Source organism: Lactuca sativa, chromosome 9, assembly GCF_002870075.4.
Source record: "Lactuca sativa cultivar Salinas chromosome 9, Lsat_Salinas_v11, whole genome shotgun sequence".
Classification (NCBI taxonomy): domain Eukaryota; kingdom Viridiplantae; phylum Streptophyta; class Magnoliopsida; order Asterales; family Asteraceae; genus Lactuca; species Lactuca sativa.
In genome coordinates this window covers 156,130,591-156,202,679 of record NC_056631.2, presented here as the reverse complement: position 1 = coordinate 156,202,679, position 72,089 = coordinate 156,130,591, and the positions used below count along the sequence as shown (strand labels likewise).

Sequence of the window (72,089 nt, the reverse complement as noted above, 5' to 3'; positions counted from 1 at the left end):
CCAACAAACCGAGGTGAGACATCTCTGCCCATACAACAACTCAAAAGGCAGGGCGCCAATGCTGGAATGATAGTTGTTATTGTAGGCAAACTCTGCAAGGGGTAGGCGAGAATCCCAGCTCCCACCGAAGTCAATGACACATTCCCTCAACATGTCCTCGAGGGTCAGAATGGTCCGCTCGCTCTGACCATCAGTCTGCGGATGAAATGTTGTGCTAAAGTGTAACCGCATGCCCAGTTCCTCGTCGAACTTCTGCCAGAAACGGGAGGTAAATCTAACATCCCAGTCGGAGACAATGGAGACCGGAACCCCATGGCGAGCAACGATCTCGTGGACGTATATGTCGGCCAACTTATCAGCCAACGAACTCTCCCATATCGCCAAGAAATGGTCACTCTTGGTCAATCGATCCACGATGACCGATATAGCATCAAATCCCTTCGCCGTCCTCGACAACTTGGTAATGAATTCCATTATGATCTGTTCCAATTTCCAAATGGGAATCTCTAGATGCTGCAACATACCATGCGGCCTCTGATGTTCGGCCTTGACCATCCTACAAGTCAAGCACCTCTCAACATACCAAGTGATTTCTCACTTCATACATGGCCACCAGTAACTCAAACTTAGGTCTCTGTAGATCTTGGTCGCCCCGTGTGAATAGAGAAGTGAGACTTATGAGCCTCCTCCATGACTGTCTGTCTGGCCCCACCAAACATCTGAACCAATACCCGACCGCATCGGGTCAATAATCCCTGGTTATCCTGCACAAACTGGGTGTTCTCGCCCTTGATCCTCTCTAACTTCCAGTTCTCCGGCCTCAAGCCCTCCACCTGAGCATCCCTTATCAAACTCACGAGCGGAAAATCCACCACTATCCTCATACATATTGATAGGGTGGAAGACCCAGCTTTCTTGCGGCTCAAAGCGTCCACCACCACATTCACTTTACTGGGGTAGTAAAGGATCTCGCAATCATAGTCCTTGACTACATCTAGCCACCTGCGTTGCCTCATATTCAGGTTCAGTTGATCCATGATGTGTCTCAAGCTCTTGTGATCCGTGTATATAGTACAATGGACCCCATATAGATAATGTCTCCATATCTTGAGAGTGAACACCACCGCTCCTAGCTCCAAATCATGCATAGGATATCTCGTCTCATGCGGCTTCAGCTGCCGTGACGCGTAAGCTATCACTCGTCCTCTCTTCATTAGGACTACCCCTAAACCTGTGATGGATGCATCACAAAACACTACAAAATCCTCCACTCCCTCCGGGAGTGTCAAGACTAGAGCCTCGCACAAAATCTGATGGAGAGTCTCAAACGCCTTCTTCTGCTCGGGGCCCCACCGTAAATCCACCCCCTTCCTCGTCAGACAAGTGAGGGGTACTGCAATCTTGGAGAAATCCCGTATAAATCTCCGGTAGTACCCTTGTAACATCCCGTTTCGGATCATCTGTGATTAGGATTCGTGGACTACAAATCGGTCTTGAGGAGGTCTCGGGGTTGCGACGAGTTGCTAGAAGCATAGGGCATCTCGTCACCTTTATGTGGGTTTTAGGTTCATGGGAATCGGGGTTATATCGAGGAAGCGATGGAAGTTTGAAGTTGTGGCAGGATAAGTCCCTTATTTGAGAAAGGTGGCAGCTGAGTACATTGGACGTACATATGTGTACGCTTAGCGTACTCATGTGCGTGATTTTTAAGCGGAGCCACCAAGTACGTTGGGCATACCAGAGGGTACGCTGGGCGTACTATGCACAGAGTGGAAACCCTAACTTTGGATGTATCCCTATATAAAGAATGAGATGGCCTCATTCCTGGCCATCATCCTCAGTCAATAAACCCTCTAAAACCCTAATCCTTTGTTCATGGAGCTTGTGAGTGCATTTGAGAGCCTTGAGTGATTTTGGTGAGTTCTTGGAGTAAAGAAGGAGCTTTGGAGAAGAAGGAGTGAGAATTCCAAGCCTTGTATCTAAGTATATCTGAGTTCGAAGCTTCATATAGAGGTATAAAGCTTCAATCTTTCTCACTCTTTTGTTTTGAGCATCATATTAGAGTATTTTAGGGTTTTTGTCCCAAAAGGTGGAGACTTTATGAGATAGTGAGCTCCAGAGACTATGATCAACCCCTTTGAGTATGATTAGTAGTGTAATGTCATAAAAATCCAATCTTGGTCGTTGGAATCAAGCCATGCATGAGCTATGGGCTTTTTGAGATAAGAGAGTGGGTGTTTTGGGTGTTTGTGACCTTTCCAGCCATGCAAAGGCTTAAATTCACTGACTTTATGGAGTAAGAGCCATTAAGGAGTCCAAATCTGGGATTTGAGTTAATGTCTTAACTGATTAAGACCAAATGAGTAGAAAGAGTGAATATGGGGAGTACGTTGAGCGTAATTCCTATACGCCCCGCGTACTGCCCTAGTGTCCTCGATGGCCAATCTGGATCGTGAGTACGTTGAGCGTACCAAGGGAGGTACGCCCCGCGTAACCTCACTGTGGACTTTTGGCCTAAGTCGCATTTTGGGCCTTGAGTGTTGGGCCTACAGTTTGGGCTTGTTGCAATAGAGTATTGGACCAGAGGAATATATATATATATATATATATATATATATATATATTTGTGCTTGGGCCCTTGAGTTGGGCTTGCCATTTAGTTTTGAGAGTGGGCCTTGGGAGAACCCATTTATTATTGGGCCTTGGTGGGCCCAATGGGTTTTAGGCTATTAATGGGTTGGTTGGTGGTCTTCCTTTAGACCTAATGAGTGAGAGTCTGGACTTAGTTCCTAATTGGGTTAATTGTGGTTTTGGCTCAGAGTTAGAGGTTGGTGCGTAGCAACAACATTTATAGGGGTTGTCCATCATCCGAGGTGAGTCTTCTTACTATACTTACCATGAGTGGTATCCTTGTGTGACTGAGATGTCTTATGTGTGTATTTGTGTATTGTGATATTCTGCATTATGTCTTCATGATTTATGCTGAGTATTGTTATTATGTGTTACTGAAACCGGACTAGAGGGTCCAACGATCTGTGAGACCGGAGGGTCCTGACTTAGACCGGACCAGAGGGTCCAATGAGCCATGGGACTGGAGGGTCCCACTGAGACACATAGACCGAAGGGTCTTACAGATTTATAACCTCGAGTGGCTAATGTGTTGTATGTGGTATTTTGGGGAACTCACTAAGCTTCGTGCTTACCGTGTTATGTGTTATGTGTTTTAGGTTTTTCTCAGGATCGCGGGAAGGCACCGGCTCGATTGTACACACCAGAGAAAGAGTTATGTTTTGAGGATCTTGGATTATTAATCAAACAATTATGGAGATTCGTTTTTTAAACTAAATAAATGAGAATTTGTGAAATGCGTTATGAGAATTATATGATTTTAAAATGAAATTTACGGTGTTACAACCCTGCTAATCCTAGAAAACTTTGAATGTCCAAAGGAGACCTCGGCACCTCCCACTACATGACTTCCTTGATTATGGACGAGTCGACTAAATTGCCATCTTGATTAACAATATGCCCGAGGAACTGGACCTCTCGTAACAAAAACTGACACATCGAGAACTTGGCATACAACCGTTCTCGTCTTAGAACCCCCAACAACTCCCTGAGGTGCTCCTTGTGTTGCTCTCGGGTCTTGGAATACACCAAGATATCATCAATAAATACTATGACCGAGCGATCAAGCATCAATCTACAGACTCGATTCATCAGGTCCATGAATACTGCTGGTGCTTTGGTGAGTCCAAACGGCGTCACCACAAACTCGTAAAGACCATAATGTGTCCAAAACGCGGTCTTCTCCACGTTCTTCTCTCTGACCCGGACCTGGTGATATCCCGACCTCAAATCAATCTTAGAGAACCAAGATACATCCTGTAAATGATCAAAGAGATCATCTATCCTCGGGAGTGGATAACGGTTCTTCACCGTCAACTTGTTCAACTCCCTATAATCAATACACATTCAGTGCAACCCGTCCTTCTTCCTAACGAAGAGGATCGGTATTCCCCATGGAGAACCGCTAGGTCGAATAAACTGCTTACCGAGCAGTTCCTGCAGCTGTGATGATAGCTCCTACGTCTCGGGTGGCGCCAACCGGAGAATGACATCGGGAGCCACTAGAATTGAAGGGGAAGCACCTCCAATAACACTGTCTCTTAATGCAGGTGCAGTAAAGCTAGAATTAGTTTGGAGGTTAACCTCCGGCATTTTCTCAGATTCGCCACCAGCAAGATCAATGGCATCCTTCGGATCCTCCTTTGGTTCATGAGGCTTTTATGTTGCCTCTTTATTTATCCCCTCCGAAAGATACAAAGCATCATCATCGGGGCAGGTGATTAAAATGTCAGACTCCCCCAGCAAGAAATCCATGTAATTCTCAGCAATTTCTACAGCAAGTGGGGAGTCCACCCAAGCTATTTGTCGCTTGCTAGCTGCCCGACCGCCATCAACTGCCACCTCCTTCATTGATTCGTCTTCATAGTTTTGAGGCGGAGGATCATCATGAGAAACACCCTCAACAAGGGGATCCACCAAAGTCAGATTAGCTTAGGGCGTAAACCCTTCGTCCCTGACAACAGGTGGTGCACCAAGCATTAGGGCTCGTTCAGCGCGAATAGGTAGCAGAAGGGTCTCCACCAGAGGTACCTCACAGTACTGAAGATTGCCCTTATACTTGCCCTGCTGAACCATTTCAAAGGACAAGATCCTTTCAATACCTACAAAGACAAACAATAAATGGAGTGGGTAAACAAATTCTCTTAAAAATTATATATATATATATATATATATATATATATATATATATATATATATATATATTGGGGGAGGGGGAAGGATAAGGGTACTTACTATCCTTCTCCAAGAAGAACTGAGGCATCATCTTTCAGGCCCTCTAAGAGGCACTCATTCCTCCTACGACTAACATCTAGTCCTCCCAATCCTTTCCGTTGAAGTAGCTAGTCCTCAACGCCTGTGCCATGAACAGGTTAACAACCAACTATTGTGGTGACCAATCAAAAAATACGGTCACCCAGAGATACCCAAAGCCAACCAGGTTGTGATTCACCCAGAGCCATTTGTCTTTCCAATTTTTCTTGGGCGCTTTCTGGTTGACAATGAACGCGTAAATTCCCCGCCTCTGAGAAAAGGTATGGATGCCAGACTGGGTGCAGGAGTTGAAGTAGGCCTTGAAGGCCCAAAACTGAGGAAGCACTCCAAGGGCTCGAAAAGCCAGTTCAAATCCCACAATCTTGTTGACGGCGTTGGGAGTCAAGTCATCGACGGAGAAGCCACACTAACACATGAGTCCTCAAAGAAATCAGTCTTCGGTAGCCTCATACCTGCCTCAAAAATCAGAATAGGGAATCTAACTTTGGCCACTAGTGGCTGACAGATGACGGCCCCTTTTCTGTGGAATTTGCACCTCATGTTCAGACATGAAACCGAACAGGCTTTAAAGAGCCTCAAACTCATCTGGGGTTGTCTTGATTCTGAATCGTGGTGTAACACTCATAAAATTCGTGAAAATTTTAAACTTTTAAAACATTACCAAATCATCATCGTTTACAAACTGTTTTCAAAATAAGATTCATATCAGAGAAATCCCAAAATCATGAAACAAAACATGAGGAGATGCACGATCACGCCTATGCCTTCCCGTGATCCTCAGAGGTACCTGAAACATAATCTAACAACTGTAAGCCCAAATCTTAGTGAGTTTCCTCAAAATACCACTACACATATAACAAACACAGCATGCATAAATGAGCCTTCAGCCTGACTGGTCCGCCTCGCAGGGCCTACTATCTATCTACAAGCTCCTGAGCCATCAGCATGACTAGACCGCCTCACATGGCCTACAACCTATCCGGACCGCTCGTCGGGGCTTCAACATGATTGGACCACCTCGTAGGGCCTTGAGTCTATCTGGACCACCCTGGGTCTGTTAGCCTTCAGCACAAAGCAGGACCGCCTCAACCCGAACACACAACACACATGTCAACATATACATAATTTATAAACACATAATCAATTAAGAGGCAAGCGCAAATCATAGAGATCAATAAGTATAGCGTCATCCTATCTACCAGGATATCAATCTAATAGATTACTATCACAACAAGCATACGAGAAACCAGGATAAAAATCTAACATCGTCGGTATTGGTGCCTTCGACCCATAAGTACAGTGAGGAAGGATCACCTCTCAAGTAGTGCTGAACCGGTAAAATCCAACTCCAAGACTCAACTCCGGACTCAAGAGCCTACAACCACCATATAACCATTCTATAAAAACCTCCAAATACCCAAAATGCCCTTAAAGTCAAACTTGGTCAATCCAGGGCCAAAGTCAAGTCAAAAGTAAAGGTCAACAGTTCATGTTGACCCAACTCGTCGAGTACACATGCCAACTCGTCAAGTTTCCTCAGTACTCGGAGAAACAGGAAACCTTCGAGCCAACTCGCCGAGTCCTCCGAACGACTAGTCGAGTTCCTACAGCTTCCAGAAAGCGGGAAAACCCCGATCCAACTCGTCGAGTTGTCATAACAACTCATCAAGTTTAACCCGCATAACTCATTCAGCCCTTTTTCATCCCTTCTAACACCCTAGATTGTAGATCTGGTACCCAATAGCTGGAAAACCACGTAAAGTGGCTAACTTTACGTCAATGCATGACACCAAGAGGCTAAACTACTAAAAATGACTTGACAAAGGACTTAGAACATGAAGGAAACCTAGATCTATATAAAGCATGAAACTTTAAGCCCAAAGAGGCCTAAAAATGCCCATATCTTAAGTGGTAACTTCTAGAAATGATCAAACCTAAGAATGACTCCAAAATGGACCCAAAATGACAATAAACTTCCAAGGAGGAGATATAAGCAATAAATGGTCAAGGTTTCGACTTTATACCTCAAAATGGTTGCAACAACAGAGAAAATATTGGATCTACAGCCTTCCTCTCGGTCAAGCTTCTTCAAACTTCAAACTACTTCCAAAAGAACACCAAGAAACACTCCTCAAGCTCTCTCACACACACAAATGAGAGAAAATGCACGAACTAGGGTTTCCTAGACAGAGTGGGTGGATAAGGAGGCCATTAGGCCTTCAAATAGGGTACAACACCCTAAAAATTAGGGTTTCATAATCAGCCACCAACTCGTCGAGTTTTTCTTAACAACTCGTCGAGTTGGGAAGCTTCCAACACGTCGAGTTGAGGCCTTCAACTCAACGAGTTCAAAAATAAAATTACCTTTTAAGCCATAAATCCCATACCTGGGAATCAGGATGTTACAACTTTCCCCCACTTGAACTAGGTTTCGTCCTCGAAGCCTGCTGCGGTGAACAAATATGGATAATGCTCCCGCATCTCAACCTCCAGGTCCCAGGTCCGCTCAGATCCTTTTCGATGTTTCCATTATACCTTTATCAAAGGTATTTCCTTGCTCCGCAGATTCTTTACTTTCCTATCCATAATCGACATTGGCCTCTCAACATAATTCAGGCGCTCATCAACATGAATGCCATCTAATGAAACCATTGCATCCTCATCTAGCACGCACTTCCGCAACTACAAAACATGGAAAGTGCTATGAATCTATCTGAGCTCCTCCAGTAGATCCAATCTATACGCAACCTTGCCAACCTAGGAAATAATGTGGAATGGTCCAATATATTGAGGAACCAACTTTCCCATCTTCTTGAAACGGGTCACACCTTTCCAAGGTGAGACCTTCAATAACACCATATCGCAGACCTGAAACTCCAAATCGGATCGACGCCGGTCGGCATAACTCTTCTACCGACTCTGGGCGGTCTGCAATTGTTGTTGGATCTGTTGAATCATTTTTGTAGTCTGTAGAACTACTTCGGTCCGACCCATGACTCTGTGACCAACCTCGCCCCAACAGACTGGGGTATGAAATTTCCGGCCATACAACAACTCAAAAGGCGGAGCACCAACACTATAGTGAAAATTGTTGTTGTAAGAGAACTCAACAAGAGGTAGGTAAGAGTCCTAACTCCCAAAAAAATCGATAATGCATGCTCGCAACATATCCTTGAGAGTCTGGATAGTCCCCACGGTCTATCCGTCAGTCTATGGATGATAAGTTGTGCTGAAATGCAGCCTCATGCCCAATTCCTCATGGAAATCTGCCAGAAACGGGAGGTGAACCGGACATCACGGTCTGAAACAATAAAGACCGGAATCCCATGGTGAGCAACGATCTCGCGAATATACACTTCAGCCAACTTCTCGGACGATAATCTCTCCGGAATTGCCAAAAGATGGGCACTCTTGGTCAATCGATCCACGAAGACCCAAATAGCATCAAAACCCCTTGTCGTCTTCAGCAACTTGGTAATAAAATCCATCGATAACTGCTCCAATTTCCGCATGGGAATTTCCAGAGGCTGCAGCTTGCCATGCGGCCTCTGATGCTCGGCCTTCACCATCCTACAGGTCAAGAACCTCTCAACATACCAGGTAATCTCTCTCTTCATGCACGACCGCAAATAAACCAATCTCATATCCCGATACATCTTGGTGGGCCCGTATGAATAGAAAAACGATATTTATGAGCCTCCTCCAACACAATCTGTCTGACCCCACCAGACATAGGAACCCACACCCGTCCGCAACAGGTCAACAAACCACGATTGTCCGACACAGATCTGGTAATCTCACCCCTAATCTTCTCAATCTTCCAATTCTCCTCTCGAACACCCTCAGCCTGAGCCTCCCTAATCAAACCCACAAGTGGAGAATCCACAGATATCCTCATACATGTCATCGGAACAAAAGATCCAGTCGACTTGCGGCTTAGGGCATCCGCCACCACATTCTTTTTACCCTGATGGTAAAGGATCCCGCAGTCATAATCATTGACTACTTCTAGTCACCTGCGCTGCCTCATGTTCAGGTTCGGCTGATCCATAATATGTCTCAATCTCTTATGATCCGTGTAGATTGTACAACGAACCCCATAAAGGTAATGCCTCCAAATCTTGAGACCAAAAACCACCGCTCCCAACTCAAGCTCAGGTGATGTGCACAAAAGTACCCACTAAATTTATAATTTATAACCTAACTAACTAAAATACACCTAGGCAGTGTACCTAGTCGAATTATAGAATAGTTGGTTAAGTCGGGTGTCAATCACAGGGAACGGTGTTGACTAATTAATTTATCTACTACTAAATTAACTTAATTACTAGCAAAAGAAGGGTTTTTTATCTAATTTTCCAATTTTAGATGAACTTAATTCTTTAACAAAAACTCAATCAACAAACAAAACACTTCTGTTAGTCGAATCCGTTTTCACTCAATGGTTATACATTAGCTATAAGTATTACTGTTGGTTACCAATTAATGAAGTATTAGCAATTTAGTTCTAAATCTACTAATTATTAATCAATTCATGTACGTCTATGTATGGTCACACAATAGTTAACACATAATCAATTATTAAATAAGATTGGAGCCATGAAAGATTGATTAATCAAAACACAATTACAGTCATAATATGAGTTCTCTAACACAGCTTAATTCAATGATTCAATTACTTATCTAAGATTGGTTTGATCTTAGCTCTAATAAACTAGTGTTTACTATATTATTAGGTATTCAAATTCATGCAGATTTGTATTCACTAACTACACAGAACAAGAATTTAAAGCAATCAAATATTTAATTTAAGCATGCTAGGTAAAATAAATCAACACAAGCATATTACAAACAAGTAAACTCAAATCTAATGCATCAAAACCATGAGTTCCAGCTTCATCTAGCTAACAGAAGCAGCTAGATTTAGTTGGACATATTAACAGCTAAACAAACAAAAACTATAATCAAAGACATGTTTAAGTGTACAAATCTATAAAACCAAATTATGAACTTCTTCTTTCTTGGTGTTAAAACCAGCTTCCAGATCTTCTTTTCCTCTGAAATTCGTCACCAGGAACCCTTCTAAGCCATCTAAAAGTCCCCCTTTCCATAATGGAAAAGGTATTTATAATATCTTCAAATTTAATGTTCATGTCGTGAGAATTTGAGTCTCACGTCGTGAATTCGTGATAATCGTGATCGGCAAGGATTCCTTCACCCGGATGCTTATCTTCTAGAATTTCATATTCACATCGTGAATCTTACTTCCTCACGTCGTGAACTCGATTTTTACTGACTTTTCATCCTTCTTTTCTTCAAGCCCCCCAAAGTTCCAAGTATTGTCTCTTCTAGTCCCTTTCTTCGAAAATACTTCTATTTGGCTGCACATAACAATTTATCCTTATAAGTACCATAATTCTATGCAAATAACCAAAATATTTATTAAAATGTAGATCAATATTGCCTAAAAATGTGAATAATTATGGCAATATCAAAATACCCCACACTTAGGCTTTGCTTGCCCTCAAGCAAATCTTCTTATTTAAACTTAAACCTTTATCACTAGCATTACATAGAACAATCCAATTCCAGCTCAGCCATTATGCCAAGACCTCAACGCATGCATTTGTGTCTAAAATTTTTCCTAAGTAACCCCCCTCAACTCTAAATACTGACAATCCTCATAAACACTTGCCCACCTCTTTTGAACAATGCTCATTTTATGCAACCCTCCGAATCCATCCCCAGAAATCCTACTTAACCTCAAAGTATTTTTGTAAAGCTACCCAAGCATACATAAACTAGAGAACTACAACTTTTTAGAAGATACCACATCTTGGAGCTCTTGAATTCTTCTTTCTTTGATGTTTGATTTTTGACTTCTTTGAATTCACTTCTTTCAAGATTTTTGGCATCTTCAACTTCCAACTTTGAGAATTTTGATCCTTTTGATCTTCAAACTTGATACTTTTATGCTCCAAAATTCTTCAATTTCTTTACTTTTGGTAATCTCCCTCTCTTTTTTTACATGTATCTCACTTTTTTTATCACTCAAAAACCTATATGCTTAAGCAGGGACACTTAACTTCAACCTTTATTGGTTAAGACATATCTTTCCTGGATACATTTCAGGTTTAGGTTGCTAAACATATCGCATCCCTCAAACTAAGCGAGGTTGTGTTTTTGTTCCATGATTTCACTAGAATAAGGGAAGCCACAAATGCATTATAACGTGTATTGGCTCAACTAAACATTTGAGCTCTCATCAGATCATCCTATATAATACTAGCTACTACAGCTCAAATTATTACTACTAAATTCAATTATTAAAAAATTTAATTTTAAATTTTCCAAGTTTTCTAGATAATATAAATTTACCAAATTTTCTAGGAATTTACTTTTTCTATCCCCTACCCCACACTTATTACATACAATGCCCTCATTGTATGCATAAAATAAATTAAAATTAAGAAAAAGGGAGAAAAAGGAACAGACTCCCCTGGGATAGTGGCGTGATCATCTCCAAAAGTGTGGAAAAACGTGCATCTCGAATATTGGACCTCTTCAAAAAATAAGAACTTGGATTTGAACTTGTGAAACTAGCCATCAATCAAAACTTCAATCTTCAAAAACAATGGTGCAAGCCTCCAAATAGTGTAGCCAATATGGGAAAGCATACGCCACATTGTATATTAGATAAAACAGCCCATCGAATCGTCACAAAATTTTCAGAAGGAATGGTAGTACTTCCATGTAATGAAGAAGAACGGAACGGAATCAATGTGGTGGAAAATCAAAACTCATGACGTGAAGCAGTACAAGCTCACGACGTGAGGTCGCTGGATCGCGCATTCTTAAATTCCTTGTAACTTTGTTCACGACGTGAGCAATATAGGGTCATGACGTGAATTCTGGGTGAACCAGAATCGAAACTACCTTCTTCCATACATAGACTCCACTCAGCGTCTTAACGAATTAAGAACTTTCTAAATTCAGTGTATTTTGACGACTCTTCTAACTATAACCTCTCTCTCAACTCGCCCCACACTTATTTCCAATTGTGGGTTTTGACTTTCAATTTCTAGACGTGAACGACACTCGCCTAAACGAACACGACTCTTGACTCGACCTTACTCCTTCCCGAAGACTCCTTAGCAAGCTGAAAGTTAACAATCAAAGAAGAGAAAAGTAACATAATATCTTAAAGTCTTACAATCCAAACAAATTTAAAAACAAAATAAAAACAAACCAAATAAATCTAAAACAAACAAAATAAAAACTAAACGATCAATCATCTTCATCCTCCTCGTTTGCTCCACTACTGCCCGTACCATCTCCTCCTTGTCCACGATACTCTGTCCACCTCAGGCAAATTGGGTAATGATACCCTAGGTGAGGCAGCTGCTCCACCCCAAGGTGTCGAACCATATTCTCCATGGTACTCCTAATCCAGTTGATGCTCAATGATAACTGGTCAAAATACCCATCCATATCATTCCCAATGTGTGATCCTACCATGGGTGTGTGTGGATGCATTGGTTGCCCTCTCTCTCCTCTTCCTCTCACGTTTCTTCTCCTAGGTCGTGGTTGTGGTTGTTGTTCTGGTTGTGTATCCGGCTGCTCATCACCCTCATTACCCTGATCATCTGAAGGTACTATTCCCCAATACGACCCAAAGTTTCTGACAACCTGCATGGTCTCCAAATACCCCATGCCAAAGTCATGCTCATCCACACAAGTCATAGAACGAGTAATATCAGGGACAAGCAAATGATATGAGCGGGCCAAACACGTAATGAATTTCCCTCCACAAATAGGGCTCCCCGGGCGAGAACTAGCTGCAGGCCCGGTCAGAAAACGTGCCAAAAAATAAGGATTGTTGCAACACACTCCGGGCTGCAAGATACACCATAAGAAGAATAGATTTTGCTTTGTTACTTTATCTCCATTCTTCCTATGATTGAAGAAGAATGTGATGAAACGGTGGATTAAGCGGTGGATAGGGGACCGAATACTACTCTCGGGAGACACTCCGGAATTAAAAATCTCGGATGCAATACCATGCCAGAAAGCATATCCAGTGACACCCTCCGTGTACCCTCTAGCCGCCTCGCTCAAGAACATACCAAATTCGGGAGTCATTTCCTCTTGTCGGTCATATATTCCAACCCTCCAAGCAAGTTCAACGAGGCTGCACTCCCGATACTCACCCCCTAACCAGAATACCAAAGCTTGTGGCCAATGTGGGTCTAAGACAGTCTCCTGGAATGTCACTATTGAGAAAAACTCAACACAAAATTCCTTATACACCCGCTCTTGGATCCGAAATAGGTTGAGCCATCCCGAGCAAGTGAATGAATACCCATCTCTAATAAATATTTTTGTCAAAAACGGGCACAGCCTTTCCACGAGCCCCACTTCCCTCAACCGCGTCCAATTGATTGTAGGAGCAACTGCAATCTCTCAGTTGTAGAGCCACCCTAATTTGTTGTACCATCGGGTCAAAATATCTCGGGACATCGTTGTGGGAAAATTGTAAAACGGGTGTAAACCCGCAACTCCAAGAGGTTCCTCCCTTCTAGGACCCATTTCTACAAAAGTAAACAGCAAACACAGCCAAAAGAAACAAACCACTAGTTTAGAAATAAAAGAAACAAAAAATTGTTCAGCCCAGAATTCACGTCGTGAATTCCCAAGAATTCACGTCGTGAGTTCGTCATTGATGTCAAATTTTGTTCTGTTCTTGTACAAATCGGGCAATACAATGTTGGGGGTTTACTCCTATGTTATTTTCGACCATAAATCATCTACATTCCAAGGCTAATTCACGAATTCTATGGCATATTTTATACCTTTCAACTAACTAACAAACCCTAAACCTAAGTTCAACTATTAGAGAAGAATGAAACTTAGTACTTAAGAACCATTACGTTAGATTGAAGTATTACGTAAGCAAAAAGGAAAATAGAGTGGTTGTCGGCCAATATCAAACGGAGGGGACCAACTGCCACTTTTCACTTCGTGAGGAATAAACAAAGTGGTAGGTCAAACTGATTCCTTATCCTTTAGTCTGTAGTCCCAAATAATTTACAACTCACGTCATGAATCCATAATGGTTCACATCGTGAGTTTTGTCTGGACTCTAAAATTGGGCCATTTAAGTAGGAAGTGGGCTAACGCATATATTGGGTCATTACTGAAAATGGGCAGGCTTAAAAAAAATGGTTAACATATAAAATAATTATGCCCGTTTTCTATCCGAATTCACGTCGTGAACCCATAATGGTTCTCGTCGTGAGTCCTGTCTGATCATGAAATTTATTAATTTCTCCAAATTTAATTTTGTAAGATATTCAATAAGTGTTACCACTTGATTTTAATGACTCCTTATGCAGATAATAATTCGGATGACATGATCGACTTCCTAAAAAAATGTGAAAAACTAAAAAGAAAGAAAACGCAAACCAAACTCGGGTTGCCTCCCGAGAAGCGCTTCTTTTTTAGGAGTCTTGAGTTGGACTCTGTGCCTCCTACATTGAATCATCTGAAGATTCCACCACTAGGATCTTTTGCTCCTTGAAATGCCTCTTGTAAGCTTGCACTCGACGAATATACGCCCTTTTAGAATTTTCCTTTTTAGCTTTAACTTCGTTTCCATCGAGCTTGCGTTTGATCCCTTGAATCTTCAATTCTTCATCATCTTTAAGCTCCATAGTATTCTTCTCTTCTTTCACTACTGGACTTGTTACTTTTGAAGTAACCTCATCTTCATCACTCGACATCTCATCATCTTCCTTGCTTACCCAAGAAGTTGGATTCGTGTAGGCAATGACTTCAACTAAAAATGGAACAGACGCTCTCGGTTTTGTTCTTTTAACTTGTTGAATTGTTTTGATTTCTTCTTCCATGAGCTTCTCTAATTCTTCAAGTTCATTGTCTTCATCAATGTTGAAAACGTCTTCTTGAGCATGATCCCCTTGGAAACCATCTTATATTCCAAAAATTTCCTTCTCATCCCCAACTCTCAAGGTGAGCTTGGACTCGCGTATATCAACCAGAGCTCCAACAGTGTTAAGTAATGGGCGACCAAGAATAATCGGTACATTGGGGTCTTCTTTCATATCCAAAACCATAAAGTCTATTGGAAAAACGAATTTCCCAATTTTCACGAGAATATCTTCCACAATGCCCCGGGGCTGTGTCACTGAACGGTTCGCCATGTGAATAGTCATCTTTGTACCCTTCATTTTCTGAATATTTAACTTTTGATAAAACGAAAAAGGCATCAAATTTATGCTAGCCCCAGAATCGGCTAAACCATAAACCTTCATATTATTCCCAAACTCACATGGGAGAGTGAGTCGTCCAGGATCCCCCATCTTCTTAGGTATTTCTCCCAACACCGCTTTTGAGCTTTGCTCACATAGAATCACCTTAGAATTCTCCTTTAATTGCTGACGAGTGTCTACCAAGTCTTGTAGGAACTTAGCATATCATGGAACTTTTGCAGGTGAATCAATAAAAGGAGTATTGATAGGAATACCCTTCAATTTCTTGATAAACTCTAGATGTTCTCTCTCCAGTGGAATGAGATTAGCTCTAGACGGGAATGGCAAAGGCGGTTTATAAGCTGGAAAAGATACGAAATTCTTCTGTTCAGACCGAGCCCACGACATGAGCATAGCGGGCTTACGACGTGAACTGGGTATTCCAGCAAATTCTTCAATTTCGAGCTTCGGCTTCTTTGGCTTTGGATCGGGCTGCTGTGGCTCCACTTCTAAGGTTTCTAGGAACTCAGAAATCGCCTCTTCTTCAATATCTATGGCCATTACGTGAGATTGGGTCTTCTTTTCAAGATCTTTCGGGAACATCTTCTCATTAACCAAAGTGGTAAGTTGACAAAGTTATGCTTCAAGGTTATTGATGGAGGCTTGTTGATTCTTTATTAATGCTTGCTGATCTATCATCATTGCGTGATGATTCTTCATCATAGTTCTTTGTTCTTCCATTGCAGTGTCAGTAGCATCATGCCTTTTTTCTGAAGCTTCCATGAATTTCATCAACATGGTCTCTAATTTTGATTTCTTCTCAACTAGTGGTTGCTCTTTTTGGTAGAAGCATCTGCCAGTTTGTCTATATTTTTCTTCCTTTTTCTTCTTGTATTCATCATAAGGCAGCCACTCTTTCTTTGGTTTCCTCTAGTCTTCATCATACTTGTCCCCACTCGAATAGCAAACTTGAGCTTTCTTGTTTCCATATTCATCCAAGTTGCAATATTTTGTCAAATACGGGCCACTACATCTCTCGCAACCAACTCGAATTGCATGAATTGATTGGTCCATTTGTGTCAATCTCCTATCCATAGTGTTAAGCATTGCCATCACAGCAGCCATCTCTTCAGTTTGTGCACCCCCAACTCCTTTCATGCCTTCATTCCTTGGACTGTGGTATTCATGAGAGTGTTTTGCAAATTCTTCAACTAATTCCTTGACTTCGCCCAGGTTTTTCTTTGTAAGTGGTCCTTGAGTATCAAGGAGTTGTCTTGTCATCACATTAACCCCGTCATAGAATATGGACACTTCTTGTTAAATGTTAAGGTCATGTTGAGGACAATTCCTTAACAACCCTTTGTAACGCTCCCATGCTTCAGAAAGTGACTCCCCCGGGTTTTGCTCAAAATTGACTATTGCCTTCTTGAGTTTAGCAATCTTGGATGGTGGACAGAATTGGTCTAGAAACTGCTCATGCATTTGATCCCAAGTAGTTATTGTACCAGGTGGAAGTGCTTTTAACCAATCATTTGCAGCTGCTTTAAAGGTAACGGGAAGCATCCTTAGCAAGACGGTGTCTCTGTTAACATTTGGGACATTGAAGTAATCAGCAATGTCGTTCACTTCATCCAAGTGCTTCAACACATCCTTATGATCTTTTCCATAGAATGGGATATCCTTTAGTGCGGAAAGGATATGTCCCTTTAGCTCGAATGTGGCAGTGGCAGTGGCAGGAATGGCAGGTTGTACTAAGCCTGGACCAACATCATCTCGGATTCTTTTTCTATAAGCTCCCATATACATTTCTTCAATATTTTCCATCTCGTTCCTTGGCTCGTTTTCGGGTTCACTTTTATTTTCTTCAAATTCAGGCTCAGTATCATATTCAGACTCGGTTTGGACGGGTATTTGATCTAAGTGTTCAAGCTTGCTCTTGTTCTTTGAAGATGAACTTGACTCCCCCGTTTTCTTCCCCGACTTCTTTGAGAACACATATTTGAATTCTTGTAAAGGTGTCTTCTTTGGTGTTTGATCTTCCTTCATGCTCTTGTCCTTCTTTTTGTGAACTGCAGACTCGGGATCTTCAAGTGGTGGCACCAAAGGTGTGTTAGAGCCTCTGAACTCCTGAAATAAGACAAAAATAAAACATAAATCTGAACTAAGCAAAACGAACCGAAATAAACAAAACTAAGGACTTCAGACCTCACGTCGTGAATCTTAAAGGTTCACGCCGTGAATCCTGTAATGCAAAAAAAATAAAACAAAAAAGTAACTTCTTGCAGGTTTTACCCTACAAAAAGGATCAATTAATTTAAAGCAAACAAACTAGTAATTAATTAAGCCATTCCCCGACAATGGCGCCAAAAACTTGATGTGCACAAAGGTACCCACTAAATTTATAATTTATAACCTAACTAACTTAACTAACTAAAATGTACCTAGGCAGTGTACCTAGTCAAATTATAGAATAGTTGGTTAAGTCGGGTGTCGATCACAGGGAACGGTGTTGACTAATTAATTTATCTACTACTAAATTAACCTAATTACTAGCAAAGGAAGGGTTTTTTATCTAATTTTTCAAGTTTAGATGAACTTAATTCTTTAACAAAAACTCAATCAATAAACAAAACACTTCTGTTAGTCGAATCCGTTTTCACTCAATGGTTATACATTAGCTATAACTATTACTATTGGTTACCAATTAATGAAGTATTAGCAATTTAGTTCTAAATCTACTAATTATTAATCAATTCATGTACGTCTATGTATGGTCACACAATAGTTAACACATAATCAATTATTAAATAAGATTGGAGCCATGAAAGATTGATTAATCAAAACACAATTACAGTCATAATATGAGTTCTCTAACACAGCTTAATTCAATGATTCAATTACTTATCTAAGATTGGTTTGATCTTAGCTCTAATAAACTAGTGTTCACTATATTATTAGGTATTCAAATTCATGCAGATTTGTATTCACTAACTACACAGAACAAGAATTTAAAGCAATCAAATATTTAATTTAAGCATGCTAGGTAAAATAAATCAACACAAGCATATTACCAACAAGTAAAGTCAAATCTAATGCATCAAACCCATGAGTTCCAACTTCATCTAGCTAACAGAAGCAGATGGATTTAGTTGGATATACTAACAGCTAAACAAACAAAAACTATAATCAAAGACATGTTTAAGTGTACCAATCTATAAAACCAAATTATGAACTTCTTCTTTCTTGGTGTTAAAACCAGCTTCCAGGTCTTCTTTTCCTCTGAAATTCGTCACCAGGAACCCTTCTAAGCCAGCCAAAAGTCCCCCTTTCCGTAATGGCAAAGGTATATATAATATCTTCAAATTTACCGTTCACGTCGTGAGAATCTGAGTCTCACGTCGTGGATTCATGATAATCGTGATCTGCAAGGATTCCTTCACCCGTATGCTTATCTTCTAGAATTTCATATTCATGTCGTGAACTCGATTTTTACTGACTTTTCATCCTTCTTTTCCTCAAGCCCCCCAAAGTTCCAAGTATTGTCACTTCTGGTCCCTTTCTTCAAAAATACTTCTATTTGGCTGCATATAACAATTTATCCTTATAAGTACCATAATTCTATGCAAATAACCAAAATATTTATGAAAATGTAGATCAATATTGCCTAAAAATGTGTATAAATATGGAAATATCATCATGTGTGGGATATGTCGTCTCATGTGGCTTCAGTTGTCATGATGCATAAGCTATCACTTGTCCTCCTTGCATGAGGATTGCTCCCAAGTCGGTGATGGACGCATCACATAAAACCACAAAATCCTCAACTCCCTCCATAAGGGTCAAGATTGGGGACTTGTAAACTCTTTGCCGAAGGGTCTCAAATGTTGACTATTGCTTAGGGCCCCACCGGAAATCCACCCTTTCCTTGTCAGACAAGTGAGGGGTATTGCAATCTTAGAGAAATCCTGAATAAATCTCCGATAGTACCCTGCCAGACCCAGAAAAGTCCTGATATCGGAGAGAGATTTCGGAACCTTCCACTGCGTCATCGCCTTGATTTTGGCAGGATCGAACAAAATCCCATCTTGGTTAACGAGTTGTCCAAGGAACTGAACCTCTCGCAACCAAAAATCACACTTTGAGAACTTAGCATAACGTCGATCTCGCCTCAAAACCCCCAGAAACTCGTGAAGATGCTCCTTATGCTACTCCCTGGTCTTGGAATACACCAAGATAGCATCAATGAACACGATAATTGAGCGATCGAGCATCAACCTGTATACCCGATTCATCAAATCCATGAATATCGCAGGCGCATTGGTGAGCCCGAATGGCATCACCACGAACTCGTAATGTCCATAACAAGTCCGGAACGCGGTCTTCTCCACGTCCTCCTCCATCACCCTCACCTGATGGTACCCAGACCTCAGGTTAATCTTGGAGAACCAAGATGCTCCCTGCAACTGATCAAAAAGATCATCAATCTGAGGAAAGGGATAACGGTTCTTCACCATTAACTTGTTCAGCTCCCTATAAACTATGCACATCTGGTGCGAACCATCCTTATTATTAACAAAAAGAATCGGCGCTCCCCATGGAGAACCACTCGGACGGATTAATTGCTTGCCTAGCAGCTCCTACAGCTGAGATGACAGCTCCTGCATCTCAGGCGATGCCAATCGGTACGGCGCCTAGGAAATAGGGGTTGCACCTGGCACAAGGTCAATCCGAAACTCGACCTACCTCTCAGGAGGCACTCCGGGTAAATCCTCCGGGAATACATCAACAAACTCTCTAACAACTGGAACATCTAAAACTGAAACCTGATCCCTGACCTGCGTATCCACTACATACGCCAAATAACCTGCACACCCGTGCTGAATATACTGTCGAGCCCTGGTTGCCGAACAAAACCCAGAACCCAGCCTAGTGCCCTCTCCATAAATAACCAGTTATCCCCCACTTGGGGTTCGAACTACCACACGATGGCCCTCGCAGTCGATGATATCACCGAATTGACCCACACAATCCATACCCACTATAACATAGACATATCCCATAGGAATCAGAATCAAATCGATCGGATAGGGCACCCCGAAGATCTCTAGAATGCAATCCTGATAAACCGAAGAAGTAGAAACCCCATGTTCGTTGGCGATAGAAACTTGCAACAGACACTCCAACTCCCCCATAGGCAAAGCAAACTCCTTACTGAAAGACCGAGAAATTAAAGACCGACTCACACTCGAGTCAAACAACACTAAAGCAGGCACGGAGTTCACTAAGAATGTACCTAGTAGAGGTACAAACATACAAGTATAAAACAATCGTAATCAAAAGATAAGAGATAGAAACATACCACTCACAACGTCTGGTGCTGTCCTAGCCTCCTTGGTAGTAAGTTGGAAGGTGCAACCCCAAGCCCTGGGGGGGGATCTACCCGGCCCTGACTCCCGTTAGTGATCCTTAATGTAGTTGGCACGGGGACCTACGCCAGCTTGGTGGCGAGTAACGAACAGTTGACCTTGACATGGCCAACTTGATCACAATGATAGCAAATCCTCATACTTGGAACTGGGGAAGATTGGTGGCAGTCCCTCACATAATGCCCCTCCTTACCACATTTGTGGCACCCACAACTAGCTTGACATGCTCCCACATGAACCTTCCCGCACTTCCCATAAATGCGGCCATGCTAACCTCCAGACCTAGAATATGCGGCCTTGAACCACTTCGGCTCCAGCAGCGACTACGCTGAGGCCTACCTCTGCTCCCTCAACTGAAACTCAATTTCCAGCTCGTGCCACCTGGCGGCCTCCTGCAACTCCAGCAAAGTATCACACCGGTGAGTAGAAACAAACTGTTTGATGTCCGTCTTAAGCATGCTCAGATAACGAGTCATCTGAGCCTGATCTGAAGCAAACTCAGGGCAAAACATCGCCCTCTCATTAAACATCTAGGTGATCTCCGTCACCGTCTCCAATCCCTGCCTCAGGTCTAAAAACTCCTAAGCCAACCTCTCCCACTCGACCCGAGGAATATAGCTAGTGCGGAACATCTCCCTAAACTGACCTCATGATATCGCAGCCCTCTACTCATCAGAATACGATCCCGTAACAAGTCTCCACCATTCCTTCGCTCCGGACCTAAGGAGGTTCAGAGCACACCTAACCTTCTGGTCAACATGACGTGAACACGTAAAGAAACACCACTCAACATCAGATAGCCACCTCTTGGCACAATCGGGTCCTGAACTCCATCGAAAGTCAGGGGCTTCGTATTCTCGAAGTCCTGATACTGAAAAGCCTGACCTGTCCCAGCACCTACAGCCGCCACGGCTATGGAGGCTGCAGCAGCAGCCGTCTCAACAATGGCTGGGTAGCGATCATCAAAGAACTCCATCATCATGGTCTTGATAGACCCGAACATATCCGGATTCTTAACCGAAAAAATAGCAACCACCTCCTCATGGATGATCTCCCTGAAACGGTCCTCTGTCAATGTTGGCCCATCCTTACTGCCAGCCCTCGGTCCCGACTTGGATCCAGTCTCAAATTGCCTTGTAACCACCATACTGAAAATACACCAACAAGATATCAGATAACACACATACATAACGGGGGACCAATTCCCAACGAATCCCTAGCGGTTGTGACTTCCTTGCTACGCATACGGGTCTTGTGCTTTCAGTAGTACGGGCCCATACTACCTTCCACACCTACCCGTGTTTTTCTCGAGGATCATCACAACACCCTAACATTACTCATAATCATAAACGAACACGCAGTCCTCACTCCTAGAGGAAACTGAACATCTCACGACTGGTCGGCTGACCTCACACAACTCAACCATGAAACTTCCACCAACCCTGCGGCACTCGTGTATGCTAGACATACATAACATTGGACCCTATATACATTTGAATATTTGATCCTACCCTAAGACTTTCATCAAACAAGAGCAGGAAATAAGGCCAAACCAAACATTCTTAGGCTATCAGATCTTAGTTATATATAACTGTGATGCATACACTAAGAAACTATAGTAATGATGTCAATTTCATAAAGAAAAATTACTAGGCTATCAGGCATCATATAATCAGGAAATTCTATCATGCAATCCATGAAGATCCTTAGCCTATCACTAGCATGTTGTTATAATATATCATAGTATCAAGTAATAACATGGTATTTTGGGGTCTACTTATTGGCTTCGGCTGATCATACACATCGCAATTTTCCTTTAGTATTTTTGAAAACCATTTGAAAACTATTTTGAAACTCTTTTCCTTAGTTTGAGATTGGATTCACACGATTGTTCCACCAGTTCACTCGAACCAAGGCTCTGATACCAATTTGTAACACTCATAAAATTTCGTGAAAATTTTAAACTTTTAAAACATTCCAAAATCATCAAAATTTACAAACTGTTTTCAAAATAAGATTCATATCATAGAAATCCCAAAATTGTGAAAAAAAACATGAGGAGGTACACGATCACACCTTTGCCTTCCCGCGATCCTCGGAGGTACCTGAAACATAATCCAACAACTGTAAGCCCAAAGCTTAGTGAGTTTCCCCAAAATACCACTACACATATAACAAAAGCAGCCTGCATAAATGAGCCTTCAGCCTGACTGGTCTGCCTCGTAGGGCCTACAGCCAATCTAGATGCTCCCGAGCCTTCAACATGACTCGACCGCCTCGCAGGGCCTACAGCCTATCCGGACTGCTCGTCGGGCCTTCAACCTGACTAGACCGCCTCGCAGGGCCTTCAGTCTATTTGGACCGCCCTGGGTCTGTTGGCCTTCAGCACAAAGCAAGATCGCCTCAACCCGACCACACAACACACATGTCAACATATACAAACTTATAAACACATAATCAATTAACAGGCAGGTGCAGATCATATAGATCAATAAGTACAGCATCATCCTATCTACCAGGATATTGATCTAACAGATTATTATCGCAACAAGAATACGCGAAACCATGATAACAATCTAACAGGTCCAGCATTGGTGCCTTCGACCCATAAGTACAGTGAGGAAGGCTCACCTCTCAAGTAGTGTTGAACCGGTAAAATCTAACTCTAAGACTCAGCTCTGGACTCAAGAGCCTACAACCACCATATAACCATTCTATAAAAACCACCAAATATCCAAAATGCCCTCAAAGTCAAACTTGGTCAATCCATGGCTAAAGTTAATTCAACAGTCCATGTTGACCCAACTCTTCAAGTGCACATTCCAACTCGTCGAGTTTCCACAGTACTCAGAGAAACGGGAAAAGTCTGAGCCTACTCGTCGAGTCCTCCGAACGACTCGTCGAGTTTCTATAGGTTTCCAAAAAGCGGGAAAACCCCGATCCAACTCACCGAGTTGTCAGAACAACTCGTGGAGTTTAACCATCTTAACTCATTCAGCCCTTTTTCATCCCTTCTAACGCCCTAGAATGTAGATCTAGTACCCAATAGTTGGAAAACCACATAAAGTTGCTAACTTTACGTCCATGCATGACACCAAGAGGCTAAACTACTCAAAAATGACTTGAAAATGACTTAGAACATGAAGGAAGCCTAGATCTATATAAAGCTTGATAGTTTAAGCCCAAAGAGGCCTCAAAATGTAGAGATCTGAAGTGGCAACTTCCAAAAATGATCAAACCCAAGAATGACTCCAAAATGGACCCAAAATGACAATAAACTTCCAAGGAAGAGATATAAGCAATAAATGGTCAAGGTTTACACTTTATACCTCAAAATGGTTGCAACAACAGAGAATATCCCGGATCTACAGCCTTCCACTCAATCAAGCTTCTTCAAACTTCAAACTACTTCCAAAAGAACACCAAGAAATACTCCTCAAGCTCACACACATAAAAATGAGAGAAAATGCACGAACTAGGGCTTCCTGGACAGAGGGGGCGGATGAGGAGGCCATGCAAAGGCCATAAGGCCTTTAAATAGGGTGCAACACCCTAAAAATTAGGTTTTCATAATCAGTCACCAACTCGTCAAGTTTTTCTTAACAACTCGTTGAGTTGGGAAGCTTCCAACACGTCGAGTTGAGGCATTCAACTCGATGAGTTCAAAAAGGAAATTACCTTTTAAGCCATAAATCTCATACCTGAGAATTGGGATGTTACACGTGGTGTCACCATTTTCTCTTAGAGCAAGAACATGAAAGAAAAGAGTGTAAGAAAAGAGAAAAAGGAAGCAGTTGAAGAATGGAAAGAGTAAAAAGGAAATTGCTCCTAATAAGGGAGTTTTAAATGAAGAGTGGGAATATCGAACCATCACCATGTTGAAACCACCTCCGTTAACGGCTCCATCACATCAGTGAATGACCAGTCCATCTTCCCCGCACACGTATCCTGATCAAGGCTAGAACAACTTAGCTACGTTATGCCAAACTGTAACAACCATAAATTTTACGCCAAATTTAAACTTTTTCAATCATAAATAAAAACCACATAGCATTGTTTACAAAATGTTTTCAAATCATTTTCCATCAGAGTGTCCCAAAAATCATAACATAGGGATGAGGAGCGATACGGTCACGCCTTCGCCTTTCCACGATCTCCTGAAGTACCTGAAACAATAAACTGAAAACTGTAAGCCCGAGGGCTTAGTGAGCTACCCCCAAAATACAAATACCACACTGACAATACCACAACAGTAATAATCAATTCAATCAACATGCATATTGGGCCATCGGCCTGACTGGACCGCCCTACCGGGCCTACAGTCTGTCTGAATCCATCCTGAGCCTTCGGTATGACTGGTCTGCCACGTGGGCCTACAGTCTCCTCGGACCGCTCATAGGGTATATTGGCCTTCAGCACAAAGCAGGACCGCCTCAACCCAGCAACAAGCAAATAACCATGTGCGCATACTATCATATACAGGCATATATAAACATCAAACATATCTGTCACATTGATCATCAATCATAGAATTCTTCTGTAACTAGAGTACCGACCTAGCAGGTCACTAACACACCAATCCCTATGGGATTTAGGGTTTCCACTGCCAGCTCCTACTCGTCGAGTCCCAACATGGACTCATCGAGTAGGTCACTTAAAACGTGATCCCACCCCGCTGCTACTCGACGAGTAGGTCAACCAACTCGTCAAGTAGAGCTGAACCTAATAAATCTTATTTAAGCAATACCTGAGAATCGGGGAGTTACACAAACGTTGACGTCTACTATCCTAGGATACTTTTTAACGTATCCCTCAAGGAATACGTTAAAGATAACAGAATCGGTATCTTTAGGATGACCTAGTTAGCGGTCCTAGCACCAGAGTCGAGCCCTCGCCCTCATGTTAGGACCCTAGTGTTTGGTGCCCTCAATCCTAGGTCTAATCCCTGATGATAATCTCCGGTTCATAATAAGCCAAAACACAACTAGTCGTTTCCCAGAGCGAAAAGTGTAGCGCTCAGAGCGATAATATCAAATGACCACTAGTGGTGCATGTCACACCCCCAAACCAGAATGGCGGAAACATTCGAGGGTGGATGACTTCACGTAGTATCACAACCATTGAATATTGTAAAGAAAGTAACACAACCATCACATATATAATGAAAATGTATGTTGTTGCGTTATACATAATAGCAAAAGAATATTACAATGAGATGATAAATGTTCCATAATAAAACATCCTTAGTGTTCCTTTCTCCAAAAGCTGGTGGTTACCTGTATTACTGATTCCCTGAGAAATACAAGTGGTTTCGAAAAAGTGTCAACAATTAAGTTGGTGAGTTCATAAGTGTTTTGCATTGAAAAGTATGTCCTTTTTGATAGTAAACCAATGAACGAGGTTTTCAGAAAATCCAATATTTTCTATAAATGATTTGAAAAGTTTCTCGTGTTGGAGTGCGTTTGTGTTTTCCATATTTGAATAATAGTGATAAAATTTGTATTAACAATAAAATGGAAAACTGAAATGCATATATGAATCTCGTAAATCAAACTTGTTTTTATACTTTTATGTGAGTTTTATAACCATGCTATTGACACTGATGGCCTGTAACAACGTTCTTCAGGCGTTGGAACTGTTATGACATTTGTCACCCCAGGCCTGCCGGCCTAGCTGTAGCTAACAGCTTAGGTGTGGGATTGTCAATCCCGTATAGATCTATACACAAGTATCACGCTCCCCCTACAAGGGATTATGGTATATAATACAGGACTTAATAATGCATACTTGAACGTACGTGAAGCTGTCTCACATTACTAGGTATAACCAGATTTACGATGATAAAAGACTGTACTTCCTTTGAAAGCATTTCATTTGTCGAGATGTATATGTAAAATGTATGAATCACTTGAATACTATGCTCATTATAGTTTGTCAAAAGTATGTTCCCATTTGGTAATAACAACTTGGTGATATAATATCCCTTTAAAACATAAAGTTATTTTTGTATCAACACTCTATAAGAACGATATTATAAAAATAATACTTTGATTTGTAATGTACTTGTATTTCCCCCCCCCCCTAAAACGTGAAAAGAATTGAAAAGTAAGGGTATGAACTCACTCGTTTCGAAGAGAGAGGCTAGGGTTGAGCAGAACTTCGTCTGCGGATGGTCGCGTCGTCGGGCTCTTCGGGGATCTCTGCAGCGTAAATCTTTCGTCGGGGCTTGAGTGCGGAAACCGGGGTGAGGGAATGGTCTCTGGTGCTTGGAAGGGTGTGAGAGTGACTGAAGAATTGAGAAAGGGGTGCCAAGACTCGAGCTCATGCCTTCTATTTATAGGGCTGGAAACCCTCATACGCGGCGCGTACTTCCGGAGTACGCTGGACGTACTTGGTACGCGGGGCGTTCTTGGTTACGCGGGGCGTAGAATGGCGTCATGGCTTACGACTCGGGTCTAGCTAAACGTAGCTTGGGCGGGCCGATGGGACTCGACTCTGGGTCTAGTACGCGGGGCGTAATCCCTGCTTCCGACTTCTAAATTCCGTAACTTTCGCGTACGATTTCCTTTTTTCGCGTTCTTTATATCCACGCGTAGGTGAGATTATGCTCTACAACTTTCATTTAGACTCCGTCGGCTAGTTTTGACTTTATTTTTAATGATATAATTTTAATAGGCCGGGCCTCCTAAAGTTCGTTAAAAATTCATAGGTTCTTTATTCGACGTCGGTTTTCATCTGTCTTTTTATCGTTTTATTACTACTGAGGAGATCTTCAACTTCCGTTTAGGTGGCGATAGCTAAATAACACTCGATCTTCAATCCGGGTTTTTAGCCCTCTACTACTGTTACGAAACTTTGAAAATCCGTAACTTCTTCATACGAGGTCCAATTTGGGCGATCTTTTTATGCACGCTCACCTTTCAACGAGATCTACGACCTTTGTTTAGATACTTAAGGCTAAAATGCATTTTATTGGGATTTTACTTTTTACGTCAAGTAATGTTTTAACGTCGTGTCGTAAATATACGAGTGGTTATAATTTCTTCAATATAACCCGGTTTTGAGCGTTCTTTATGTTTTTGGAAACCTTGGCATGATATTTAATATTTGATGCATCCCAACTTAGATACTTGAACACTTTATTTTCGAGGTTAATTTCGTTGTATTTAGCTTTCGAGTGTTTACAATGCTTTTGGAAAATGTAGGGTTGTCACATCATCCCCCTGTTAAGGGAATTTCGTCCCGAAATTTAATCTAAGATAGTGTTTACAGTTTTAGGAAAAGATGCGGGTACTTTTGTTTCATCTGATCTTCGCGTTCCCAGGTGTATTCAGGTCCTCGCTTGGCGTTCCAGCGGACCTTTACAATGGGTATGCGCCTTTGTTTAGTCCTTTTGATTTCCCGATCCATGATCTCTACTGGTTCCTCCACAAATTGAAGGTTTTCATTTATTGCAATTTCGTCTAGAGGGACGACAAGGGTCTCGTCGGATAAGCACTTCTTCAGATTCGATATGTGAAAGGTAGGGTGTACGTTGTGGAGCTCCTGAGGTAGTCTAAGTTTGTAGGCCACTGGACCGATCCTGGCAAGGATCTCGAATGGTCCGATGTATCTAGGGTTCAGTTTTCCACGTTTTCCGAAGCGTATTAAACCTTTCCAAGGCGAGACTTTGAGTAGGACACGGTCTCCAACTTGGAATTCCAAGGGTTTGCGTCTCTTATCTGCGTAACTCTTTTGTCTATCTCTTGATGCTTTTAGACGTTCTCGGATTTGAACAATCTTCTCCGTAGTCTCCCTTATGATTTCTGGTCCAGTGAGCGTGTTGTCAGTTGCTTGTCCTTTTGCTAGTTGCGTGTCCCCCACTTCGGCCCAGCACAAAGGTGACCTGCATTTGCGTCCATAGAGGGCTTCGAACGGGGCAGCCTTGATACTGGTGTGGTAGCTATTGTTGTACGAGAACTCGACCAATGGTAGATGTGTGTCCCATGCTTTGCCAAAATCGATTACGCAAGCTCTCAGCATGTCTTCTAGGGTTTGTATAGTTCTCTCGCTCTGGCCGTCGGTTTGTGGGTGATAAGCGGTACTCATGTCTAGTCTTGTCCCCAAAGCTTTTTGTAGCGACTGCCAAAACCTTGAGGTGAATCTACTATCTCGGTCCGAGATAATGGATATGGGCACACCATGCAATCGTACAATTTCTCTGAGGTATGTCCTTGTTAACTTCTCCAATTTATCCGTCTCTTTGATCGGTAGGAAATGCGCTGACTTAGTTAACCTGTCGACAATTACCCAAATGGTGTCGAGTCCGCTTGCTGTTTTGGGTAATTTTGTTATGAAATCCATGGTTATCCGCTCCCACTTCCATTCGGGTATTTCTGGTTGTTGTAATAAACCCGAGGGCTTTTGGTATTCTACCTTGACTTTGGCACATGTCAGGCATTTGCCCACGTAGGTAGCAATTTCGGCTTTCATGTTTTGCCACCAGTACAACTTCTTGAGATCGAGATACATCTTATCGGATCCGGGATGTATGGAGTATCGTGTTTTATGGGCTTCGTCCATAACGATTTCTCTGAATCCACCCAACCTCGGTATCCAAATTCGATCCATGAAATAACGAATTCCGTTGTTCTTGGTCTCAAGGTTCTTATCCATTCCCCTTAGGGCTTCTCCTGTCACATTTTCGGATTTCAAGGCTTCTATTTGGGCTTCCTTGATTTGCGTGAACAGGTGTGAATGGATTGTCATAGTTAGGGATTTCACTCGGCGACCTGAGTATTCCTTCCGACTGAGTGCATCAGCCACTACATTAGCCTTTCCGGGGTGATATCGAATTTCGCATTCATAATCACTAAGTAGTTCTACCCATCGCCTCTGTCTCATGTTGAGTTCCTTCTGGTTGAGGATATGTTGGAGGCTTTTATGATCAGTGAAGATGGTACATTTTGTGCCGTAGAGATAGTGTCTCCATATCTTCAGAGCGAAAACGACTGCTCCTAGCTCAAGATCATGCGTTGTGTAGTTCACTTCGTGCGTCTTTAGTTGTCTTGAGGCGTAGGCGATGACCTTCCCTCTTTGCATTAAGACACACCCAAGTCCTTGGTTTGATGCATCACAATAGACCACGAAGTCCTCCGTTCCTTCTGGCAAGGTTAGGATGGGCGCACTACATAAGGCTCGTTTTAGTGTCTGAAATGCGCTGTCTTGTTTTTCTCCCCAGTCGAAGGTCGCATTTTTTCTGGGTTAGGGTGGTAAGTGGCTTGGCAACCCTTGAAAAGTTCTGTATGAACCTTCGGTAATACCCGGCGAGTCCCAAAAATTGTCGGATTTCTGTAGGGGTTCTTGGAGTAGTCCAACTATCTATTGCCTTTATCTTGGAGGGGTCCATGTGTATTCCTTCTTTGCTTACAACATGTCCTAGGAAATCCACTTCCCGAATCCAAAATTCACATTTGGAGAATTTTGCGTAAAGTTTCTCTGCCCTTAATGTTTCCAGTACTTGGCGGAGATGTTTGCTGTGTTCTTCCTGGCTTCTTGAATAGATGAGTATATCATCTATGAATACGATCACGAATTTATCCAGGAAGGGACGACATACTCGGTTCATTAAGTCCATGAACACTGCTGGAGCATTCGTCAATCCGAAGGGCATTACTACAAATTCGTAGTGACCATAACGCGTTCGGAAAGCCGTTTTGGGGGATGTCTCCTTCCAGTACTCGCAGTTGGTGATAACCAGATCTTAGATCGATCTTCGAGAAGTAGCTTGCTCCCTGAAGTTGGTCGAATAGATCGTCTATGCGCGGTAAGGGATATCGGTTCTTGATCGTGAGTTTGTTTAGCTCCCGATAATCGATGCACATGCGAAAGGATCCGTCCTTCTTCTTCACAAATAGGACTGGCGCTCCCCATGGTGAGAAGCTTGGTCTGATGAATCCCTTGCTCAGCAGCTCATTTAATTGACTGGATAGTTCCTGCATCTCGGCTGGGGCTAAACGGTACGGTGACTTTGCTACAGGGGTAGCTCCGGGGATTAAGTCGATTCTGAACTCAACTTGACGTTCGGGTGGGATTCCTGGAAGATCTTCTGGGAAAATATCCGGGAAGTTGCAGACTTCCGGAATATCTTTAATGTTTTTCGATTCTCGTTTCTTGTCTACTACGTGGGCTAGAAAGGCATGATATTCCTTACGAAGATACTTTTGTGCTTTAATACAGGAAATGATTTGTAAAGTTGAACTAGGTTTGTCGCCATAAATGACAAGAGTTTTGCCGTTTGGCAGATTTAAGCGAACAGCCCTTTCGTGGCAAAGGATATCGGCATGGTGAAGGCTCAACCAGTCCCTACCGATGATGACATCGAAACTTCTTATGGAAATGGGCATAAGATCGACTTGAAACAAGTGCTCGTTTAAATTTAGTGTGCACCCTACGTATAAATCGTTTGTGTGTTCTGTTTTACCGTTTGCCATTTCTACAGTGAATACTTTATTGAGTGGTTGAGGTTTTTGATTAAGTAGATGTTTGAATTTATGACTCACAAAACTTCTCTCCGCACCGCAGTCAAAAAGTATGCATGCATAAGTGTTGTTGAGTAGAAACGTACCCGTAACCACCGTGGGGTCCGCTATTGCTTCTCTCTGTCCTACTGCCAGCACTCTCCCCACACCGCCAATATTTCTTTCCTTGGGACAATCCCTCCTGAAGTGTCCAGTCTCTCCGCACCCATAACATGCCCGGCTTACCCCAGTGCCAGAAACCTGAGTAATTGGTCGTGCCGGTGCTTTACAGAAACGGGCTGTGTGCCCTTTCCTGTCACAGTTCTTGCAGTGCATCTCGCGACAAATACCATGGTGATGGTAGTTGCACTTGTTGCACTTGGGCAGAATCCCTGCATATGGTTTTGTTGGTGCAGAGGTAGCAGGAGTTGTGGTGGGGGTAGTAGCAGCATGAACCGCAACCATTTGTTTCTTTGAAGGTTCTTGTGAAGTTTGCCCCTTCCTTTTGTTCCAAAATTTCTTCTTGTTGTTGTTGTTGGCATTGATTTCATTGTTGTTGTTCCCTTTGGTTGGTTCAGCCATAATCGTCGCGACTCCTTGACAGACACCATGATCAACAAGAGATTGCGCTAGTTCCTTGGCGCTGGCGAAAGTCAAGGGTCTGGAAGCTAGCACACTTCCTCGAAGTTGGGGTGATAGTCCCCAAATGTATCTCTCAACCTTTTGGCTCTCCAGGGTTGACATTCCTGGGCAAAGTGTTATTAAGTCACTGAACCTGTTGGTGTAACCAGCTATGTCCGATCCTACCATCGAGAGGTTCCACAGCTCCTGTTCAAGCTTCTGAATCTTGCCTCTTGGGCAGTATTCTCGAAGGAGCATTCTTTTCAGGTTTTCCCAACCCATGGAGTTTGCCACCACCAGGGTTAGTGTCTGGACGTGGCCGTTCCACCATGTCAGGGCGCGTTCAGAGAAAGTAAAAGCGGCGAACTTTACTTTGCTTTCTTCAGGACATGCACAGATTTCGAATACAGCTTCTGTTTTCTCTATCCATTGAGATAGAGCCAATACTCCCCCAGTCCCGTAAAAGGGAATAGGTTTTCCGTTGGTGAAGTCTTTGTAAGTGCATACCCCTGAACGGCTTTGACCTTGGCCATTTGTAAAACTGTTTGTTCCTCCCCCCGATCCGTTGTTGCTCATTTGAGCCATTGCTGCAGTTACAGCAGCGGTTACAGCAGTCTGGAACATAACGGTGTCCATAATTGGAGGAGGTGGTGGAGGTGGTGTTGAAGTTGAGTTTCTGCGTGTTGATCTACGAGGAGGCATGTTCTGGTAGAGAAAAATAAGAATGAATACTATAAGTTTCTAATGTTTTGACAATCGTGTGTTAGTTGTAATTTGTTTTGACTTTAGCTTATGGTTTCAAGGTAGGCATAGAAATTTAAAACTCATAATTTTTGAGAGGTATATAATAAGAAATACTTCATATTCATTCATATAGGTCACACTTGAGGTGTGTTACATTACATATCTTGTTCGGGAAAAATTTGACCCTCCTAGAGGTCTCCGATTGCAGATACTAAAGGGAAATAAGGGACAAACTTTTATCCGAGATCCTAATCTATAACAAAATTGTTGGGCATCGAACAAGCTCTACTTGCGGCGTTTGGAGCTAGACTCGGCATCCGACCGTTTGACTCCCATCAGTCGCCTCTCGAGATCTGCTTGTTGTTCCTTCATTCCTCTTATTTCTGCCAGAGCCACTATCATTTGGTTCTGAAGTGTTCCCGTGTAGATTTGGGTATTCTCATGTAGTCCTTCCAAACGGCGGATGTCAGCGGCGTTACCTTGGGTAGCAGCATTGATTTCACGAACTCTGGCTGCTTGTTGGTCCGCCTGGTAGTTCTGGTTAGCTATAGCATTCACGAAGACAGGAAGTACTCGATCTGCTGAGCCTCCCCCACTGACGTTGTAAAAATCCCGACACATGCCGAATGGAGGGCGTACACCTTGTTGGCGGCTCCAGTAGTAGAGGTGGCTTCCCCAGATGGGGATGGGTCCCGGTTGATCTGGTCTGATTACGGGAGGATGAGGGATGGGAGGGTCGTACACTTCTGGCTCAGAGTCTGTCCCGCTAGAAATCTCCACGATCTCTTCGTCGACTTCGAACTCCTCTCCGACTTCGACTTCGAATTCTTCCTCGACCTCTTCTTCGATTTCCTCTGGGTCTTCCTCCGGGTCTTCTTCTATCCAACCGCCGTTGCCTTGGTTTGGGTAGTAGGGATCTCCTGGTAAATGGAATCCGGCCATTTGTCTGTACTAGGATAGACGTATGAGAACTTTATAAGAAAACTCTATTTAACGACTTACTATTTTTAACTATAATTTGTACAACTATTTTTAATAATACTCCTATAATATTACTATTGGGCGAAACTAAATTGATTTGTATTTGGGTAAGTTCTTGGCTTGTTGTCTACTACGACCATTCCTCGACGTACGTTGGTCAAATCCAGGATAAATATAGTTGATCAGGCTATATTTATTCTCGATCTGATTACATACCCCGAGGCTCAATCGTAGTGTCGTAACTTGCCTTAATACTTTTTAGTAAAACTTGTTATGATACGAGATTAATGCATGTTTTTAAAAATGTATATCTTTAAAAGAAAGTATTTTGTTCATGAAAATGTTTCATCAGAGGGTTTTTGGTCCCCTTTGTATTTATAGTTTGTATATCGTATGTGGTTTGATATACTTAGTTCACTATAAACAATGCTCTGATACCAATCTGTCACGCCCCCAAACCAGAATGGCGGAAACATTCGGGGGTGGATGACTTCACGTAGTATCACAACCATTGAATATTGTAAATAAAGTAACACAACCATCACATATATAATGAAAACGTATGTTGTTGCGTTATACATAATAGCAAAAGAATATTACAATGAGATGATAAATGTTCCATAATAAAACATCCTTAGTGTTCCTTTCTCCAAAAGCTGGTGGTTACCTGTATTACTGATTCCCTGAGAAATACAAGTGGTTTCGAAAAAGTGTCAACAATTAAGTTGGTGAGTTCATAAGTGTTTTGCATTGAAAAGTATGTCCTTTTTGATAGTAAACCAATGAACGAGGTTTTCAGAAAATCCAATATTTTCTATAAATGATTTGAAAAGTTTCTCGTGTTGGAGTGCGTTTGTGTTTTCCATATTTGAATAATAGTGATAAAATTTGTATTAACAATAAAATGGAAAACTGAAATGCATATATGAATCTCGTAAATCAAACTTGTTTTTCTACTTTTATGTGAGTTTTATAACCATGCTATTGACACTGATGGCCTGTAACAACGTTCTTCAGGCGTTGGAACTGTTATGACATTTGTCACCCCAGGCCTGCCGGCCTAGCTGTAGCTAACAGCTTAGGTGTGGGATTGTCAATCCCGTATAGATCTATACACAAGTATCACGCTCCCCCTACAAGGGATTATGGTATATAATACAGGACTTAATAATGCATACTTGAACGTACGTGAAGCTGTCTCACATTACTAGGTATAACCAGATTTACGATGATAAAAGACTGTACTTCCTTTGAAAGCATTTCATTTGTCGAGATGTATATGTAAAATGTATGAATCACTTGAATACTATGCTCATTATAGTTTGTCAAAAGTATGTTCCCATTTGGTAATAACAACTTGGTGATATAATATCCCTTTAAAACATAAAGTTATTTTTGTATCAACACTCTATAAGAACGATATTATAAAAATAATACTTTGATTTGTAATGTACTTGTATTTCCCCCCCCCCCCCTAAAACGTGAAAAGAATTGAAAAGTAAGGGTATGAACTCACTCGTTTCGAAGAGAGAGGCTAGGGTTGAGCAGAACTTCGTCTGCGGATGGTCGCGTCGTCGGGCTCTTCGGGGATCTCTGCAGCGTAAATCTTTCGTCGGGGCTTGAGTGCGGAAACCGGGGTGAGGGAATGGTCTCTGGTGCTTGGAAGGGTGTGAGAGTGACTGAAGAATTGAGAAAGGGGTGCCAAGACTCGAGCTCATGCCTTCTATTTATAGGGCTGGAAACCCTCATACGCGGCGCGTACTTCCGGAGTACGCTGGACGTACTTGGTACGCGGGGCGTTCTTGGTTACGCGGGGCGTAGAATGGCGTCATGGCTTACGACTCGGGTCTAGCTAAACGTAGCTTGGGCGGGCCGATGGGACTCGACTCTGGGTCTAGTACGCGGGGCGTAATCCCTGCTTCCGACTTCTAAATTCCGTAACTTTCGCGTACGATTTCCTTTTTTCGCGTTCTTTATATCCACGCGTAGGTGAGATTATGCTCTACAACTTTCATTTAGACTCCGTCGGCTAGTTTTGACTTTATTTTTAATGATATAATTTTAATAGGCCGGGCCTCCTAAAGTTCGTTAAAAATTCATAGGTTCTTTATTCGACGTCGGTTTTCATCTGTCTTTTTATCGTTTTATTACTACTGAGGAGATCTTCAACTTCCGTTTAGGTGGCGATAGCTAAATAACACTCGATCTTCAATCCGGGTTTTTAGCCCTCTACTACTGTTACGAAACTTTGAAAATCCGTAACTTCTTCATACGAGGTCCAATTTGGGCGATCTTTTTATGCACGCTCACCTTTCAACGAGATCTACGACCTTTGTTTAGATACTTAAGGCTAAAATGCATTTTATTGGGATTTTACTTTTTACGTCAAGTAATGTTTTAACGTCGTGTCGTAAATATACGAGTGGTTATAATTTCTTCAATATAACCCGGTTTTGAGCGTTCTTTATGTTTTTGGAAACCTTGGCATGATATTTAATATTTGATGCATCCCAACTTAGATACTTGAACACTTTATTTTCGAGGTTAATTTCGTTGTATTTAGCTTTCGAGTGTTTACAATGCTTTTGGAAAATGTAGGGTTGTCACATCATCCCCCTGTTAAGGGAATTTCGTCCCGAAATTTAATCTAAGATAGTGTTTACAGTTTTAGGAAAAGATGCGGGTACTTTTGTTTCATCTGATCTTCGCGTTCCCAGGTGTATTCAGGTCCTCGCTTGGCGTTCCAGCGGACCTTTACAATGGGTATGCGCCTTTGTTTAGTCCTTTTGATTTCCCGATCCATGATCTCTACTGGTTCCTCCACAAATTGAAGGTTTTCATTTATTGCAATTTCGTCTAGAGGGACGACAAGGGTCTCGTCGGATAAGCACTTCTTCAGATTCGATATGTGAAAGGTAGGGTGTACGTTGTGGAGCTCCTGAGGTAGTCTAAGTTTGTAGGCCACTGGACCGATCCTGGCAAGGATCTCGAATGGTCCGATGTATCTAGGGTTCAGTTTTCCACGTTTTCCGAAGCGTATTAAACCTTTCCAAGGCGAGACTTTGAGTAGGACACGGTCTCCAACTTGGAATTCCAAGGGTTTGCGTCTCTTATCTGCGTAACTCTTTTGTCTATCTCTTGATGCTTTTAGACGTTCTCGGATTTGAACAATCTTCTCCGTAGTCTCCCTTATGATTTCTGGTCCAGTGAGCGTGTTGTCAGTTGCTTGTCCTTTTGCTAGTTGCGTGTCCCCCACTTCGGCCCAGCACAAAGGTGACCTGCATTTGCGTCCATAGAGGGCTTCGAACGGGGCAGCCTTGATACTGGTGTGGTAGCTATTGTTGTACGAGAACTCGACCAATGGTAGATGTGTGTCCCATGCTTTGCCAAAATCGATTACGCAAGCTCTCAGCATGTCTTCTAGGGTTTGTATAGTTCTCTCGCTCTGGCCGTCGGTTTGTGGGTGATAAGCGGTACTCATGTCTAGTCTTGTCCCCAAAGCTTTTTGTAGCGACTGCCAAAACCTTGAGGTGAATCTACTATCTCGGTCCGAGATAATGGATATGGGCACACCATGCAATCGTACAATTTCTCTGAGGTATGTCCTTGTTAACTTCTCCAATTTATCCGTCTCTTTGATCGGTAGGAAATGCGCTGACTTAGTTAACCTGTCGACAATTACCCAAATGGTGTCGAGTCCGCTTGCTGTTTTGGGTAATTTTGTTATGAAATCCATGGTTATCCGCTCCCACTTCCATTCGGGTATTTCTGGTTGTTGTAATAAACCCGAGGGCTTTTGGTATTCTACCTTGACTTTGGCACATGTCAGGCATTTGCCCACGTAGGTAGCAATTTCGGCTTTCATGTTTTGCCACCAGTACAACTTCTTGAGATCGAGATACATCTTATCGGAGCCGGGATGTATGGAGTATCGTGTTTTATGGGCTTCGTCCATAACGATTTCTCTGAATCCACCCAACCTCGGTATCCAAATTCGATCCATGAAATAACGAATTCCGTTGTTCTTGGTCTCAAGGTTCTTATCCATTCCCCTTAGGGCTTCTCCTGTCACATTTTCGGATTTCAAGGCTTCTATTTGGGCTTCCTTGATTTGCGTGAACAGGTGTGAATGGATTGTCATAGTTAGGGATTTCACTCGGCGACCTGAGTATTCCTTCCGACTGAGTGCATCAGCCACTACATTAGCCTTTCCGGGGTGATATCGAATTTCGCATTCATAATCACTAAGTAGTTCTACCCATCGCCTCTGTCTCATGTTGAGTTCCTTCTGGTTGAGGATATGTTGGAGGCTTTTATGATCAGTGAAGATGGTACATTTTGTGCCGTAGAGATAGTGTCTCCATATCTTCAGAGCGAAAACGACTGCTCCTAGCTCAAGATCATGCGTTGTGTAGTTCACTTCGTGCGTCTTTAGTTGTCTTGAGGCGTAGGCGATGACCTTCCCTCTTTGCATTAAGACACACCCAAGTCCTTGGTTTGATGCATCACAATAGACCACGAAGTCCTCCGTTCCTTCTGGCAAGGTTAGGATGGGCGCACTACATAAGGCTCGTTTTAGTGTCTGAAATGCGCTGTCTTGTTTTTCTCCCCAGTCGAAGGTCGCATTTTTTCTGGGTTAGGGTGGTAAGTGGCTTGGCAACCCTTGAAAAGTTCTGTATGAACCTTCGGTAATACCCGGCGAGTCCCAAAAATTGTCGGATTTCTGTAGGGGTTCTTGGAGTAGTCCAACTATCTATTGCCTTTATCTTGGAGGGGTCCATGTGTATTCCTTCTTTGCTTACAACATGTCCTAGGAAATCCACTTCCCGAATCCAAAATTCACATTTGGAGAATTTTGCGTAAAGTTTCTCTGCCCTTAATGTTTCCAGTACTTGGCGGAGATGTTTGCTGTGTTCTTCCTGGCTTCTTGAATAGATGAGTATATCATCTATGAATACGATCACGAATTTATCCAGGAAGGGACGACATACTCGGTTCATTAAGTCCATGAACACTGCTGGAGCATTCGTCAATCCGAAGGGCATTACTACAAATTCGTAGTGACCATAACGCGTTCGGAAAGCCGTTTTGGGGGATGTCTCCTTCCAGTACTCGCAGTTGGTGATAACCAGATCTTAGATCGATCTTCGAGAAGTAGCTTGCTCCCTGAAGTTGGTCGAATAGATCGTCTATGCGCGGTAAGGGATATCGGTTCTTGATCGTGAGTTTGTTTAGCTCCCGATAATCGATGCACATGCGAAAGGATCCGTCCTTCTTCTTCACAAATAGGACTGGCGCTCCCCATGGTGAGAAGCTTGGTCTGATGAATCCCTTGCTCAGCAGCTCATTTAATTGACTGGATAGTTCCTGCATCTCGGCTGGGGCTAAACGGTACGGTGACTTTGCTACAGGGGTAGCTCCGGGGATTAAGTCGATTCTGAACTCAACTTGACGTTCGGGTGGGATTCCTGGAAGATCTTCTGGGAAAATATCCGGGAAGTTGCAGACTTCCGGAATATCTTTAATGTTTTTCGATTCTCGTTTCTTGTCTACTACGTGGGCTAGAAAGGCATGATATTCCTTACGAAGATACTTTTGTGCTTTAATACAGGAAATGATTTGTAAAGTTGAACTAGGTTTGTCGCCATAAATGACAAGAGTTTTGCCGTTTGGCAGATTTAAGCGAACAGCCCTTTCGTGGCAAAGGATATCGGCATGGTGAAGGCTCAACCAGTCCCTACCGATGATGACATCGAAACTTCTTATGGAAATGGGCATAAGATCGACTTGAAACAAGTGCTCGTTTAAATTTAGTGTGCACCCTACGTATAAATCGTTTGTGTGTTCTGTTTTACCGTTTGCCATTTCTACAGTGAATACTTTATTGAGTGGTTGAGGTTTTTGATTAAGTAGATGTTTGAATTTATGACTCACAAAACTTCTCTCCGCACCGCAGTCAAAAAGTATGCATGCATAAGTGTTGTTGAGTAGAAACGTACCCGTAACCACCGTGGGGTCCGCTATTGCTTCTCTCTGTCCTACTGCCAGCACTCTCCCCACACCGCCAATATTTCTTTCCTTGGGACAATCCCTCCTGAAGTGTCCAGTCTCTCCGCACCCATAACATGCCCGGCTTACCCCAGTGCCAGAAACCTGAGTAATTGGTCGTGCCGGTGCTTTACAGAAACGGGCTGTGTGCCCTTTCCTGTCACAGTTCTTGCAGTGCATCTCGCGACAAATACCATGGTGATGGTAGTTGCACTTGTTGCACTTGGGCAGAATCCCTGCATATGGTTTTGTTGGTGCAGAGGTAGCAGGAGTTGTGGTGGGGGTAGTAGCAGCATGAACCGCAACCATTTGTTTCTTTGAAGGTTCTTGTGAAGTTTGCCCCTTCCTTTTGTTCCAAAATTTCTTCTTGTTGTTGTTGTTGGCATTGATTTCATTGTTGTTGTTCCCTTTGGTTGGTTCAGCCATAATCGTCGCGACTCCTTGACAGACACCATGATCAACAAGAGATTGCGCTAGTTCCTTGGCGCTGGCGAAAGTCAAGGGTCTGGAAGCTAGCACACTTCCTCGAAGTTGGGGTGATAGTCCCCAAATGTATCTCTCAACCTTTTGGCTCTCCAGGGTTGACATTCCTGGGCAAAGTGTTATTAAGTCACTGAACCTGTTGGTGTAACCAGCTATGTCCGATCCTACCATCGAGAGGTTCCACAGCTCCTGTTCAAGCTTCTGAATCTTGCCTCTTGGGCAGTATTCTCGAAGGAGCATTCTTTTCAGGTTTTCCCAACCCATGGAGTTTGCCACCACCAGGGTTAGTGTCTGGACGTGGCCGTTCCACCATGTCAGGGCGCGTTCAGAGAAAGTAAAAGCGGCGAACTTTACTTTGCTTTCTTCAGGACATGCACAGATTTCGAATACAGCTTCTGTTTTCTCTATCCATTGAGATAGAGCCAATACTCCCCCAGTCCCGTAAAAGGGAATAGGTTTTCCGTTGGTGAAGTCTTTGTAAGTGCATACCCCTGAACGGCTTTGACCTTGGCCATTTGTAAAACTGTTTGTTCCTCCCCCCGATCCGTTGTTGCTCATTTGAGCCATTGCTGCAGTTACAGCAGCGGTTACAGCAGTCTGGAACATAACGGTGTCCATAATTGGAGGAGGTGGTGGAGGTGGTGTTGAAGTTGAGTTTCTGCGTGTTGATCTACGAGGAGGCATGTTCTGGTAGAGAAAAATAAGAATGAATACTATAAGTTTCTAATGTTTTGACAATCGTGTGTTAGTTGTAATTTGTTTTGACTTTAGCTTATGGTTTCAAGGTAGGCATAGAAATTTAAAACTCATAATTTTTGAGAGGTATATAATAAGAAATACTTCATATTCATTCATATAGGTCACACTTGAGGTGTGTTACATTACATATCTTGTTCGGGAAAAATTTGACCCTCCTAGAGGTCTCCGATTGCAGATACTAAAGGGAAATAAGGGACAAACTTTTATCCGAGATCCTAATCTATAACAAAATTGTTGGGCATCGAACAAGCTCTACTTGCGGCGTTTGGAGCTAGACTCGGCATCCGACCGTTTGACTCCCATCAGTCGCCTCTCGAGATCTGCTTGTTGTTCCTTCATTCCTCTTATTTCTGCCAGAGCCACTATCATTTGGTTCTGAAGTGTTCCCGTGTAGATTTGGGTATTCTCATGTAGTCCTTCCAAACGGCGGATGTCAGCGGCGTTACCTTGGGTAGCAGCATTGATTTCACGAACTCTGGCTGCTTGTTGGTCCGCCTGGTAGTTCTGGTTAGCTATAGCATTCACGACGACAGGAAGTACTCGATCTGCTGAGCCTCCCCCACTGACGTTGTAAAAATCCCGACACATGCCGAATGGAGGGCGTACACCTTGTTGGCGGCTCCAGTAGTAGAGGTGGCTTCCCCAGATGGGGATGGGTCCCGGTTGATCTGGTCTGATTACGGGAGGATGAGGGATGGGAGGGTCGTACACTTCTGGCTCAGAGTCTGTCCCGCTAGAAATCTCCACGATCTCTTCGTCGACTTCGAACTCCTCTCCGACTTCGACTTCGAATTCTTCCTCGACCTCTTCTTCGATTTCCTCTGGGTCTTCCTCCGGGTCTTCTTCTATCCAACCGCCGTTGCCTTGGTTTGGGTAGTAGGGATCTCCTGGTAAATGGAATCCGGCCATTTGTCTGTACTAGGATAGACGTATGAGAACTTTATAAGAAAACTCTATTTAACGACTTACTATTTTTAACTATAATTTGTACAACTATTTTTAATAATACTCCTATAATATTACTATTGGGCGAAACTAAATTGATTTGTATTTGGGTAAGTTCTTGGCTTGTTGTCTACTACGACCATTCCTCGACGTACGTTGGTCAAATCCAGGATAAATATAGTTGATCAGGCTATATTTATTCTCGATCTGATTACATACCCCGAGGCTCAATCGTAGTGTCGTAACTTGCCTTAATACTTTTTAGTAAAACTTGTTATGATACGAGATTAATGCATGTTTTTAAAAATGTATATCTTTAAAAGAAAGTATTTTGTTCATGAAAATGTTTCATCAGAGGGTTTTTGGTCCCCTTTGTATTTATAGTTTGTATATCGTATGTGGTTTGATATACTTAGTTCACTATAAACAATGCTCTGATACCAATCTGTCACGCCCCCAAACCAGAATGGCGGAAACATTCGGGGGTGGATGACTTCACGTAGTATCACAACCATTGAATATTGTAAATAAAGTAACACAACCATCACATATATAATGAAAACGTATGTTGTTGCGTTATACATAATAGCAAAAGAATATTACAATGAGATGATAAATGTTCCATAATAAAACATCCTTAGTGTTCCTTTCTCCAAAAGCTGGTGGTTACCTGTATTACTGATTCCCTGAGAAATACAAGTGGTTTCGAAAAAGTGTCAACAATTAAGTTGGTGAGTTCATAAGTGTTTTGCATTGAAAAGTATGTCCTTTTTGATAGTAAACCAATGAACGAGGTTTTCAGAAAATCCAATATTTTCTATAAATGATTTGAAAAGTTTCTCGTGTTGGAGTGCGTTTGTGTTTTCCATATTTGAATAATAGTGATAAAATTTGTATTAACAATAAAATGGAAAACTGAAATGCATATATGAATCTCGTAAATCAAACTTGTTTTTATACTTTTATGTGAGTTTTATAACCATGCTATTGACACTGATGGCCTGTAACAACGTTCTTCAGGCGTTGGAACTGTTATGACATTTGTCACCCCAGGCCTGCCGGCCTAGCTGTAGCTAACAGCTTAGGTGTGGGATTGTCAATCTCGTATAGATCTATACACAAGTATCACGCTCCCCCTACAAGGGATTATGGTATATAATACAGGACTTAATAATGCATACTCGAACGTACGTGAAGCTGTCTCACATTACTAGGTATAACCAGATTTACGATGATAAAATACTGTACTTCCTTTGAAAGCATTTCATTTGTCGAGATGTATATGTAAAATGTATGAATCACTTGAATACTATGCTCATTATAGTTTGTCAAAAGTATGTTCCCATTTGGTAATAACAACTTGGTGATATAATATCCCTTTAAAACATAAAGTTATTTTTGTATCAACACTCTATAAGAACGATATTATAAAAATAATACTTTGATTTGTAATGTACTTGTATTCCCCCCCCCCCCTAAAACGTGAAAAGAATTGAAAAGTAAGGGTATGAACTCACTCGTTTCGAAGAGAGAGGCTAGGGTTGAGCAGAACTTCGTCCGCGGATGGTCGCGTCGTCGGGCTCTTCGGGGATCTCTGCAGCGTAAATCTTTCGTCGGGGCTCGAGTGCGGAAACCGGGGTGAGGGAATGGTCTCTGGTGCTTGGAAGGGTGTGAGAGTGACTGAAGAATTGAGAAAGGTGTGCCAAGACTCGAGCTCATGCCTTCTATTTATAGGGCTGGAAACCCTCGTACGCGGCGCGTACTTCCGGAGTATGTTGGGCGTACTTGGTACGCGGGGCGTTCTTGGTTACGCGGGGCGTAGAATGGCGTCATGGCTTATGACTCGGGTCTAGCTAAACGTAGCTTGGGCGGGCCAATGGGACTCGACTCTGGGTCTAGTACGCGGGGCGTACTCCCAGAGTACGCGGGGCGTAATCCCTGCTTCCGACTTCTAAATTCCGTAACTTTCGCGTACGATCTCCGTTTTTCGCGTTCTTTATATCCACGCGTAGGTGAGATTATGCTCTACAACTTTCATTTAGACTCCGTCGGCTAGTTTTGACTTTACTTTTAATGATATAATTTTAATAGGCCGGGCCTCCTAAAGTTCGTTAAAAATTCATAGGTTCTTTATTCGACATCGGTTTTCGTCTGTCTTTTTATCGTTTTATTACTACTGAGGAGATCTTCAACTTCCGTTTAGGTGGCGATAGCTAAATAACACTCGATCTTCAATCCGGGTTTTTAGCCCTCTACTACTGTTACGAAACTTTGAAAATTCGTAACTTCTTCATACGAGGTCCAATTTGGGCGATCTTTTTATGCACGCTCACCTTTCAACGAGATCTACGACCTTTGTTTAGATACTTAAGGCTAAAATGCATTTTATTGGGATTTTACTTTTTACGTCAAGTAATGTTTTAACGTCGTGTCGTAAATATACGAGTGGTTATAATTTCTTCAATATAACCCGGTTTTGAGCGTTCTTTATGTTTTTGGAAACCTTGGCATGATATTTAATATTTGATGCATCCCAACTTAGATACTTGAACACTTTATTTTCAAGGTTAATTTCGTTGTATTTAGCTTTCGAGTGTTTACAATGCTTTTGGAAAATGTAGGGTTGTCACAGTGCATGATTCTCTAATGGGATTCCTCCACGTCTTATCGGCCCAGGCAGGACAAAGGATACTATTGAGATGATGTGCAGAGAACAACAGGTACAAAAGGAACCCTTCTTCACCAGAAGAAGGGATCACCTTTCTACTCTCCAAAACCCTAATCACCATATTCCCATACACGTACTAACTAGACCGTCAGAGATTCGTCTCGGGACCACCTCCCGAACGTCGACTAACGTTATCTCTTCATTGTTGTCATTACAGAACTCTATCAAGCCAAGATCATCAAATGACAGTGTTAAGTCCCAAGCATATGTCACAACAGTAAGAAAGCTTGAATGCTTTGGCAATATTATATACAGAGAAAGAAATGTTAGATAAATTTGATCTTGATAGTATTACCAGTGACTGTAGGGAAATCTCTTGACAAATCATAATATTTTGGACCAGTTTATGAAATAGTCTCAAATTATTATTTTTTAAAAAAAAAAATCCTAAAACTCGGTAAAATGTTTCATTCTGACATATTTTTTTCCCGGTTCAGCCGGTAACAAATTAATTTTAGACTAATTTGTAAACTGACCTAAAATATTGGGACTTTTATGCAAAATTCTTTATTTTTTTAGTTTTATTATTATTTTTTTAACTCAAATAAATATATTATTTTTTAATTTGTTATTATTAATATTATTAAATAATTGCATCTATAAATATATTTTAAATACTTATTAATACATAGAAATATGTATTTATAATTATATATATATATATATATATATATATATATATATATAATACATATAAAAATGTATTTATATATTTTTATACTTTAAAAACGTTTTTAAAGTTCTCTTTGTCATTTAAACGTTTTATACTTTGCTGAGAAAAGAACCGATTGATGATAGAACATGTTGGTACAACGAACAGACCAGGTCATGCTTAAGTATGGTGGACCACGTGATGCTTAAGTATTGTAGAGTAGAAATGTATGGTGGTCAACCAACCATACTCAGCATATCTAAGTATGGTGGACAGATGACCATATTTAGACCAGACTGTTTAAGTATGGTGGACATGTGTCTATAATCAATAACACGATATATATATATATATATATATATATATATATATATATATATATATATATATATATATATATATATATATATACAAAAGATTTGGTCAGATAAAGTAACCAAAAGTACATATCTTCGATAATAGGTTTTAATGAAAAAAAAAGAACTTTAAACACGTTTTTAAGGTATAAAAGTATATAAATATGTTTTTATATGTATTTATTATATTTATACTTATTTTTTAACGTATAATACATTTTTATATGTATTGGATGTGTGCCCAAGTAAAGCGGCGACAATAAATAACTCGTTTATCGAATTGTATCTTACGCGGTATCATGGTCTACATATATGGCCTCTGCCCCTGCATCCCCCTATGATATTAATATGGTTAATTATTCAAGATTTACTTGTATACGAGTTCAGTCCCTATAGTTATTTAGGTTTATGATTATAAAATACTTGTAGTCAGGGATTCCAAAATAATCACTTTTGAAACAGTTAATTAATAGAATAGTTATCATGTTCATATCGATCAAGCCATGTTAATTCATTATGTTATTTTATCGGGGGTTTTTTATTATTTTGGTTTTTTTTTTATTTGCTTTTGAGCATACAATATATTATTATATGATTTCATTAAAATAATAGAAACAAAATAATTGGTAGATGTTATAATTAGTTATAAAGTAATAAAATAATTATCAATTTTAAGTAAAATATTGATGTTTTAGCCTTATATTTATATTTTTAGTTCAGACTATTAGTGTAAATTAATTAATAATGATGTCTAGATTAAGGTAACCAAATTTATTTATATACATGAATTCAATATTTCAAAATTGTCATTCAACTAACTGAATTTCATAATAATTTTCCTGAATTCACGTCTTTTAAATTTTGGCAACTGTCAATGATTTATTTATGAATAATTGATTTGTATAAAAAAAAATAATAAATAAATAAAAAAAATTCTAAGTTATACCTCTTAAAATTCAAGATATATGACCAATATGTTTTATAATATAGTATGGATAAACATGTATTTAAAATATATCTATATATTCATTTATTTAATAATATTAATATTAACAAATTTAAAAAATAATATATTTATTTGAGTATTCAATAAAATAATAAAAATAATAAATAAAGGTTTTTGCAGAAAGTCTCAATAATTTTTATCAATTTACGAAATAGTCTCGATATTTTGAGTCAGCATACGAAATAGTCTCACATTAATTTGTTAATGTTATCGGCTGAACCGAATAAAATTGTCATAATGCAACATTTACCCGTTTTTATGACTTTTTTGTAACAAAATAATTTTGGATTATTTCGTAATTTGATCTAAATATTAAGATTTTTCTAAAAAATTTCTCATGATTTTATATCTTAAAACCTAGAAGAAATGTTTTTCTGTTTTTAGCTATTTTTGTAAAGATTGTGGTTAAATTTGTGTTTAAGATATTACTATATTAGCTTTTCCAAAAAATTATAGTATTATTAATGATTTTTTATTAAGAGTGTGTCTATTTCAAATCTTTATTATATTTTTGGGTTTTTTTTTTTTTTTTGGGGGTGGGTAGGAGAGAGAGAGAGAGAGGGGGTTGTTGAATGTGTGTTTTTTTAATTCCTTGCCCCAAATATGTTTGAACTCGATTACTATATACAATATTAAAAATATCTCATATATTTTTTTGTTATTAATTGATAATGATAACCAAGGTAAGAAAAAAATATATGCAAAAACTAGTTTGGAATTATGGAAAACTAGGTGGGGAACCCCTGCGTTGCGGGGGTCTGATGCGACAAGTCTTTCAGCAAAATTGAAATATAAACAAAATAACTTTACATTTTAAGAATGACTTTTAAAAAAATTAAATTCCAATTTTTTACATATTCATTTTCACTATAGGATGTAAAAAGTTTGTTTTTTTTACATATATTTGTTTTGAAAAACAAAAATTGCACCTTAAGACGGATTTGAACACAAAATGACCGGGAAACCGGAACTATTCCCAACACGTATCCGGACAAAGTATGGGTACGGACATAAAATGACCTAAAGACGGATTTGAACACAAACACATAAACAGATGACCATTCTTGCCAAAAGTCACATAAGTCTACTATTCCTAAAAAGTGTCATCCTTTAATATATATATATATATATATATATATATATATATATATATATATATATATATATATAAAAGAATACCAAAAAAAAAAAACACAACTTAAAATATAAAAACCAAATAACTATACTCCATCTCTCCCCATTGGAACATTTGTATAAAGTTTTTTATTTGACAATTAACCGGTAGTAACCAGCATCTTAATCCATAGACCATATTGAATGTCTCAAAGTTTAAACTGTGGGGGTTTCCACTTTTAATCAAGGATTGACAGGGAAAATGGTGTGTGGCACAGTTCCAAAAGAGCTGACTTAGTATCATCTACTATAATAAATGAAAATCTTTTTGTCATATGGCACACTCTCATTGATTTTGCCACTTGTCATTTCTTGGTTATTTTCAATTAAATTTTTTCCACATAGCATTTTGTGGTTGTTTTTATTTTTATTAAATTTCATATAATAATTGATTAAATGTATTAATTGCAATAAATATAATAATAAATGCATATCAATTTCATTAATTAACTTTCCTTCTAATTTCAAATTTTTAAAATTAAAACCTCATTAGTTTCCTTTGTTAATTTATCTAAATTATATGTGTAAATTTAAAGGAGAAAAACACTTTAGTTTTAATAATTCAATATTTTTCTAATTTTTTTTTATAAATTTAAACTTCTTAAATTTTTTGAATTTCATATATTTTTAAATGAACCCATGTAATACATGGGTCTTACACCTAGTTGAAAAATATACAAGCTCTCTTTCGAAACTTCGCAATATGGTGGAAGCATAGTTGGCGCTCGCAATATTGGTGAGCTACACAATGAAAAACCTATTTTTCTTAACTAGTTAAGGTATACAAGTTTTTTTTTTTTTTTCATTCATTTAAAACAATTATAAAATACTTGATTAATAATCAAATGTTTTTATTCCTCATTGAAGAAAGGTGGTCCACGTGGATCATCACACATATATTTTTACACCAGAAGAAGTAAGAACGTGATACCAAAATTATATGATTGTGGATGATGTTCACTCAAAAACTAACAATGAATAATATACCTTACTATTGTACTTGATACCCGAATATTAATTAATTATCATAAATGTGATCTTAATTCATGAGTACGCAATGCTCTTTTCACTTTCCTTTTTATCTCATCTTTATGAGACTTAGGGTTTTGTTGTTGTTGTTGTTCAAAACAATAAAAAGACAAATTTAACATTCTCTTTGGGTCTATTTTCAAATTATCTTCTTAGAATTTGAGTTCCATCTATTTTACATGTTTATTTGGATCATATCTTCTTACTCCATAACGGTTGTCTTTTGTATGACTAAACTCAGGAAGGAAGTTGTATGACTAAAATAAGTTGAGTAAATATCTTGTAGTTCGAGGGAAAAAAGCATTAGGTATATAAAATAAGGGTTTCTCAACTCTCAAGTAGTTTAATATATGTAGGGCAATTATTTCAATTCTTGAAGTTGTAGCATGTGACGAAAACAACCTCTTTCAATGATATCCACATGGATTTTTAATGATTATAGACAACTCTCTTATTGCACCATGTTCCAAAAAGAAAATTGTTATTAACTGTAAACCTTTATGTCGACATTACACACTTGTTAGGACTTAGGGACCGATTAAAAAAAAAAAAACATAAGTCCCTAGATTAATATAACCAGTCCTAGAACTAGAAGCTCAATAAATTTAAAGCAAGACGAACACATTGTTTTTCTTCAAGTCCTATCAACATTTGCCACATGAGGAAGTGAGGGGAATTAAAACATAATCGTACGTTTAAATCCAACTTATAAGATAACTTATTTTTCAAAGTTTTTTTTTTAAATTATTATATTTAACAAAATAAAAAAATAGCTTATAACTTAGTTTTTAGAAAAGCTATTTAAATATTCACACTAGTTTTTTATGAACTCTTAATTAGTTATAGAAAACTCATTATCTTAAATATCATTTTTATGTCATTTTATATCTTTTAACTAGTTTATCAGCTAATTTTTATCAAACGTTGGTACTCATAGAATGAGCATTAAAGAGTAACCAAATGGACATATACTCAATTCTTTAGGTTCTATTCCATAATCTAATTGAACATTAAGAACCAAATGTTGGTTTACGTTTTTTGTAAAAAAAAAAGTTCGTGGGTTAGACAGAAAGGACAATCTTGTAATGCTGTTTATATCTAATTCTTTATCACTTAATGGGACAGTATGTTCATATGTGAGGTGGAACTAAAGCTAAAGGACTGACAAACTTGTTGATGCAACTACTGCACATAATTCATAATGCTTCTTTGTTAAAACGTTCAAAATTCGTAAAAAAACAAACTAAAACAACTATAAATATTTTACATAATCAATATAAATAACTAAATAACTAAATATTATATACGATGTCCAATTCCTTTATAGAAATAAGGCAAGCCACTCTCATACCTTATAATCATGCATTTATCGTTGCTTTTTTTTCCTTACCTTTACAAGTCGTATATATCCTAAACGAGGAAGTGAAAAAGGGTCTACATGAGCATTTAACTTATTTTGATTCATTATATCAGTCTATCTAATGGGCTTATTTTGATTCAAAATTGAACCTGGGCTGTAAACAAGTCTGCTGGGCTGAGGACCTAAGGTACTTGAATTTAGGGTTTAAAAATAATCGTGGTCCGAACCCCACATATATTCATGTTACTTAGTTATTTAGGGTTTAAACAAGTCTGGAGTATTTATTTTTTAGAGAGGCAACTCTTACATACTTTACTACTCCAGTAGACCATTAAGTATAACTTAATTTTATATATTTCATAGGGAACTTGAACCTCAAGTTTATAAATAAGAGGGCATCCCACTTAGGCTAAAAGGCCATTTGGTATTACTTAGTTACATATAATTTTAAATTAAATATGTTAGCCATAATATTGTTAAGAGTGTTAAAAGTTAATTATAAAATGATAAACTACGTTGTCCATGTGGTTTGTAAAAGGAATTAAGTTAATAACAACTATCATACATGCTATAAAATTATCTTTATGGTTTCAATTTTTTGTGTAGTTGGTCATTTACGCATATAAAAAGACTTTATATATTTTTTAGCTTTATTTTATTCTTTCAAAATGATTTTAATTAAAAGAAAATAGAATGGGCCTCATTTTCCTCTCCATTCTTCAATCGTCCACTCGCCGCCACCACCATTATTAAGCCCACTTAACCCTAATGCTTCATATTGTTATGTATACACCCTACTCGTTTTCTTTGAAACCTGCATTTAAGAAATCACAATAATAAAGAAACCAAAATCTTGAAGCAAAAATAAAAGTTCAAAATCAATTTACAAGCTATAGATTTTCACTATTTTTCCAACAATCATATAAAACCTTGAACCAAGAAAAAAAATTAATCTAAAAAACTCATAAGCGTCGATTGGAACTTTACCGAGCAACTATGAGTACTAGTTCCAAAAGATCGAAGAAAAATGGAATGAAGGGGGTTCTATTTTGGAAAGAGATGTTAAAATAAATTGTGTGTGTGTGTGTGTGTGTGTGTGAGAGAGAGAGAGAGAGAGAGAGAGAGAGAGAGAGAGAGAGATTGTGCAAAAGAAGAGGGTAAGAAGGAAAGTATGGATGGGTCTAACTTTTTTAATGAAAACAAAACATCTATCAGTTCCTTCTACACATAACAGTCAACAAAGTGACACTTGTAACCTCTTTGTGCCTATATCAGTAGCGACACATTCATTGGTAGATGCAATAGAGGTAAGATGGTGATGGTGGAATAGATCTAGGGTTTCAAATATCGATCAAAGTTGGTGGTGTTCAGCTACTGGATCGTTAGCGAGGATGGTAGCGGTGAATATGGGTCAACAGTGGTATGTTGTGGGTGTCTCACAGGTCATGCAACGGAGGTGGCTCACTGGTAAAAAAGCTGATTAGAAAGGAAATTGGATGAAATTGAATATTAGAGGTCGATGATGGAAAGGAAATCGGAGGTCAATGAGGCGATGGGAAGCAAAATAGAGGATGCATACGAAAGACATGGATTAAAAACGAAGACTGGGGGAGAACACGTATAGTATAAGTGTGTAGTCGACTGACCTAATTGGGAAGCTAACTTCAAATAACCAAATCCGTCAAACCTGGAGTTGGAGGGACTAAGATTGGTAAAACCTGAAAAAAATTTATGGCGAATGTGTAAAGCTTAATAGTATACTATTCATAAGTTAATTCATTATATATATATATATATATATATATATATATATATATATATATATATATATATATATATATATATATATATATATATATATATATATATCGTCATTTTTATGCATTCACACTAATTCTTATTCATTTTTGTTTTCATACATCATAATTCACTTATTTTCATTCTTACATGTAACAAACCGTTATTTTAAACTTATGTAATAGTGTTGGTCAAATTGTTCTTCTTTTTAATTAAATAAAGAGAAATTTTGGCATATTATGTATATTTACATAATTAACCCTCAAAAATAAATTATTAAATAATCTCAATTGGGTTGAACCAAGTGATAGAGTTGTAATAAGGTTTCCAAAAATATAAAGAACACTAAAATCCGAGTTATAACGAAGAAATTATGACCAATCGAAAATCCGCGACAAAACCGGCAAAACATTGTTCAGTGTAAAAACTGAATTTTTGATAAAAGACTTTCTAGCCTTAACAATCTAAATGAACGTTATAGTTTATGTTAAACCGAGAACTTTCATAAAAAGAACGCCAAAATATGAATTCGTATTAGGAAGTTATGATTTTTCGAAGTTTCAGTATAGCAGTGTACAGCTAAAAACTCGAAATAAAGATCGAGTGGTTTTTAGCCGACACAACCTAAACGAGAATTGAAGGTCTCGTCATTAGTAGTACAACGGTAAAAAGACAGACAAAAACGGACGTCGTATGAAGAAGTTATGAATTTATAACGGATTCACGTCCCGGTCTGTTTAAAATAATAATATTAAAAATAAAATCAAAATTAGCCAACGAAGTCTAAACGAAAGTCGTAGAATATAATTTCAGCTACGCGTGCATATAAAGAACGTCAAAAACGAAGTTCGTATGCAAAAGTTATGAATTTTACAAGTTATGGCAAAAAAATAAAGAAAAATACCAAAAACCGGGAAAATTCGCATGAACAGTGACTGTCACGTCACCCTCGCATGCGAGACCTCCACGTGTCGGCTGCTGAGTGGACCGATGTCTTGCGTGTCACCTTCTGATTCGGCCAACTCTGCGGTCTAATCCTACTCGGACAACTTCGCAGGAGACACCCCGGAGACGCCCCTCGCACGCCCCTCGCACCCTCCTCGGACACCCCCTTCGCACGTGGCTTCTTTTCATTGGACCGAGGGTTAGACCAATCCGAGCCTACCACCTCCGAACCGAATCTGCTTCCTTTCGCAAAGTGTCAGCCTCACATAGCGTCGCATAAGCTTCGGATTCGAGCCTTCGGGCTATATATAGTGTGCGAGGGTTTCCGAATTATTTCACTTTTTCACCCTAAATTTCACACTCTTTCACATTTTCCACTCTCTTAAGCTCATATACAACCCCTAAAGCCCCGGTATCAAGACTCGAGCCCGGAGTAAGCCGTAAAGCCCCGAAATTCTCGAGACTTCATCCTCTCTCCTGTCAAAACTCTGCCCGATTTGAGTCGGTTTCTCGACAAATAAACTCCTTTTCGTGAAACGAAACTCTGTCCGATTTACCACCTATCAAGTGAGTTCATACCCCCGTATTTTCATAATTTCTACTGTTTTAAGGGGGGAAATACAAGTATAATACAACAAATTTGTGTTATAAATAAATGATTTCAAATCACGATAAAATGATTTTAAAGCATCAAAAATACTTCAAATATTGAACTCTTTTATAAACTTATATTTTTCCCAAATATACATATTTGTATATATAATTTAATATAAATAAGATTTAAAAGGCTTAGGACTAATAATTCATTCTAGGTCCTTTTCCTCGTTTGGATGTGGACTTATAGTATCGGTTATTTATCCGAATGTCGTTTAAATTTTACCTATATATAAAATTGTATATGTATATAAATATAAAAGTTATTTCATCAGTTTAATTAACCTTTGTAATACGTTGAGCAAAGGATTACATGCAAAAATAGTTATTTACCAGTTCCTAAAGTACGTATAAATTATAATAGGTATAATTTATGATACATAGAGCTATAATTCATATGAATACACTGTTTTACATGCTATAAGGATTTTAATTCAAAACAAATCAAGGGTTTACAGTTATCAAATACATGTTCGGGATACTAAGTCAAGAACATATTGTTAATCATTTATTTCAGAATGATTGGGTTTCATAACTAATATACATGTAACGTTTATATGCTTTTTATGAGACATTCAATTCAAGTTGTTTAATTCAGTTTAGACAACCAAAGTAAAGCCCTGACATTATAACCAGAATCTCCAGCTCGGGGATCGAAACAAGTTGTGTGTAGATCTATATCGGGATTGACAACCCCGCACTCAAGCTGCTAGCTACAGTCAGGCATACACGCCAATGAGTGGCAATTGTTATCAACAGTTTAAGCGCTCATCAGGCTTTTGTTTCAGGAATTCATGTCTTAGTATGGTTATAATAACTCATTAAAAAGATATTAACAACACGTTAGTGTATAAACAACTAAACATAAGTATATCTTCAAAGTACCAGTTTACAAAATGCAAAGTACAATGATATACTATAGTTTTCAATAACAGCTGGTGAAGCCAGGCACACTCTCAAATACAAGTTTTACAAATACAATAGTTTACAAATAAGACGGTTTTATGGGAATAAAACTACTTTTCACATACCACAGAAAATATGGGATTTTCTAGAAGTGTTTTCATATTCAAAATACAAAGACACCCATTCAAACATAAAGACTTATGTACTCACTCAACTTATTGTTGATACTCTCTTTTCAAATTACTTGTATTATCAGGGAAATAATAACAGGTACTCCCCGAGCTTTTTGAGAAGATGGAGCCATTAGGAGTCTTATCTTCTTCTTTTATATAACTATTTTGGTTTCAATATACAATGATTGAACACATGTAAATATTATACTTTTAAATACAATGGTTGTTTGTGCTTTGATTACTATGATACATGTGTTGTGATACTACAAATGAAGTCCTCCACCCCCGGACGTTTCCGCCGTCTGGTTTGGGGGTGTGACATTACAGAACTCAATAAACATTCTGACAGAATGAGAATAATAATAAAAAGTCTACAATAACCTTATAGACAATTTAATTAGTGAGAATGTGTGATAATAACAAAAGTTATGTAAGATTGAACGTATTCATATTGTCAAACAACATATTTTCTTTGTCATTCTCACAGAATAACATTGTCCACGCATCCGCACAATAGATGTCAATCCATATTTGAACCTAGTTTTCTCTCTCTCTCTCTCTCTCTCTCTCTCTCTCTCTCTCTCTATATATATATATATATATATATATATATATATATATATATATATTAGTTAAAAGATCAAATAAAAACTTGAAGTCATGTAGACCATTGTATAGTATTTAGGATAATTGTCATCAATGTACTACATTTTGCAAATCATAATTATCAATCGTGAAGCTTTGTCTAATAATATTTGTTAATGTGCTATAACTAATATTGTATGTTGTTTATTTTCCAATCTTGTATTTATGTTTTGTTTATGTGTCTGGTCATGTTACACTTTGCAGGTGATTACTTATTTTCATTTGTAATGCATCTTGCCATTATCTTTTGTATTTTGTATTAAACTAGTCAAATATGTTGGAAGCATATATTATGAATTGGATACACTGAAAATTAAATGATATTTAGTGGCATAATCTTTTAATAGTATATTTTTTTGTGCCATTATATGGTGCTTTTTGTGACACATTCTAAATGTCACTATAAAATTGGTGGCACTAAACTTTTTATGTCACTAAAAATCATATTTGTTAGTGACATAATAATTTAATATGACACTATATGTTTTATTTTAATTTAATCACGTTTTTTGTGTCACTAAAGCTATTAAGATATTATTTTTGTTTCCTTCATTGTTTTCCCATTAATTATTTTTAATTTTTCGTGTTCCCTCTTATGATTTTCATCAAGTGGTAAGTTATTTTAGTTATCATCATACAACGAATGAGAAGGCAAATGGGCAACAAGTTGCGCCGCTAAACCCTTTTGTATGGTAAAACCAATTCTTTTGAAGACTACATTCATAGATCTAGGGGATATAACATGACAATGCATGATCCGTTGTAGTCTACTAAGAAGCTCCACCGCATATGGCGCAAGGAAACCAAACGTATCAAATGCAAATGGTATGAACGCGTGTTGATTTTCCATGCACGGTTTCTCATGTTTGGTGACCTTGCAAGTATCAGCTTTTAATGCAGTCTGTCCCGACGTGAAACCCTCGGCCCTTAAACTTATCAGAGGGGATACCCATGTAAGGTCCACACATGCATGTTTCTCTCCAACCCATCCAAACATCAAAACGTCAGCCGGTCTAAGGGTTGACCTTCCTTCTGTCGGGTCAGTCCGGAAATTCACAGGAGCCTCTTTCTTTGCGGAAACCCCGGCACGCTTACATATGTCGACCAAAATAATGCTTCCAGAAATTATAATGCGTTGAACACGTAATGCTCTCAAATCCATTGATGCTCTAAAGCCAATCGATGCTCCGTCAAGATGCCTCTGTCGCTGATGTCGGTTATTCAATGTCGTCCCCGCACACCTTCGTCGTCGTGTCTGTTGTTTCTCCCTTCTATTCTTTAATCAAGTGATCCATCATGCCACATATTCCTACTTCGTTGCATTCTCCTCAAATTGTTCCTTTTATTTTTATTAAACCATTCAATGGCAAGAGTTTTATAGCATTTCTTATAACAACAATGCATACATACTCATGAATTTTTAGGAAATCAAAAGCAATTTTCAATATTTATTTCTATATATAAACTAGAAAAATATTTATTATGTTCCATGAGGGTGAGGAACAAGAGCATAATTGATGGCATAAATAATCTTAAACCTTTTATGATACTGACTCATGATTGAGCATAAGCTTTCTGGTATGATATTGACTCGTGATTAAGCATAAGTTTTATGTACGTGTTGAAAGATCTTTATGATCAAAAGTTATAATATAATGATATTGTTAATGACACATTATCATATAAGATCACATCTTATAGAAAGTTACCGCTAACGGATTATTTATTAGTGTGATTTTGATTATTAATAAATATCAACACTTGTATTTAATTGGAAAAAAACATTATTTTATGGATATAATATTTTACCAATACATTGGGAATTATTTTTTCTAGGAAATAAAAATAAAAGAGAACAAAAACTAGCTCACTTTCAAAACCCTTTTTGCCAGGAAGATTAAAAACGAATTCAATTCAGTCCATTAGTCCAGGCCCGGCCCAATACATGGGCGACTTGGGCTTAGGCCCAGGGCAGCAAATTATTGGGGGCAACAAAGAAGTCCAGCTACATATATATAATATATATAAAAATTGCCCAAAAACTTAGCCCATAATGAAATCGTTCATTACGGACGATGATGAGAGAAAGAAAGCGAGTGGACGATAGGAGAAAGAAAGCAAGCACGCCAATTGCCAAACAATCGATTGCTCATAGAAAAACCAAAAGTTTCGTGCCTACCGCCTAGAATCCCGTTGGCATCGGTTTTGATGGGAGAAATCAATGCGTCTCCCATATAAAAAGGAAGAACAGGTTTTTCTTTTGTTTCTTTCCAATCGAAAATAGTTGATTTTACATACCTGATTCTCAATTTAGTCTTTAAACGGAACCGATTTAATCCGATAGCTGAGATTTAGTCTGATTTATCATCGATTTGGTTATTTTAAAAGTTAGACAGCATCGATTTTGGTTAGTTTATTCATCTGCTTGATTTCTTAGTCATCTGCTTCGTTTCTAGTTGTTTATTTTAAAATCGGATGACCTAATTTCTTATCTATTTCATTAATGGAAATCAAATTTCCCCTCTCTTTGTATTTGTACGCTATATTGCTGTTTCATGAATTATCAATTCGCATTTGGGTAAGTTTTAACTTGAAATTTGTGTTTGTTTAGGTTCGTTTGATTGTTTTAGAAATCTGATTTAGTGATTTATGTTGCATATATTTGATTTATTCTCCAAGAGTTCATATTTTTTGAACTTTGTTTCTAAAATATGCTTAATTTCTTATTCATCTTATTTGTTTGTTGGTTATTTAAAAATATGTTCACCTGATTTCGTTTCTATTTCATTACAGGAAATCAGATTTCTCTTATGTTTGTGTTTATATTTGATATTGCTGTTGTAGAAATCATCAAATTATATTTGGGTAAGTTAAAACTTGAAATCTATGTTTATTTAAGTTTGTTTAGGGTTAAAAAAATTTGGTTTATTCCTTCTCTAATAGTTTATATTTAATATTTCAGTTTCAGTTTTTCAGAAATCGATTCTGAATTACATTTAATATTACTGTGTTCTCCAAGTTTGAGCTACAAAATCAAATACAATTCAAATTTCTCCATTGTTTCAACATTCAACAATCAAATTTGGTGAGTTTAATTTTGATATTTGTTTTGTGTTTATTGTTCAATAATTGTTGTCTAAACTTTTTTTTGTTTTCATTTATGTAATGTGAAGCAGGAGCTATATTTTTGACTTTGTTGTCTAAAGACTAGAAGCAGCAGAAGCCTTATTTCAAATAAAATTACTGCATTTTTTTATTATAAATTTTTATATATACGTTTTTGTTATTGTACGGTACACATATAAGGGCATAATTTTTTTATCTCGCCCCGGGTAGTAAAAAACAATGGACCGGCCCTGCATTAGTCCCACACCTAATCTACATGTTTTAACATGTTTTAAAAGAGCTCTATTAGGCTGGAGGGAGTGGTACTACACTTCTCACGATCCATGTAGGCGTCACGTCATATTTGTCACACCACAGCAAAAAATTGTCATTTATATGGCGTGGATTGACACACTTGTCATGTTACTTTTTTATATTTAATTTATATAAAGAAATCAATATAAACAAATTATTTTAATAAAAACTTAATTGTTATTAACTTGAAAGAAAATCACACATTTGCACTTGAAAAACATAACATACTTGAAATTAAACTAACATACACTACCATTAGAAATTTAAACAAACAACCCACTATAAATTAGAAGACAACAAGTTTAAATTTATCGTCATTTGGGGACTGCTTCACAATTTGCCAAAACTCAACTAAAACAACCCAAAAATACAAGCCAAAAATTTCATTTGGAAACATTACTAAAACTATCATATCCAAATATCATATAATAAAACCATAAGTCGTGTATCTCAAAATGTCATAATAAATGTATCAAATCAAATATGATGTCATGATCGTGTCAAAATATTAGATTCTAGCTCCAAGGCTAAAACTGTGGTGCGTGTGTCATGCCATCATCCCGAGCCCTTCCCCTTACTAGCTGAAGTACCTGAAACCAAAACTGTAAGCACGAAGCTTAGTGAACTCCCCCAAACTACCACATACCATAAAATATCAAATAAAGCACATATTGGGCCTTGCCCACTGCATCGGACCGAGTCTGGAACTGACTAGGGCCTTACCCACTGCATCAGACTGAAGTCTGGAACCAACTATAGCCTTGCCCACTGCATTGGACCGCAGTCCGGAACTAACTAGGGCCTTGCCCACTGCATCGGACCGAAGTCTGGAACAGACTGAACATAGCATAACATAATCATAACATATAACATAAACACATATACTACATACTGCATCAGACCACAGTCCGGAACTCACAACATATAGACATGCCTGAATCATGAAGACATCAAGCATATTGAACTGCTACTATCTAAACGGGTCGGCATTGTGGTCGTAGACCCGTTCCTACTGGAAGGAAACTCACCTCGTAAGGTTGACTGCTGAAATGTTGATCAAGAACTGTCTGACTGCTGCTTCGATAACTCCCCGACTATAATTCCCATAAAGACACTTAATCAAACACCGATAACTAATCTTAGGGTAAAATTACCATTTTACCCCTGGTCAAAGTCAACTTCCAGTTGACCTGACTCGCCGAGTTGGGCCTCCAACTCGGCAAGTCCCTAACCTTTCTTTTATCCTTGGCTCTACTCGTCGAGTTTAGCAAAGACTCGACGAGTTCCCCTTCTTTGATGACATCTAGTCAACCTTCATCTGACTCGCCGAGTTGTATGAACAACTCGCCGAGTCTGTTCTTGTGGGTAAGGAGATTGCATTGGACTCGCCGAGTGTGTTCTAACACTCGTCGAGTCCCATGGTTCCCAGGTCATGGCTATGTCTTAAAACATTGAATCACGCCTCTGGACTTGTCTAAATCCTTGCTATCACTCAGTTGGGTTCCTTTGAATCACAACATATTGGGGACTGAATCCCCGGACTCGCCGAGTTCCAAGAACAACTCGTCGAGTCGCCTATTATCCAAGTCTATAACTCGATTTCTGGCGTATAACTCTCATTTAAAATGTAGATCTGGGATTCTAAGATCGATCTAGCACGTAAAGTTATGAACTTTACGTGCATGCATGAAAGTATAAGCTTTAAGGACCCAAAATGTGGTCTAAAGGGGTGCATGGGCTAATATGGCCATAAAGCTTGCATCTTTATGCCATGAACTCGGTTCTAGAGTCTAGATCTAAAGGTGAATCGACTTGGGACGTCCAAGTCTTAAGGATCAAGCTTATTAACCCCCAAAACTCCATAAAGGGGCAAAGGAGAAAATCTATAAAACCACAAGTCAAGTTTTGAGCTTGATTACCTGAAAGTGAAGAGAAACTGATGTTGCTCCTGGATCTAGTCCTTCTCCCTTGATCCTTCTTCCTTCCAACTCTTCTACTAGATACACAATGCACCGAAAACCCTCCAAGTCACTAAGAAAGCTCAAGTTTGCCAAAAGGGAATTAGGGTTTCGAAAGTAATGCTTTGGAGGTGATGGAGGTTGGACCTGAAGCTCATAATGTTGTTTAAATAGGGTGCAAACCCTTTAATTAGGGTTTCATCCAGACTAGCCTACTCATCGAGTCCAAGCACGGACTTGGCGAGTAGATTACTTAAACCTGCGTCCCAACCTCGCATCTACTCGACGAGTTAGGGCTGCCACTCGTCGAGTTACTAATACAATTGATATAAAAGTAAATCAAATACATACCAGAAACGGGGCGTTACATCAACAAGCTGGAAATGTTTGTCAGCTTCAACACGATAAGCCTCAAGAGCATTCTCTTGCAAAGTATTTTCATTTTCACCATTTTCAGCTTCATGCATCACCTTACGAAATACATTGTTAAACTGAGTTGAAAGTGCGTTGATATGTGTCCATTTGGAGAAGAGTTGATCTGTACTTCGAGGAACAATGGCTGGGCGGTTGTATGTTTCGGCAACTCTCCCCCAAAAAGTATGCACAATGACGTTAACGTTGATTGAGTCTTCTGTTACATCAATCCATGAACGAGCCAGTAACGTCTCTTCTTCAGGGGACCAAACACGAGCCACATGAGCCATTAGCGATGAGGTTTTAAAGAAGATGAAAAATAAGAGAGTTATGAGAATTGAATTAAGAATATTTGAATGTGGTGAAGAGTGAATAAAAATTATGGTATTTATAGTTGAGGATCGAGGATTTAAAATTTTAAATTTTAAAGAAAAAAAACGGTTATATTTTTTAAAATGAGTATTTTTTTTTTTTTTGAAAACATGGTATTTTTTGAAAATGAAAAAGTGATTAAATGGTAAAAAAATGGAGAAATAGGGTCTCTCATCGGTGAAACTTAGTTACCGAACTGAACTCGATACGCCGAGTGATCGGACCGGAGTTCGCCGAATATGTTGAGGTTGATGCCGAGGCCATTTATGATTTGGCTTTTGTGTGTCACTGATTACGCGTCGAGTCTTACAATTGACTAAAAATAGTCATGAGGCAAAATGGAAATAAACCTAAAACTATCTTCTTTCAAAAAATAAACTGACTTTTTGAAATGTCGATAAAAATTATGGCTAGTTGATATATAGTGAGAAATAGATTATTCATTGAAAATTTCACAAGTTGATATTATTTATTTAATCGTGGTTGTTAAAAAATCATAATATTTACACCCAATTAACTTGATATGCTTTTTAGGATTATTTTTATTCGGTGTGATATTTATTTTATTTTAATAAAAGTAATATTACTTAACTAATCATTCTTAAAAAAAAAATTATTACAATTTTTGGATATCTATCAGGTATCAACATATAAATATACAATTTATGAAGGCATAACTTACATAATAACAATCGTTAAATTTGTTATAATAAAATTCAAAGGACTGATTTTGCATATATATAAATTATTCTTCTACTAGAATTTGAATTTTCAAATTATTATAATAAAACTTGAAAATATATTAATATTAATATTAATTTTAAATATATAGATCGGTTCTACTATATTTGCTCTTAAAAAACAAAACTTTCATACAATATTACCAAACTACCCATTGGATACAAAAGCCGCTGTAGTAATAGTGAAAGAGAAAAAGTGAGGGTATTACAGTAAATTGAAACGTAGTCAATTAAACAAACTTTCTGTTAGAATCTCCTTCCTCCTCAAATGGCACACACATAAACACACAGTTACTTTCCCGCTCCTTTCTATTGTCTACACAGAATCAACAGTGTCTTCATATTGTACTAGCTAGGGCTTGATTATAACCAGAGATCCGCCATGGAAATCGATGGCAAAACGAACCTTCTTCTTCTATTTGGATTTTATCTTCTTCTCTCTTTGATTACTTCATCTGATTCATCGCTTCAGTACGACTATTATCGACAATCCTGCCCTGAAGCGAACCAGATTATTAAATCAACTCTACGCCGGATCTACGATCGAAATTCGAGTGCTGCTCCAGCTATTCTTCGCCTGGTTTTTCACGATTGTTTTGTACAGGTCAGATATTATCCCCCTTTTCACGTTCTAAGTCTCATACGACGTCTTCTGTGTTTCAACTTGTGATTTCTGGTTTGCTTGTTTCTCTATTTCTCTTCGTTGTGGTATACGATCGAATCTGTTTGTTTCATATCATTTGTCGTCTAGATTTGATGCTATACAATCTCGTATCGTTGTTATGAACATGATCGTAATCCTGTAATAGCAAATTGATAGTGGCGTAAGTTTTTGATGATTTTTTTGTACTGTAATCGCACGTTAACCACATCGATCTAGGTTTTGATGCCGATTTTACCAAAAAATCATATCATCATGTATTCTTATTATACAACATACCAGTCGCAAAGTGTTGGTCATAATCACGTAAATAGTGTTACATATCATTGTTAGAGTATTTTGTGAAGATAATATGAGTTTGAATGAACAATTGAACATGATACAGGGATGCGATGCCTCGGTACTTTTGGATCCCACAGAAATAATGGGAAGCGAGAAAGACACTCCACCGAATCAATCTCTGAAAGGATTTGAACATCTTGACATCATCAAAGCCGAATTAGAAAATGCATGCCCTGGTGTTGTTTCTTGTGCTGATCTTCTTGTGTTGGCTGCTCGTGAGAGTGTGATTCTAGTAACTAACTAACCACATTCATCTCCCAATCATTTCCCTTTCCACCTTTTCCCTCTTCAAATCATATTCAAGAACATAAAACAAACATTACGTTATTAACATCTCATTTTCTCTTTACAGGCTGGTGGACCATTTTATCCGGTTCACACAGGTAGAAAAGACAGCAGTCGATCTTTCCCTCAACTCTCATACGAGCTTCCTAGTCCCTTAGATGATCTTTCCACAAACATTGCAAGATTCGCAACAAGAGGTTTCACTGATAAAGAAACAGTCACTCTTTTAGGTATACACAAATCAATCATCTATTCTTCTATTCTCTACTCTAATTCTTCCTAATCTATATGGTTTCATTACAGGTGCTCATAGTACTGGAATGATTCACTGCAAATTCTTTGAAAAAAGACTATACAACTTCGGTGGAACAGATAAACCAGACCCATCAATGGACTCTGAATTTGTCGAGTTATTAAGATCAGTATGCAACAACCGATCCCATTCCCATTCCCACTCCCAATCACCATCAGCATCACTATCTCCATCACCTTCTTCATCAAAAACCAGACAAGATCAGGGAATGAAGATGGATTATGAAGGAAAAGGATCAGGTTTTGGGACTCTGTATTACAGGAGCCTTCTTCAGGGTAGAGGTATACTGTTTGTAGATCAACAGCTGACAGCTGGAGAAGAAACTGCAACTTGGGTTAGACAATATGCATCTGATGTTTCTTTGTTTAGAAAAGATTTTGCACAGGTGATGATGAAGCTTTCGAGTACTCAAGTGTTGACTGGAGATAAAGGGGAAGTGAGACTAAACTGCAGAGAAGTGACTTCTTCTTTGTGGTAAGTTTTTGGTATCGTTTTTCTCATTTTACTTGAATGTTTCGTTATAACAAAACTCTAAATAATAATGTCTTGAAATATGTTTTTATGAATGTTTAATTCTTGATGAGAATCTTGCAACGTTTATGAGAAAGATCATGTAAGTGACTAAAAAGATCAATTGATCAAAGATCGATGATTATCTTCCCAACATGTTTGCATAAGATAAATGGTGTGTTAAGTAAAATGTAAAATCAGATATTAATAACCAAAGTTTTATCATCTTAAATAAATCTAAGGAATATATTTTGTCATTCTCACTTGCCCTTTGCACTCATATAGATAAACTGATAAAGTATTTTTTCCATTTTTAAGTTATCTAAATCTTACTGGAACTCTAACCTAATGCGTCTCATTTTCCCACTCCTCTTATTCTTTTCTTGCCAACTGCTATAATTATGTAGCTATGTAAGTGTATGTTTCTACTGTATTTATTAGGTATTGAGCTGAAACTGATGTTAATGAACAAAAAATAATAATAGAACAGGATAGGATGAGAGTCATTTCCAAATCTTGTATTTGCAAAAGATTTAAATGTACTTTCCACCCCTTATAATCGAGAAAAATTCCAGTCCAAATATGTCATATTTCTTCTCGTGTAACAAACGCATCTTAAATAAGAACTAAATTAATTTCACTAAAAAATAAATATTTTTGCCACTGTCAAAACCAATCACCGTGGTGAATTTTGTCAGTTATAAAATATTGGTTATATTTTACATATTTGTCATTACATAAAGAAACATGCAAATGATGATTTAGAATTTTGGTTTGAAAAAATATCACATGTTATAAAATGTTTGACCTCATTATAATCAACCATGTTCTAAAATGCGCTCGCTCTCTCTCTATCTCTAAATATTATTAAAAGAGAAACATTATGACATCATCTAAAACAATCTGGGTAGTTGATTGTGTTTTCATTATAGTTTTTACATCATTAGATCAATTTGTTTACGTCACCTTGATCAAACAAGAAGTCAACCTGTTAAATTAGGAAATTAAATGTAGAAATGGAATGAAAATGATACTTGAATTCTTTCCAAACTTACAACTACAAAATTGGTTCCTTATTAATGTAAACCTTAAATTTAGGTTCTATTTCCATTCAAAACTGTTTTCCAAATATATTATATGTTGTTTTCTAAATCTTGGAAACTATTAATTTCAAATTTCAAAAGTTTCGGATATTATTATGAGCCAATACACTTTGAAGCATGATATCTTCTATTCTAAGTTTAAATGGGATTTCAATTGATTACCTGTTAATTTTCATCATATTCACTTGTATATATATATTTCAAACATTTTTAATAATCGATTTACACAAACATTATGTCATAATTCCTCCGCAGAAAACAAATGCAAAAAAACTTCAACCTTCCCATCAGTCGGATTAGTCGAATAAATGTATGTACTTCTTCGTTAAATCCTTTTAATCTATAAGTTTGATATTGTTTTCGAATTTATATGTTTTTACTCATTCGTATGTTTCTTTGTTGAATACTTATAATTTGGATGTATAATGTTGTTTTTGATTTTTTTTTTATGTTGTGTTTGGTTCTTGGTTTCATCTTTTTAATCGGTAACTATGATCCTATTTTCGAAAACAGGAAACTCAATGTTAAAATTGGATGTTATATATAATGAAATTATGATGTTACATGTGTATTTCTTATTGTTATTTTGTTACTACCGGAGACATAAGAATGCACGGTATAATAGAAGTGTGTACTCAACTTGAGTCGGCATTTGACCCTGAAACACCAAAAACACCCCTCAGAATCTTCTGGAAAAAAAATCAGGTATACTCAAGGACCAAAAATGTAATTTACTCTAAACTTAAGAAAAAAAATATATATAAATTTTGTTGTTATGCTATATGGTTTTTAGTTTTGGTTCAAAGGTAAAATGGTCATTTAAAAAAACTAATAGTTAGGCTGTTAACTTAGGCAATTATAAAAGTTTTATGAAACAATGAAACAAGGTCCAAAAACTACAACCTGATTCTTTAAGGGACCAAAACTGACAACTAAACAAAGGGACCAAATATGTAAATTACTAAAAATAAATGAAAAAACTTTTGTTTATACTGATCCCCCCCTCCCTACACACACAGTTTTGGGGTCATGGTGGTGGATAGAGCTTCATCACTTCTGCCTCTAATTTGCTCTTTGCTTTATAGTAACGAATGTTCTTTGCTACTACTGGATCATTTCTTGCATGTTCAGGATGCGTTGATATAATCCTTGTTGTATTTCAAATTCAATAACAAAATTGTAATTAATTAATTACTCATTAAAGTTAATAAATTATAAATTTATCTCACTTCCTACTCATCCAAGTTTTCTCATTGCTATAGCATCAAGAAGCTGATCATATCGCACATTTTTCTAAATAAGAAACTCTAATATCAATAAAAAAAAAAGCTATTTAATTTTGCAATAAAGTTTAATTAAAAAATAAGTAAATAAATAAATAAGAAGAAGACGAACCTTGTATTACCATCATATTTTATGTTTGACCTCGTCATCATATTTAAATCCTCCCATAATTTGAGGCATTGTGATTAACCAAAATGCAACGATGTTTGAATCTTTCATGCTATCAATAATATGTTTAAACACAAAACAGATGTTTTGAAGTATTGAAGTGAGACAATTATTACAAGAGGAAAATGGGTAGAATCGTAATCAGCATTTACCTCATAAGGGTTTTTTTGTTTTTTTTATTATGTTGTAAACTTTGCATGGAGGCTCGATGATTTGCAAAGTAAATAAAACTAAGAAGGTGTTTCTTTTTTCCTTTATTAAACACTGTAGTGAATGAATATATGAATAAAATGTTCTATACTTAAAGATTGTAGATAAAGATGGAAAATAAAACGCAATGGAATATGAGAAATCACAAAAAATAAGAACCAAACCTATGAACCAACATCAAACAAAAACCCTACTTTCTTTACTTCAAAAAAATCAACGTACCTACACATACTAAAAACCGTAGAACGAATTTCACAAAAAAATGTTATTTCATAAAAAAAAAAGGATTCTGAAAAAAAAAAGATGGTGGTAAACCGAAGAAGGCATATCAAAATCAACAAAAAAAAAACGAAGATATAAACATAAATGATGGACCTGATAAATGATTTATGTCATAGTTATCCCTAAAATAAAAAAGAAGTCATCAATGAATCTTAACATTGTCGATGATAGTGACAACAACTCAGATTAAGGAAAAAAAGACCTGATATTAGAGATGAAGTGGAAGGGGATGATTAGCTTCGTTGCAAATTTATTGGTTATAATTTCTTTGTGGGGGGTTTTATGTGGTTCATTTTGAAGGAACATAAAGAAGTTGCTATTTTTTTAAATAAACAGTTATATTTCGCAATATAGCTATAAAATAACAATATATTTTGAAAGTACATTGTCAAATGTTGGATTATACTTGTTTAGACCCATTTTCACGCATGGTTGGCTGTATATAGTTGTTTTCCGTGTCACAAGTAAAAAATGTTTGAAGATACTTATATGCAACAAACAAGGTCATTGAACTAATAAAACAAAAAATATTGTCTATAAATAGGTCCTTCAACGTTATATATATTTACCTATTTTAGTGTAATTTCTACACATTTCAATAATACCAATAACCCTGTTTTTTTATAATTATTTTGTAATATCTATATAAAGTATTTTATTTATGTGTTCCCCGCGTTTAACGCGGGTCATAATCTAGTTAGAGAATATATCATAAGAAGTAAATACATTTTTCTAAAATCTACCATTACAAAAACAACCAGCATTTTGAATTTATTATTTAAGGAAAAGATTTATGTTTACATAAAATACATTTAAAAAAAAGTTGACTCTGAAAATCATTCATGATTTATAACCAAAAGAACATAAACTTTGTAGAAGATGATTTTGCTGATAATAAACAATGTTGGTAAAAAACCATGTACCATCCACATGATAGATGAATATGAGGTTATAACATGGATTTATAAGATGTAATAACCAAGTAAAAATGGTTTCAAATCTAGTTATCAAGTGTTGCAATTTTGATTGTGTAATACCACCCCCCCCCCCCACACACACACACACATACACACACCTTTTGGACCTCCGAACCGGACCTATACCTGGATCTAGTAAGCTTTAACAAGTTTTGTCCAAGGTCCACCAATTTCTACAAAGCAGTTATGGTTCAAATGCTCACTTTTACGTCCAAGAATCAGTGTCAGATCTGGACTTGATAAGCCTTAGCAGGTTTGGTTTAAGGTTAACCGATTTCTGTAAAACCGATCTAACCGGTATGGTCAAAGGGTCGGTCCGGTCCAAATATTCTCCCCTACCTTCAACCTAAAATGACTAATGGATTGATTAGAATGTGTTTTGAGGCATGGGGGACGCGGAAAGTTACAACATGTCACAACCCGAAAATTTTAGTCTTACAAAGTCAACTTTGGTCAACAAAAATGAAACTTATTCAATCAAAGGTCAAACGCACTTCTTTAATTATCTAAATATAATTAGAGTAAATGATCTATAAGTGTTTGAGCCTTGTAGTCAAAAGGGTAGTGTATCTACATTGGAAAAATCCCTTAGGAATCAAGAACCTCCGCATGGCCGCAAACCCTTCGGAGCCGCAAACAACTTCGAAACCGTGAACATCTTCGGACCGTGAACCTCGGTTCACGGCCGTGAACTCCTTGGCCGCAAACGAACCCTCGACGGTGAATCCTCAAACCGTGAACTCATGCTATATATGCGGGTGTTAGCCATTTTTCTCTTCACATCTCATCTTCCAGCCGTGAATCCTTCCCATTCTCTCTCAAGTATCATATTTCAAAAACACCCTTTCTCGCTCTTAAACACTTTTTTTCCTTTGCTACTCCTTAGAAGCTTACTAGGATCTTCAAACACTTACCAAAACACCAAGATCTTCGAGTGTTCTTCTTCAAGTGGGTCGTGAACCATTCAACTTGGGTCATGAACACTCATGTGTTCTTGGTCCGTGAACACCCCATAGGGTCGTGAACACCTCAAGCCCAGCCGTGAACTCCATTGCAGCCTTCTAACTTGCTTCTAGCACTCCTTTGGTGATTTATTATTGCATCCTAGGTTGTTTCCCAATCGCCTTTGTAGTTAGATTCACTAATTTCATGCCTATATGTATCATTATATGTCATTTAGGACTCGTTTGTGCCTCGGGACTTCATTCGTTGAACTTATCATCCTATATCGAACTTTTTATTGAATCACCACATAAGGTGAGTTCATACCCCTATATCTTTTCCAACTTTTTAAATGTTTTTTTTTGGGTGGGGGGTGGGGGGATACAAGTATAACACAAGAAAAGTTGTGTTTATTATGTCTTTGTACCAATGAACTGTATTTAGAACATGAAACTCTTAACAGAACATAGAAATGAGCTTATAAACTTTAATAAGTTTAGCTTAAGGAACAAAAGGATCTTTTTATAAACTTATCTGATAATTATAAAAAGAGTTTTCGGCAATATTACTTGTAAAGTCGCCAATCTAGCTTGTGAGACACGTCTTCGGTACTTACATAAGTACAACAGAAGTCTACCCTTACGACCAGAGTCTCCTGGAGGGAGAGCGTGAGTTTGTGTATAGATCTATACGAGATTGACAATCCCGCACCTCGTTGTTAGCTAAATCCAGACCGGCAGGTCTGCGGGTGACAAACGTCATATTCTTTTCGACGTCTACAATACGTCGTGTTTAACCGGTCCAATTAGTATGGTCGTAAAACTCATAATAGATAACAACGATATATTTTCGTAGTAATATACTTTTCATGAACAAATCTCAAAGGATACTAACTATGTGATTACCCAATGTATACTTTTGGGTTAGATAAAATTGAAGTCCAATAGACAGTGGAATGTGTGTTGTCCGCCTTACTTCATGTTCCTTGTTTGGTTGTGGGCTTAGGGCAGATTCACCCATTCAACTGTCTGTTCGATCTCGGTTATATGCAACTCGTATGTATTAGGTAATCGTAGGAGGGTAGTATCGTCGTATCAGGTATCCAGAACAACCATGTCTTTATTCAGTTTAACGTATCAACAAAACTAGACGATATTGTAGTAAGTATATGGAGTATACTTGTGCTTTTCAAACTTAGAACAACATTAACATCCAACCGGTTTTATAGGAAATATAGGATTTTCTATGGTAAACATCATTCTTTTAAGGTAAACAGTTTTCAATGGATCTTTTTGAAAACAATAACATTTATTACTGAAATCATGTTTCACAATAGAGTTAGTGAACTAGAAACTTATCTATAAAAGGTTTAACTCATTTTATTAAACTTGTTTAACATATAGGACCTTAAATGGTTGATTATATAATTCCTTGGTTTATACATCAGGGTTATATATAATTAATATCCAGTAGACAATAGAATGTGTGACTTCCGCCTTACTTCCTCTTTCTTGTTTGGCTGTGGGCTTAGGGCATATTCACACATTTAACTGTCCGTTCGATATTATATTATATATAGCTTGTATAAACTCAGTGATTATTGAAGGAGCTATTGCGGTTACCATTTGTACTAAAGGAAATATATGATTTTCTTAAGGAGTGTTTTCTTCAAATATAAAAGAGCTATTACAATTAACTCCGTAAGCACCTAGTGAATACGCTAGGGTTATATACAATGAGGATCTAACAAACAATGGAATGTGTGACTTCCACCTCATTTCTTGTTCCTTGTTTGGTTGTGGGCTTAGGGCAGATTCACACAATCGATTGTCTGTTTACTCTGAATTGTATATAACTTGTATCCATTGAGTACTCATAGAAGGAATTGTAAGAGTCATTTTAACTTATCTTTCATCGCACCAGAAAATATAGGATTTTCTGGAGGAACAAGCGAACCTTTCTAAAAGAACTTAGAGTATACTTTTTATAACAAAAATGCTTATGAACTCACCAGCTTAAATGCTGATCTACTCTTTCAAAATAATTTGTATTCTCAGGAAACTAGTAGACAAATACACGCTCATGGATTCAGAAGATGGAGCATAGTAGCTTCATGTCTTTGTTTTTGTTATTTACTTTTGGAGTAAATCTTTTGTGAATCAAATACAATGTAAACACTTTAATATTAATGGAATGGTTGTTTGTTACTTTGATTAATATGATGCATGTGTTTTGATACTAAGCATGACGTCATCCGCCCCCGAACGTTTCTGTCGTTCCGGTTTGGGGGTGTGACACAACAATAATGTCATCAATTTTTTTTCGATCATATATAATAACATAAAGAAAAAGTACAAGTGTATTAAAAATAACAAATTAGTATTTTTAGAACCTACATTTTAAATTTGACATTGAGGTGTACACATTTTTTAAAACGGTCTATTACATCTTCGATCTTCACTTATCTTCACATTCATAGGGGATTTTTTCAACATTACAAACCATGACATCGTTCAAAGATCATCATCTATTTTGTTATGTAAGTCTGTATTTAAAAGCTTCATCACGGAAAAACATATTTCGACTGTTGCGGTCGTGACGAGTAAAACCAAAACCAACTTTAACAACCATCCGTTGATAAAGTTTATTAAACCTCGTGTCTCTTAAAGACTTTAATGCATCCATTGTCCCTCTAACCAAAGATGACGCTTCTAAAATGTCTTATTCCTTTTTTTAAGATGATTTGACATACGCCCATGAGGTGTTAAATTTCATACATCAGATATTAATAAAACACGAAATCAAGAGTCTTGAAATATCTTAAGATACTAAATGCTTGATATCAATTACTTAAATCGTAGTATTCTATATTAAACATGATTAATGCTTGAAAAAATTTAGCCACTTTAAATATCCATAGCCGATCATTGTAGTGGGAACAATAATGAAGTAAGACTAATATGAATTAGATTGGTTGACAAAAAGTTGTCACCAAGTTCATAGGTACT

The 72,089-nt window shown here is 38.4% G+C and overlaps 1 protein-coding gene and 1 non-coding gene across 3 annotated transcripts; both read left to right on the top strand.

Moving 5' to 3' along the window:
* The first annotated feature begins 16,497 nt into the window (after window positions 1-16,497).
* On the top strand, window positions 16,498-16,604 carry LOC111884551 (small nucleolar RNA R71). The gene has a single exon (XR_002847812.1). It is a non-coding gene; the product is annotated as a small nucleolar RNA R71 (small nucleolar RNA).
* A 45,659-nt stretch (window positions 16,605-62,263) lies between these two features.
* LOC111884532 (putative Peroxidase 48) lies at window positions 62,264-65,629 on the top strand. 2 transcript variants are annotated; one of them, XM_042898176.2, is made up of 5 exons: window positions 62,264-62,608; window positions 63,051-63,239; window positions 63,360-63,522; window positions 63,596-64,079; window positions 65,474-65,629. In XM_042898176.2, coding segments are annotated over exons 1-5 (1,059 nt in total). In that variant the 5' UTR covers window positions 62,264-62,386; the 3' UTR covers window positions 65,475-65,629. The 2 variants fall into 2 exon arrangements, with proteins under 2 accessions (XP_042754110.1, XP_023736613.1); XM_023880845.3 differs by lacking the exon at window positions 65,474-65,629 and having other exon boundaries at window positions 63,596-64,279.
* Window positions 65,630-72,089: the final 6,460 nt, after the last annotated feature.

Bases quoted from the DNA above. Each gene is read 5' to 3' on its own strand.
- LOC111884532 (XM_023880845.3), top strand. From the start codon at position 62,387: ATGGAAATCGATGGCAAAACGAACCTTCTTCTTCTATTTGGATTTTAT. The intron at 63,240-63,359 runs GTAACTAACTAA...TTCTCTTTACAG, and splicing joins CTCGTGAGAGTGTGATTCTA to GCTGGTGGACCATTTTATCC. The intron at 63,523-63,595 runs GTATACACAAAT...GTTTCATTACAG, and splicing joins AGAAACAGTCACTCTTTTAG to GTGCTCATAGTACTGGAATG.